We start from the raw sequence: 72089 nt of genomic DNA, 5'->3' as shown, positions 1-72089 counted from the left end.
TGCATGTGATCACTTCACTTAGAAATAAGAAATAAAACTTCAATCAAAGCGTAATAGACTGTCATGATTTTTATCGCCTTGCTCTAAAGTAGGAGCTTCCTCAGGTTAGTATTAAGTTCTGTCATTTGGTAACAGTGTTAGCTTCAATTGTGAAGCCAAAGATTAGATTTTTGTTGGCATTCGAGTAAAAAATCACAACTCCAACTGTGCACCGTCCAGAAAAAATAACCTCAGGTAAAAGCAGCAAGCTTAGAGTCGCAGCGTCTAAGAGCTAACACTCATTCAGTCGCTTATTTCCATCCGTGCATCCAGTATATACACCGCTTATAATGTTCAGGGTCGTGGGCCGGCCGGAGCCAATCCCAGCTGTCATTGGGCGAGAGGCGGGGTACACCCTGGACTGATCGCCAGTCAATCAGGGCTGACACACAGACAACCTTACACGCTCACATTAACACCTACGGGCATTTTTAAAGTCACCAAATAACGTAACGAGCATGTCGGGAGTACCCGGAGGGAACCACACATGCACCGGGAGAACATGCAAACTCCACACAGAAAAGCCAACTTCGTCCGAGCCGGGATTCTAACTAGGATGCTTCTAGCTGTGAGGCAACAGTGTGTCTCCTTAAAATCTGAAAGAAACACAAATACATGTGCCAATTGGTCTTCTGACAAGATATGTGGAAATGTATTAAGCATTAACACAAAGCAGATCAAGATGTACAAAACGTACCAGAGGACTGTATAAAAGGGATTCGATTTTGTTGACTCCCCTGCCAGTATAAACCTCAGCTCCTCCTGCATAACGTCCAGTGAAAATAAGCTAAGGTGAAAGAATTGTGATGCGAACTGACAGCCTTGAAACCGTTGGCGAAGTTCTGCGTGTATTGCCTCTCACACAGAATGGATGCGAGCCATCTGTTCAAATTGCACTTGAAAGCAGCATTCGCCCCCAACTGAGATCAGACCACATCAAAACCTTATTCCACATAGGAAAACCTCTCTTCACCCTCGGCGCCCCGCTGTTATGTTTGAGCATGTTAACACCAGCGGCTGAAATTATGTTCCATGCTTCGGACAATTTAGGTGAAAACACATAAATGAAGTCGACATGTCAGATTTTGGGGGATTGACTGCAGGCCTTCTTTTATCCTGTGGAGTTTGGCACTTGTGTTAACACTTTTTTTTCTTTCTTGTAGACTGAACCTGGTCTTAAATCAGCAATTTGTTCATAAATCTATCACAGCCACATTTACACAGCGACATGAGGAGTGGCTAATGCTCCGTATATGTTTTCTTACATGGTCAGCTTTGGGTGTAAATTTAGCTTTAAGTTGTTTGCTTGAGTTTTTACATTTTATAAAGCACCTTAAAAAGCAATGTTCCAATCAAGTAAGAATATTTCTTCTGTGCGCAGTGGCTCAATCTTTTTAAGACAAACAATCTAAAGAATGTAGATCGTATATGATCTGGATTCACCAGTAGATTGTGCATAACTAGTGCGAACCAGACCATCGAATGGCACTCCTTGGTGAAGGTAACAATCAACTTGTCAGTCTGTTTACAAGTGGATTTTGCAAAGGCCAAAATAATACTGACCTCATCTGGAACAATGGTAGAACTCAGACATATTCCCATGAGGCCACAGTGTTATCAGTTAGAGTTAGGAAGAGCAAAGTGTTTAGTCACTTGATTTTACTTTAGGTGGCAAACAATGCACCTTAAACCAGTTATGTACTGTATTTATTCGACACTTTTAATATTGCACCTTATTTCAGCTGCACTATTTTCGTACTTTTTCATACTGCTAAATGTTGCTACTATTATATGTCACTTTATCCCACACCATGTCACTTTAGATTGTCACTTATGTCTTTTGTATACCAGTTGTATATACTAGAGGTCTTCACGGGTCCAAGATTTCGTGCCCGAACCCTAACAGACCCGTTATTGTGCGATCCAGAACCGAATCAGACCCGTCTATTATTTGAAAGCTGGCGCCCGAACGGAGTTATGTCAGACCCGACCCCGGCCGGACTAAACAGACCCGATCAGCACTGACTTCACGGCTGATTAATATTAACAAGTAGCCGTTAGTCAGCTGTAAAAACAAACCTTTTTGTCCTACCTGTGTGACGCAGCCTTCTCCCCTGTGCCTGTCCGTGCATATAATCCATCCTCGCCAAGAAAGTTCATAAAGCACATCCAGGTTTCCTGGTATCCATGTAGTGTTGTTCTCGTCTTTGTCCACAATTTACATAAACAAGGTTTTACCTCTTTATATTCATTTTCTTTTAGCTTTTTTGTCCACATCAGCGAGGAAGGTATCCGTCATTACCGTATTTGGCTTCAACTTTTCTCTGAACCTGCAGTCACGTGACACGTCACTCAACTCATTGTTGCACTTGCTTATGTTTTTTTCCACTTTAATTCCCGCACATTCTCAGGCGAATGACACATTGTTGCAAGTTAAAATACACATACAGACACACATAGCACTTTAATCATGAACACTTTCTAATCACGGCCGGGTCTTCCCGGATCCATTTGGGTATTACACATAATGTGACCCGGAACCGAGGATAATACAAGTCCCGGGTCCTCGGGTTCTGGTAGACCCGTGAAGACCTCTAGTATATACCTCTTATTTGCACTTGCCTTCTTGCTACTTGTCTTTGTGCTGTTGCAACAACCAAATTTCCCCTCTGGGGATCAATAAAGTGTTATCTTATCTTATCTTATAAAATCGACCTGTCTGTCGTTCACCTGCAGCTTGATCATCCTACGCATGGCAGCTTGTGTTGGACTCATAAAGCCCTTTTTGCTAGCTTGTTTTTTCCACTGCACTGAGCATTACCTCAGTGTCTGTTGACATTCATTTTTCATTTTCTTCTTCTTTCTCTTGTTCACATGCTCTGTGGCCGCATTGGGTCCATGATAGGCCTACTAAATCATAATTAAGGTCACAAGAACAATCCTGCCATGTATTTTTGGACTCATTAACTGACTCAAACAGAAAACAGATGATTGTGAACATTGTGCAAACAGCATGTGCTTTTGGTTTGTATTATTTTGAGCATAAACACAATGTACTGCACCATAAATTTATAATATATTGGTTTAGTAATCACTTTTAAAAAGAGCCTGAAAGCAATTGTTTGACATTCTGGGTAAAACTTTCTTTGCTGAGAGTTCAATTAGATGATTTACACCACTGAAATGTCTGTTTGCTTAACATGAAGCAGCCAGGAGATAGTTAGCTTGGAGTAAACTGTTACAGGGATAATCTCCAAGATTTTAATTTAAATAAATGTCTATGGCCCCCCAATGAAAGCCTTTGCATTTGCAGTATTACAGACTGGCTGTCTGTGGTGACTTCCGTGGAAAAAATCACAAGTGGTGCCCAGTTAGTGACGCGTTTTCCATCACCCAGCAGTGTTTGGTCTGTCAGAGAGGGTAGGCGGAGCTAAGCGGCTGCTTTTCCGGTCTCTGCAAGTGTTGCGAGTAAACAGTAATCTGCTATGGCTGAACAAACAAAGAAAAGATCGACGACTACAGATACAACTTCAACAATAAGTGAAAATCCAAAGAAAAAGAAACAAATTCAACGCTCAGCACAAGTTGAATTTCCTCCATGCTAACGGGCTAACTGTAGTGTCGCACAAATGATGATACCTCCTTCTTCTCTGAGGTTTAATGGCGGTTGGCAAACCAGCTTAAAGGTGCATTGCCCCCACGTACTGGACTGGCGGTGTAGTGCAGTTACTTTTACTGCTTCTTCATACTTCATTGGCCTAATTTGCACAATCTTCCCGGGACTTAAGGCCGCTGTGGAAACGCAGACAACAATGTTCCTGGAACTAAAAGTTCCTGATACTTTTGGTCGAAAAGCACCTCATATCTCTCTAAGACAGAAGGAGAAGCAGTCTATCATGCAGACCCTGGAGAGGAGCAAACACTATATCTCAATAATCAAATGCATGCGTCATCAAATTAACCTTAGCTGATAATACCATGATTATTGACTATATATCACTAAAGATGTTAAAACGTATGATCAAACAGGTTAACATAAAAACTTCCCTCACACTCTTGTTTCAGGCTAACACTGCTCATGGTCAAGAAGGAGCTAGCTAACCTGATGTGTAACCTTCATTCGGCAGTTTCTACAATTGTTTGCAAGCTTTAGAGATGATGCAAATGTTTTTGCCTGCAGACAAAGCCAAACAAACTATTTTTTCTGAAATTTTGCGCAAGCTAATCTAAGCTAACTGCCTCCTTGCTAACAGCTACTTGAGAGTGGCATCAACTTCCTCACTTAACCCTTGGCAAGAAAAGTGTGTAAGAGTATTTGCCAAAATGTCAAACTATTCCTACAGATACAGCCCACACATACACACTCTTTCCACTGCTATGAGTGAGGAAATAGTGTAAAAGATACATAAGTGGCCTGTTTACTTGCATTTTTCAATTCATTTCTTTCCCTGCATCCAGCTGTAGTTGACAGTAAGTGTTGTGGTGAGACAGGGGTAAAAATAGCAGCACTTGCAATCTTTACGGTCAGACCTGTAGCTATGAAAGTGAGAACAGATGCCGAAATATGTTATTCTTGCTGCTGTTCACATCAGCTTCTGACAGCAGCTCTTACAGATAATCATAGTCCATACTGATCAGATGGCGAGGCGTTGCTGGAAAGAAAGAATGAGATTAGTGCTTTCTAATGAATGCAAAACCAAACCAGTGAATTAAAATGCCACTTTCAAATTCAAATCCTGTGTTTTTCTCGATTTTTTTTCATCGAAAATAAGCTTTTTGGTAAATTTCTGATCACAAAACTCGTCTCTGTGGCTGTTATTATTGAAGTAGCGACATTTCCAATTTCAGGAGCGCAACAATATGTCCCCTAAAAAAAAAAAAAAAAAATTCTCAAGATTTATTGCTTTCTCCACATGAGCCCCACATACTCCTCCACCTTTTCAATTTGCTTTGTTCTACTGAAGTGCACCTTCATGCCCGCCTTTGCAAATTGCAGTTTTTACTTAACACAGCGCTTAATTGCAGGCACATGCTCGAGTGGTCACGGTGCCCATCAGAGGCGAAAATGAGTCGCAACCGCTCGCCGTAGATTATTCTGGAATCAGCAGCCGTGGCGCCGGGCTCACGCTCTAACCCCTCCGGTTGCAAACCAGAAGCCGAGTCCATCTCTCGGGCACCAACACCAGATGGTGGAGGCAGTGACAGAGCTTCTGGGGGAAGAAATAGTGAGGAATGAGGAATAGAGGGAGGAAATGAGAGGAAAGTCAGAGATTGGAAGCAGAAAGGATGGGAAGCGTCTGGGTTCGGTCTGATCATTAGATTTCTAAACTCAGACGGCTGTGGATGGATTTGCATAGCCTCGGGTTGGCAGTGGCCCACTTTCCCCTCGCTGTCTTTCTGAAAGGCTGCCAGTGCATTCCATTATTTGTGTCAAGGCGGGTTCTGTGATGAAGAAAATAACAGTGCTGGCACAAAGTCAGAGTTTACGGTCTCTCCCCTCCCTCCCTCTTCCACCCCCCTCCTGGTGTTCACTGTGACTGGCTGATTCCTGAATGCAGCCCAGCTATCTACAGAGGAGGGAGGGCGGATACCAAGCAGAGAGAGGCAGAGTATACGGTGAGAGAGAGTGTGTAAGCGAGATGAAGAGAGAGAATGTGTTACAGAATAAGAGGGATCGGTGCAGGACACACACTTTGTACAGGCCGAGCTCGAGGTCTGGCTCGCTCTGAAGACAGCCGGAGACCAGCTCCCACAGTTCAACCGGCTTTGAAACATTACTGTCCTATCTAGCTTCTGTGCTGAAGGAATAGCAAGGACACACAGACATGCATATGGGGGCTCTGGCTAAGGAAGAAAGATAGACTGCGGAGAGATGTTTCACAGAGCAATGAATTAATCAGATTATATCAGTGTCCGAGACTGACATGCTTTGATGCAAAATGTGAAGCATATTTTTCTTTCATGATGTCTGAGTTTAGTGTATGCAACCCCTTTAGAGTGAACTAGCAGTTCAATCATAATTCACATTACATTTTAAATAAAGTAGGAGTTAGCACAATCGCTGCAGGAAAAGTAATCAAAGACTACTATTGTATTTTCCCTATCAGAAGTGCATAAAATCAGCATGTACTTGCGACTTAAATTCATGTACTCTTTTCTTTCTTGTGTTATGAAACAATGCATGGAAAAGAACCAGTGCATTACATCAAAGGAGTATAATTTATGGAGTCCAGCACACACAAAGAAATGCTGTTTGAAAGTTAAATTGAATTGTACTTTTACAATCCACTGGAAGACTACGACTGACCACTGTCGCTTCTCATGTTGTCAGTCGGACTGTTAACGATGCAAAGCATGTAAAAGAACTGGCTGGAAGGCCTTTATTGCTAATCGCTAGCTACACCTGTTAGCAGTACTAGTGTACATCAGAGGTGAAAAGAGCACTGACATATTCTACTCCAGTAGACGTACCGTTACTTGACTGAAATTGTGCTCAAGTAAAAGCTACTTAGCCACTTTCCCACTCGCTGATTTTTATAATAAACTAATGTTGCCATGGTTACCTTAGACATGCATCCTATGCAAATGAATGAAACTTTATTTTCAAACCTGTTTACATGTTTTGGTGTCAAAATGACGAGAGATGGACCTTTTGTTGAAGAGTTAGATCCTTTGTTTAACCAGGAACAACAGTTATATCGCTCTCTGCATAGCCACCAGACTCCATTGACAAAAACAGTCATTTTACCTCGCAGAACACGGGAGTTGCTGATGGTCTACCGCTGCCTCGATCGGTTAGTTTGTTTGTGTTATTGTGTGGTGTTTTAAAGGGTTAGTTTGGGTCCGAACTAATGTGTGTTATGATGCGTATAATGAGGCAGAGGTAGACCAGCAAGTCTACGCGTGTTCTGCAAAGTAAAATGACCTCTTTGTTAATTGAGTCTGGTGGCTTTAAAGAGAGCGATCTCACGGCTGTTTTTGTTTAAACAAAAACCTTCCTTCAGTCTGTGTCAAAAGGGGTGTTTCCTCCAAACTCTCTTCTGTCCCATTCATGGTTCACTCATGTTATGCGTCGGGCCCGGGTAGTTGCAGCCCAGCTCTCCTTCTTTGCTTCGGACTCAGTGAAAATCACAGCTGTTTTGACGCGATGCATGACACTTTGATCAGATTTGCATTTGATTGGTGGCTGGTCCAAGTCAGTTTTCCTTTCTCGCTCGCAATGTGCGTAGATGCATATTTTACTCAGTAACGTACTTAAGTAAAAGTAAAATGACTAAATATTTAAAAAGTACACAAAAAAGCTGCTCAGTTACAGCAATGTGAGTACTTGTAATTCGTTACTTCCACCTCTAGTATACATGTAAGGTTTACTTTACACGGAATACCACCGCAGTAGTGGTAATGACATTTGTGAATTGGGGATGAATGAAATAAAGATATTAAAGATATAAGAAGATATTACACTTTTACCTTGCTAATTGTCTTTAAGTGTACTGAGATAGATAGGGCATATAGTGCATTTATTCACTGTGGTGCAGTTCTCTGGAACAAACTGCCTGCTGACCTGAGATCTGCAGAAACCTTATGTTCTTTTAAAAGCAGTCTTAAAACATTGCTTTTCTCTCTTGCCTTTGGCAGTTTGTGTATAAGCGTGTGTGTGCGGACTTGTGTGGATGCTCTTGTGTGTTCCTGCTGTAGTCCTGTGTGTGTGTGTGTGTGTGCTGGAGCAGGAACAGGTCAGGGACCATGAGACCTCTCACTTTAAGTAGGCTGTATGTGCATGTGTTGTATGGGTTGGTGCAGTGATATTTTTTTATGTGTTTTTTTCACACACTTATATGCAAAAAAAAATTGGCATTAAACTTGTCCGCTTACGAGTCTACCAGTATTTTATCAATCTGTTTATTTTCACAATGTGTTCAGTGTACAAGTGGTGTGTGCTTGAGGCTTAGTGTTGTTCGGAGGTGTATGTGTGTGCTGCGTTTACACATGACAGACATGTTTTTGTTCTTGTGCCCATCATTTTAAAATGCATGATGTTTTTTTTTTCCCCTGCGAAGTCAAAGCGCCTTCCTTCCCAGCAGCGTCTCAGATATTGTGTGTGACGCCTTGTGTGGCTGTATTCCTCACAGGAAGCTCTTGCAGCATGAGGCTATTGTTATTCATGGATAAGGTGTTTTCACTGTCTCTGCATATTTTTAGGGATTTGAATAACCATCCCCCTGTGGGCTCCGAATCTGCTGACCTAATGAGTCAACCTGACTGATTGACACAGGAGACCATCGGAGCAGCCATTCATCATCTCCGGCGGTGAATAAACATTGGATATTTCATCCTCCCAATATATGCTTGATAATGGATCGTTTTAATCCTGTTGGGAGGAATAAAAAAATCCTATACACACACCGCTAACACACGCCTGACAATGTCTGATCACAGTCCCACTTCTTACATCCACATGAGAAGGGTGTGCAGGCTACCAAGAATTTCAGAAATATGAAATGATGATTGCTTTTTAGGATCACAAAAGAGCTCATTCTACTACCAAATTGCTGGTGGCAGGACAAATTGAAGAAGGAAAAATGTGTTTTCTTTCAAAAAAAGTTACTTCAGTTGACAAGTTTGAAAAGACATCTTCAGGAGAGCGATGAAACGCAGCACATGAGAGAGTGAAATGCACTGGATGCTTTTTAAAAAAAATATGTCTTTGTCTCGTGTTTGTTCACATCAAGCTGTCACTTAACAAGGCTTCATGGAAATGGCTGCTGTTCTGGCTTTGCCTCCAAGAGGTTTGGATGGAGCCAAACTTCCTCAATCTGGCTTTATCCTGTCAAGATGAAGATTAGTGGAGAGTGTGCACAAGTGTGGCCTGCAAATATTTATTCCAAAACAAACCTGGAGTGAAAGATTGAGAGATGGGTTTTTACAAATGTAAGAGGGAAAATAGCGACGCAATTATTCAAGTAATTAAACACATTTTAGTACGCTGAAGTAGCTGTTTAGTGAACAAGGGTGAGGGCAAGGTCAGCCGAGCTTGTTACAGGTGCTATTCAAACTGAGGAGTCTGTGCTTGTTCCCATAAAGTGCTGTTGGAAGCTTGTGATTAATGGATGTTTTGTTGCTGTTTAAAGGAATGGATTTACATTTTAAGAAGTGCACCTGTTTAGTTTCTTTCAGAGAGTATATAAGATGATTGATACCTCTATCCTGTCTGAATGTGAAGCGACAGCCAGCAGCCCGTTAGGATAAAGCCGATCTCGTATCCCATCGGCTGTAGTCTGACGAAGATATAGCCTCTGGCCGCAACGGTGAACACGTCGGGGCATGTAGACGACGGTTAGCGATAAACTATGGCGCAGGGAAAAGGACAAAATTAAGACTATTGAGAGGCCGAAGGAGGCTATATCCTTCCCGAAGCCAGGTATTGATCTGGCCAATGATAAGCCAGCACTGGTAACATAGAGGCCGGCGGTGGTGAATGAGAAGCCGCCTATTCATTCGACCAGGGCGGCAAGTCATGCGTCTAACATAGCAACCCATTGGATCGGCTACGGGCTAGGCTGGTCATTAGCTTCCGAGGCTAGCGACTAGCACGCCGAAGCTAGCAACCCACTAGATCGGTTACTGGATAGGCTGGTCATTAGCTTCCTAGGATGGTCATTAGCGTCCGAGGCTGGCGACTAGCACGCCGAAGCTAGCAACCCACTAGATCGGTTACTGGATAGGCTGGTCATTAGCTTCCTAGGCTGGTCATTAGCTTCCGAGGCTGGCGACTAGCACGCCGAAGCTAGCAACCCACTAGATCGGTTACTGTATAGGCTGGTCATTAGCGTCCGAGGCTGGCGACTAGCATGCCGAAGCTAGCAACCCACTGGATCGGTTACTGGATAGGCTGGTCATTAGCTTACTAGGCTGGTCATTAGCTTCCGAGGCTGGCGACTAGCACACCGAAGCTAGCAACCAAATGGATTGGTTACTGGCTAGGCTGGTCATTAGCCTCTGAGGCTGGCAACTAGCTGAAGCCAGACTAGCCGTTTCCCTCCGTTTCCAGTCTTATGCTAAGCTAGGCTAACTGCCTGCTGGAAGTAGCCTCGTATTTAAAGTACAGACATGAGAGAGGTATCGATCTTCTCAGCTAATTCTGTGCAAGAAAGGGAATAAGGACACTTTTCCAAATGTAAAACTATTTCTATTAAGACGTAATGTGTGATGTTTGTGTACCAGACATTTCATTAAATCTATGTAAACATATTCAATGCATTTAGTGTTAAACAGGGATTTCAGAGGGAAGTGGATGCACATTTTGAGTCCTGTAATCAGCTGTAAAAGGGTCTAAATTGATAGATGTGCTGCATTTTTGATTTTCCTGGTATGTTTAATGCATAGGATGTGGATTTCAGAGATTAAATATAATAGTTGTTTAATGAAGAGAGCAACAGCAGTCCTCATCACATCCTCCTCATCATCACCATTTCCCCTTGTCATGATGACTGGTCAAACTATTTACTGGCTCTTACTGGAGAGTGTCCGTCATCTCTCTGCAGGAACATTGTGGTTTAGGAGCAGTTGCTAGTTTATCCTGAGCCATGGCCTGTTTACTGTAGCTAGCAATTTTATGGAGATGTGCACACAGTCTGCAGTCCTTGTGTAAATGCTGAGGAGAAGTTAAGCAGAGAGTTACTTTAGAAACTGCTTAGACTGGAGAACATACAGTAGACCTGCCCTTTATATCTTTGGCAGTTCAATCCTAAAATCCCTTAGGGAGGCACACACCCATTTAAAGGCCACTAAATGATGATTGATGAGGCATCCTCACAATGAGCGTGCCCCCCTACACTACTTTGGAAACAATCTGTTATCCCCAAAACACCCACAGCCCGGCCGCTGTGTTGTATTTGGCCCCCTAATTTCGCTGCATCAAGGGAGTGGGAGCCATTAGCCATGTAAGTGACAGCAGGGAGCTTCCAAGGGCAAGTTGTCCAGAGATAGAAAGGCCTCATTCTAACAGGAGGTCAGAGGGCTGCGGGATTGTTGTACCCCTCAGGGGCCTCACACACACATGCTCTCGGTTAAAGATAGCCCGGGAGAACATGTGGTCAGGAGGAAATATCAGGGAAAAGAAAATAGCAGTAGAACATGTAGGGTCATGTTGTTTACCTTTCAGCTCACTGAATCTATAATGGAAAGTGTGCAACAATATAACAGACGATTAGCTGAGATGTCTGCTTTTTTGCTCAGTGTTTCTCAGTTGTAGACCTTCATAAATAAGCTTATCAGTATTACCTCCTCAGTACACTGAATTCTGCCAAATCTTGCCTGTTTGCATCGCATGCACGACTTGATATTTAAATCTAACCTACAGCAAGTCTGTTCTTTTTCATCATGAAATTAATCGAGTCCACTGACATTTGAATTTACCACCATTCAGTCACTTCTGTCCTGTTGTTGTCTGCCACATCAAATAGACGATATTGTCTGAGAAAATGATCTTGGTGACAACAAGGAGCAAAAGAATTGCATGTAGAAATCTGTTTATGTTATACTCTGTTCCTGTTATTTAAATGTATTATTTAATAGATCTCCCAGTGTCTGTCATCTGTCAGCAGGAAAATTGGTTTAAGGAACAGTTGCTACAGTTTATCCTGAGCCATGGCCTGTTTACTGTAGCTAGCAATTTTATGCAGATTGTGCACACTGCCGGCAGTCCCTGTGCAAACGCGGAGGAGAAGTTCAGCAAAGAGTTACTTTAGAAACTGCTTAGACTGAGACACGCAGGCTGAGTGGAGAACATGTGTAGGAAGAAGACCTTAGACAAGGATTAGTCTTCTATTGGGCTGGCCTAAACATTAAAAACTGTTTAAAATATGTTTATGCTTATTATCTAATAGTTAAAATAGACAATGTCTTAAATGTTAAAAATAGTTAGTAAACTTCTTGCCTTTCTCTCAAGCTAACTATGAACTAGTTAATATTGTTAGACCTGCTAAATTTGTTGAAGATTTTCATTAAATAAATGTCTGTTAAGTCACTATCTATCACTGAATGAGGTAAACACAATTGTGGTTGAGCCTATTGCCCACTGATGAAGCCTTTGCATTTGCAGTATATAGTATTATTATGGACTGGGTGTCTGTGGCGACATTCACAGAAAAAATCACAAGCGGCACCCAGTTAGTGACGCGTTTTCCATCACCCAGCAGTGGTTGGTCTGCCAGAGAGGGTAGGCGGAGCTAAGCGGCTGCTTTTCCGTTCTCTGCAAGTGTTGCGAGTAAACAGTAATTTACTATGGCTGAACAAACAAAGAAAAGATCGATGACTGCAGATACAACTTTAAAAATAAGTGAAAATCCAAAGAAAAAGAAACAAACTCGACGCTCAGATGAAGGCAAACAGTCTAAAAAGGAAAGCGACCGTCAGCGAGGAAAATCAAGACTTACAACCGGAGCCAACCGTGGACGTCACACACGCAACACTGTCTGGATATCTGGGAAATGAGCTCCCGCAATTACCATTTATCGCCATAGGTGCCGCCAAAGAGAATAGTACTGAAATCTTTGAGATTAGACCTTTAATATGTGGTAAAATGCTTAACATCTTAATTACAAGAACTAATAGTCAATCATTATGGATTGATCAATATTTATACATACATTTAAATATTTAAATTGCCAAAAGTAGCTCAAACTGCCCGTCTTTCCTTTTTAACTTTCCTTTTCAACTATAAAAAATGCTACCAGTTAAACACCTCATGTTTAAATTGTTTTTTTTTCTTTTAAATGTTGGTCGTTATTTAACAGTTAAACCGTTTAGTGACAACCCTGAGGTTATCTTGAACAGTGGGTGTGGTTGTTTCTGATTCTGTGTTGTTTCCAGGTTGACTGCAGGTGGGGATAGATTGGAGTCATCAAGGCGGATTCAACACACCTGATCTCAGCCGATCGAGCTGTATTTAGGAAGGCTGCCGACCATGCGCTCAGTCTCTTTCATTCTTCACCATGTGACAGCCAGGAACACTAAAGCTCACCGAATGAACTTTCAGTTTTACCCTTATTTTACACACACATCATGATACACTCACCCATACACTCTTGACATTACCGATAGTACGGAAATTACATGTTTGTTCTGGTTTTGTTAGTTAGCTGTGTGGCCAAATAAATCTTTTAAAAGGTGAATAGTTTGTTGAAGTCGGAGCCATCTTGTATCAATTTAAAGAAGTGAATGTCTGGATTGAAAACCAACTTAAACATCTAATGTCTGCTGTTATTTAAGGAAATACCATGACATCATTCAAATTCAAATGTCTTTATGCAAATTTATGCCGACTATCAATTTATATTATTTTAAATGATTAACATAATAAGACGGCTAATGTAAAGGTTAAACACTGTAAACTGGGAATGTCTTTCAAACTGTTCTGCTATCTATAATAGTGAATCTTTCTTTTCCACAGCTCCTTGGGCAAGACACTGAACCTCAAATTGCTCCTGGTGGAGCAGCCATCGGTGTGTGAATGTGGAGACTGATTGACAGCTGGGCATTTTAGGTAGCAGCCTCTGCAGTCAGTGTATGAATGTGTGTGAGGACTAGAAAGTACTATACTTGAAAGTATATACGGTCCATTTTAAGTGCATATTGCAAACCCTTGCCTTACAATAACATGCAGGAGAATGAAGTGAGGCCTTTGATTCTAGCCGTCTTTTCTTGTCAGTGAAACCTTGAACTTGAAATATTTTTTCTCAGATCTAATCTGAACATCATGTGAGAGGTAGAGATGGCTTTTTACGATGAGCACAGAGCATGGATTTACTATACATTTCACACAGCTTCACAAATCATTGAAACAACATTGTTTCAGAAAGAGCAGGGCTTTAAGGAGTGTGTACAACATGCCTCTGAGTGCTGTCTTTTCTTCTGTAAGAGTAAATTAAAAATATGTTTCAAAACCTACTTCACTTTCACTTTGGTAGCACTTCTTTTGAAAAACCATCCACCGTGTGCATCGCGTCTCATGAGTCGATATTATGTCTGAAACATTGAACAGGGTTGTTTAAGTGAACATAAAAGATGAGATAGAAGGAATGTGGATCATTGATTGAGACGCGCGCCGACTTACCACTGAAGAACATGTCGGCAAATAGGAGATGAAATCAACAATGGAGATAAATTGTGATTCGGGACACAGGCTAGGAGCGAATTGATTGTCAGGTTGGTGTTTTCGTTCCCCGTCGGTCGTAATAAATCGTTCACTCTGGACTGCTCCCTCCGCAAAGGTAGAGTGTGTGAGAGTAAGGGAGAGAAATAGAAATAACCCAAAGGAAGACGGAGAGAGATGGACGGAGAAGACCGAGGCCGGAAGAGAAAAGAGGAAGAATCACCAGGAGAGAAACCGTCCCTGCATCCCACAGAGAATCTGTATTGACTTCAGCTGCGTGAAAACTTAAACCCTTTAAAGGATTTTTTTTCCGTCAATGCAACTAACACAGAATGCCTCGACTTATCAGACAAGAGCCCAGCGAGCCCTTTGCCCTCACATTACAGATTTCCTATCAAGAGCAAACAGGAAAACTTGATCCTTTGTTTCTGCTCTCTCAAGGCCTACAAATCTTTTCCTGATCGCTGGAATGCATGTGGGGACCGCGGCATTATCGGGATATTGCATTTCCGTTTACCAGAATTGTTGCATCCATTTGGTCGAGCATTGACAAAACAGAGCTCAGAGAGAAAGTTGGGGAATGATTTCAAGGAAGAAATGTCCTCATGGACGGGCAGAAACTGGACCTGATTTCTAATTTACTTTGTGGGCATAATATGAATTCAATGGTATTTATAAAGTAATATGCATAATTTAAGTGTTTTAGCAGCTAGAATGTCGTATTTTCATCCACAATTGCTGTCCATCAATCAATCAGGATTTAGCCATATTTATCACGACTGTTTGCACTGTTCAATTAAAGAGTTTAAAGTCTTAAATGTTGCATTTCCATAATGAATTGTCTAAAAACTGCAGTGCCTACGTTATTTATTTAAGTTTTATGCATTTTCCCCAAAAATTCTGACAATGATCAAACCAAAATATATTCACAATTTTATTTAAGATTCTGTATGTCAGAGGGTGAGGAGGGAAGACAGCAAGCGGTTTAGCTAATTTTTTGGCTACTTTTTCTCTAGAAAGAAATGTCACATTTTTACATACTTTCATGGTAAGGTCTGCAAATTAAGAATGGTTGTAGAAATTGTACATATAACATAAAGTCACATTTTTCATCACAATGAATATACATGTTGGTTGAAATGTGCTGTTAAATCACTGATATAACTTTTTTGGCCATTGCAGAATGAAGCTGGGAACACAGCAGTGACATCCGTTTTTAGGTTCATATGTTAATCTTCTCGGTATAAAGCATTCACTTGCTTTTAGCTCTCTTTTTTCCATCAGGCCATTAAGCTACTAAACGTTACACTGTGTTCACCAGCTTATTGCTGACTGTGTCTGTCTGCTGTTTGATGCCAGGCAGAGTGCATTAAGTTTTAGAGCTACAGGTAGCTACCTGCTTTACCTGAAAACAGAGGAGACCAAAAGACCAAAACAATGAGCTAAAATGTGCTTTAAAGTAATAATCTCGAAGGACTTCACCTGTGAAGGATTGGATTGTCTAATAAGAGTGACATTGGGTTGTTCTTTACTTAAGCTTGACTTAACTAAGGTTTTCAACATTTATATTGACCTGCTTCGACTGGATATGGTTGGTTATATAATCTTGGAGATTTTCATTTAAATAAATGTTTGGTAGTCACTGTCTTTCGCTGAATGAGGTTACACAATTGTGATTGAGCCTATGGCCCACTGATGAAAGCCTTTGCATTTGCAGTATTATGGACTGGGCGTCTGCTGCAACATTTGCGGAAAGATTCACAAGCGGTGCACAGTTAGTGACGCATTTTCCATCACCCAGCAGTGGTTGGTCTGCCAGAGAGGGTAGGCGGAGCAAAGCGGCTGCTTTTCCGCTCTCTGCAAGTGTTGCGAGTAAACAGTAATGTACTATGGCTGAACAAACAAAGAAAAGATCGATGACTACAGATACAACTTCAACAATAAGTGAAAATCCAAAGAAAAATAAACGAACTCAACGCTCAGATGAAGGCAAACAGTCTAAAAAGGAAAGCGACCGTCAGCCAGGAAAATCAACAACAGGAGCCAACCGTGGACGTCACACATGCAGCACTGTCTGGATATCTGGAGCTGATCCCAGCTGTCATTGGGCGTCATTGGTACATCCTGGACAGATTGCCAGTCAATCACATTGCTGACACATACAGACGGACAACCAATCACACCTACGAGCAATTTTAAAGTTTCCAATTAAAGCTAACAAGTATGTCCTTGGACTGTGGAAGCTACTGCAGCACCATGACGCCCACATAAACCACCAGGAAAATTAATCTCTAACTGCCTCCTATAATTCATGTTTCACTGTTACACACTTACTGTATGAATCATTATGAATGAAAAATTTACTCTAACAATTGTACGTTTGGCCTGGAAAAGTTGAACGCCTGAACTCTGTGCTAGCTGCTGCCTCGTCTGTGAAAAAGGCAGCGCTCGGCTCACACACTCATTATCAGTTCAGCAGCCGCCCACTCCAACCATCAACCTCACTGCCCTCTTTGCTCTCCCCCACTGTTCCTCCATCACCTCTACCCATTCGTGACCCGGATCCTCATCCTCCAGGTCACCTCTCACCTCCCTTACCTTATTACGTCCTGACATTAAGGCCTCAGGCTGGCCCCGGCAGCTCACATGAGGCTACTACTTGACCTGAAGTCTATTATGTCAGATTAGCAACTGCTCCTCATCCGACTCTCTGTCTCTCTCCTCCATCAGTTTATATGTGCTCTATTCTGTCTATTTGCTTGGTTAAAAGTAAGAAGACAGCATAAAGAGAAGAAATTATCTTCTGCCCATTGTGAAGGGATGACATAACAGCTATTATAGTTGCATGATGGCCTATTATAACCTCTTTTTTACCACTTGCGTTGGTGCTGTAGACAGGATTTCAATGTGTAAGTGTAGTGCTGCCTCTTTAATGACAGTTTACAGTGAGGGTTTCTCTTTATCACAAAAGCGTCCGCCACCCAAAGCCAAAATTGTCAATTTAGCGCAGCAGCTCTCAGCCCAAAGCAGTCGGCCACTAGACGCTATAATTGAGTTTGGTTGTCATTGTGGAGCTGCCTTGATGACAGTTTAAAGTAAAAGTTCACAAAAAATGGAGACGAATAGGAGTGAGGGCCTTCGGCATTTCTGTAACAGTATGGTTTAGAAGTTACAGAAATCAGTCTTATCAAAAACATCTTTAGTTTTAAGTTTATTTATAGGTTAAATGTCTTTAAGTATAAGCCCGGAAGGCCCTCATAGCTACTGTTGAATTCAAAGTGATTCACTGTGGAGAGCTTTCTGCGCTGAAGTTACTTACTGAGGATAATGTCAGGTGAAAATATCCCAGAGCACGGTGACCCCGAATCTTCCCACTGAGATCTCTTGACATTTAAATATAAGATGCTATCAAGGGGCAATATCCATACAACCTCCTCTCTGTAACCCACTTTACCATTTTGCACAGAATGTACTCTTTCCCTCTCAGCTGTGATTCAGTCGTAAAGCTGGATTCAGCCTCTGCCACTAAGGGACTGTGTGAAAATTGTTGGGATGGGAAGGGGGGCTAAGTCTTATGTTTATTTTACAGCGATTTCCTCCCCCGATATAATCATATTTTAAGGACCCTTCCTTAAATTAGAAAACAATTGCAAAATCCTTCTCCACCTTTTGTCATAATAATATACTGATTGAAAACGTAACAGCCATTTTACTGACTGTGAGGCAGTTACTAGCACAGCTGTACTTAAAGCTAACTGGTAATATAAACATGCTAACTAAGGGCACTAATATGCTAATATTTTGCAACTATCAATTTTACTATGTAAAACATCTTAGCTTAGCATGATAGCATGACTGTGGCTAACATTCAATATAAACTTATGCAAACTACATCTGACGCTAATATGATTAACATAATTTTGACCTGATGATGGCTTGATGGCAAAAGAGTCAGAGGTCACTATATTATTACATTAATCATAAAGGGAATGTCTTTAAATTTAGGCAATAAATCTTATAGTTTTTCAGATATTTTCCTAAAGACCAAAAATGTCAACCTGCTGGTTTTCAGTGTTGGGTAACGTTACTTTTAAAAGTAACTCTTTACGTTACTGTGTTACCTACTAAAAGTAACGCGATTACTTTTGCGATACCAGAAATGTAACCCTGTTGCGACTCTTTATGCATGTCGATTATTTTGTCAGGATGGTGTGTAGCCTGTTGTACGTCTACCTCTAAATGTGTTGACTCTACTGTTATTGCATAGCCTCATTTACGGCCCATAATCTGTAACTCTGCAGCCTAATAACAGAAATGACAGACGCAGTATAACCTTTACAGCTTTTTACTATGCTAACAATCTGACAACAGGGTAGAGGCATACAGTATCAGGCACAGCTGTTTCAAAGACCACAACACAGGCTCTTAGTCCCACCAGTGTTGCGGAGCTGTGTTTAGCTCCAGATGCTTCTGCACATTTGAACACGAGCTCTTCACAGCTGACAACCACTTATCCTCCAGGCACAACTTACATTTCACCGTCATGTTCTTGTCCCTTTTGCCCCAAAATTCTAAATAAACTAAACACTGTATCACTTGAATTGCAGTTTTAATGCGTTACGTTGCTGGTTATAACAAAAAAGTAATCCGAGTACTCTAACGGATTACTTTATAAAGCGTTACCCTCAACACTGATGGTGTCGCTGGAGGAAAAGTCAGGGAGTCACTAAGTCACTAGGGAGTGGTATCCGCTTGGGACATGGAGCATATGTCGAATTTTGTATTAAAACAAACTTCATGTAAGATATTTAAGTGCTTCTGGATAGCATATCGTACCATTTGATTTAATGGGGAACATACAGAGACAGGATTGCTGTGGTAAACCAAAGAAAGGCACCACCTTTTTGATGCCTTTATTTTCAATAAATCTCACAAGAATAAAATAATAAATGATAGTTGGAGGAAATGTTCACTGCCCTCACATATTCTCCTAATTTTGGATTAACCTTCATTAAACAAAAAGTTAGGAGAGTAATTTTCCCACAGTCCCTAACTGGTGATTTAAATAGAGTTGTGTGTTCAGGCCTGCGTGTTTGTGCAGCTCTATTTGTGTAAATAGGGCTGCAGGAAAATGAGAGAGACTGTAATAGTTTGAGTTTCTAACAGTGCATTGAGGGCCCCTTAATGACTTGAGTCACTGAAAAAGCGAAATTGGATCAATGACAACACCTCCTAAACATCCACAACTCCTCCTAATATCACAAATCAAATCTTACATGAAATCACGAGGGCTCTGTCTCTTGTAATTGTTATTGCATGGGTGGCATCATATCACATCACAATTGCTTTCTCTGATTAATTGCCCTCCAGATGCGTACTGCATATAGCCCAGCACTCAACTCAAGGACAGCCACCTGGCGTCTGCAGTGTGCTGTGAAGAGAGCTGCCTGCTCATCACTGTTTGATCCTGCAAGCGCCAGCAAACCGGTGTTTTATCAGGACGGCTAATTATAGGCAGAGAAAGGATGTGGAAACGGCATCCTGCCTCCAGAGGAACGCAGCGTGCCCACACATTCATTTGTACACACGCTTTGCTGAGAGGCATCCGAGGGCTTGGCACACGCTTTTTGTGTGATCGGCGAGTGCGCGTGCATACACACAGAGACATTGGATTTCCTCTTGAGGTTCACCACTATCCATCTATCACGGGGACAGGACAGCAAAATGACACGGCCAACTGCGCCGCTGTGGTCGGTCAGCGACAGAGACATTTCTCTGGCCCCAATTTGAGGCCCTTGAACTCTGCGGCCTTTGTTAGTATCCTCCCATAACCCCGGCTTTCTCCGTCGCAAGGAGATTGGTGGAGTTCAGTTTGGGGAGGTAAACATCTCACTAGGCTTTGGAGGAAGTTGCTCTTGCATGCAGAGGTTACTCGAGTTCACCTGAGGCACTTGTTGAAAGAAGAGAAAGAGGAGAGTTAGAAGAATGGCGCCTTTAGCTATGACAGCATGAATAATAATCATTGCTTTGGTATTATTCATAATGATACAGTTTTACATAAATTAGCAAACTTTTGCTGGAGTTAGCAGACAAATAAAATAATACATTTCTTATCATCAATTATTTATAGCAGCCTAATTACTCGCTCCTTTTTTATTAGCTTTTTAAGTAATATCTCAGTTTATTCGTGGAAATTTTATTGAATAAAAAACAAGATTCAAACAAAGCTAAAAAGACAAATGATTTTGTTTCCAGACAAAGTATCAGGGAAGGCGCAGAAATCCTTGGTATAATTACGGGCTGAAGGATCCGTTCCAAATACCGAGCATCGGAACAAAAGGTCTGTCGTCCTTCAACCATCTTGCCATCCGTCTTTTCAGGTTCCACTTTTATTTGCCAGTCTCTCAGAGGTTTGTGAGTATTTCAATAATCCTCATATTTTGTGTGTATCTGCTTTATGTTCAGACACACTCCGGGCTTCTCAAGGATGTTTCAGACGCGTCTCCAGCCTTCTCTGCTTCTTCAGGGCATGAGTCATAAAACTGCTACTTCTACAGTATCGCCTCGCCATGTTTCCTCCACGCCAAATTTGCAGCATGTTGCAGCACAAGCGCAGTCACGTCATATAAATTATGGTAAGTAATTTTCACGGTCATGACAGAGCACCGTGAGGGGAACTTGGCTCGTCTTTTGCAGCAGAGGCCCCTCCACGGGGCCCCCGCAGTGAGCAGAAGATGGAAACATTGATGTGTGCCATTCATCTTCATGTCGGCTGTGTGTAGGCGCGTGTGTGTACGTCGGCCCCCGGTTTCTGTGTGCAGATGTGTGTGTTGTGTTTTATTGATAGATGCTCTGACAGCACAGTCCTTTTCTAACCTGTCTGAGGAAGAAGGAGCAGCTCGTTCTGATTTGTGAAGCGCTCAGAAGCTGCACATGTCAGAAAGTAGAAACCGTAAGTGGTTTGTGAAGGTCTTTCTCTTGATCTCCTTTTCTTCTTCTCTTCTGCGGTTTATACATGAGCAAGCAGGTCCACTCGAAAACATTTTGTATATACCCCAAAAAATATCTGCTGTACTGTATGAATGACTTAAAAGCAGTTGCAGAAAAATAGTGTTTCAGTGCATATGAGAGAGCCAGTCTCATACACTGAACCTCCAAAAAGGGCCTGTAACACAGTGTGTGTTTGAGTTTTTCAATTACATATGTTTGTCCCGATTCTCATTATGCAGCAGTGTCTTTGTTATGTTTGTATTCTTCATGTTGTTTCCTGGAAAACATTCAAAAAAAGCTGATGACTCATCCTGCACGTGCAACAACACGCCCACCCCGCCGAGCTAACACCGACAGCATCACGGTTACCTTTGCGCTAGCATGCTAACCGCCGGTTAGCTTGTCCTACCCGGTTTGAGGCACCTACCTGTCCAACAGAAAGAAGGCCAACTCTGCATCGCTCTTTCGCCTTGTTCGCCGGTCTGAATGGGGCCCAGTTGCTAATTTGAACCTCTCCCACACTCACCTATACGCTGTGATTGGCTCAGGGAACCACAACAGCGCCCCTCCTGAAAACGTCCCGTGCAAAGCAAAACAACAGAATAGATGCAGAGGGAAGGGTCTCACAAGGGTCTGCACACACACTCACCAACACACATGTATAGAGGCCCATAAGTGATGATTTATATTATAGTATATTTGTAAAAGTCTATATTTTACTTCCTAGGAAAATCCTACTTATTATACCTTTAAAAGCAGTTGCAGAAAAATAGTGCTTCAGTGCATATAAGAGCCAGGACTCCAACATGAAGACACAGGACCTACAAGCTAGCTTTAGCAGTTATGTGTCATACTGTGTTTTGGTTTGAATGTACTCACATTAAGCAGCATTGGCTGTAAACGCAAATCAATATGCGCAACAAGTCCCTTCCTAACTTGAAGCTCATATGCAAATTTAAACAGCACTCTGTCAGCTAACTGTATGAACTTCTTCATTCTCATGAAACATCTGAGAAAGTCCAGGCAAACTGGTTTGGGAGTGAGTATGTGTGATTTGTATTCTGCTTGGTGCATCCATCCATCCATCCATCCATCCATTATCTATACCGCTTATCCTTTGAGGGTCACAGGGGAGCTGGAGCTGCCCCAGCTGTCATTGGGGGAGAGGCGGGGGTACACCTTGGACAGGTTGCCAGTCAATCACAAATCTGACACATAGAGACAGACAACCATTTATGCTTGCATTCACACCTACTCGACTGTGGGAGGAAGCCAGAGTGCCCAGAGGGAACCCATCCAGACAAGAGCAGGGGCGCTGGATGTCATAGTTGAGGGTGCTGAGAGAGAAGTCAGTCTATATGATGCCGTCATACTTCATGCTGCACAAATTCATGTTTTATTAATTTTTTTAATGTTCAGGATTATTCATATGTAATAAGTATCAAGAGCTCATTAACATTTAACACAGAAAATAAACGATAATCAAATCATCAAGAGCTATTACCACATCCTCATATAATACAGTGTCCCTGTACAGTTGCAGTATTACAGTGAACTATCCCTGGATTGACAGCTGTTCTTTCTGACAGGATGATCAGTGCCCTCGCGTCTGCAGTTACTTCAGTTGACAATCTTACAGAAACACTTCACTGTGTTCGCGAGCCGTGGAAAAGCTCCGTGCTGCAGAGCGTCACATCCCTTTGCAGGAAGTTTTATTAACTATTTACAGAATATTGAGAGAAAATGAACAAAAACAAACATAAACACAGGTGCACTTCTTTTATATGTCGCTTTAAAAAGGGGCGAAACATAAGCGTTTTTATTATTAGCTGATGGTTTAAATTGTGCTTGATTTTAGAGGGTGCTGTCGTATCGCGCTGCGCCGCACCTCCACTTCCTGCGCCCATGGACGAACATGGAGAACATACAAACTGGTTTGCTATGGAACAGTTCGGGCTCAATCAGACAGAATGCATTTTAGCACCTGGGGGCGGCTTTTTTGTCATTGTTTTCAATGAGAGGCTTTTTCCGCCCTGTGCGCCTTGTGTTTTTGAGGAAACGTTCCAAGCGCCTCGAGTTGAAAAAATTTCAACTCAAAGCAGAAAAGCGCCCGACATCATGGGCGTTTTTTCTCATTGTCCAATCGGATGAAAGGAGAGGCGGGCCTTCTGTCAGTTTACAATATAACGGTTAGGTTAATGACAGCTAATGATTTGGCGGCAGCGAGCTGCTCTTTGCAGTGCGCCTCGCATTTTACAGCCTGCAAAAAGCGTTCTGTCTGATCGGGCCCTTCTTCAGTAATTTAAGATGCCCATAAATAATAGTTAGTTTATCTTCATCTGCTTCAGTAAAACATGACCACCCATCAAAATGCTGCAAAGCCACGCCCCCAGCAGGATTCTGCCCTTCATCCCGCCTTCATAGTCAACAACAGGCCGCGCCCATATCAGTCAGTTTGGCTCCGCATCATGCAGCAGCCCCGCCCACAATGTGGTCCTTGCCCCACCCTCTTTCTGTTGCGGTATAATGCAGGTAAACTTGCTGAGCTGTTAACCCAGTGCAATATGCTGCAATGTTAAAAAATCTTAAAGGCTCTGCTGAATAAAAACATGAAGCGACGTCTCAAAAACCATAAAAGTTTAAAAATCATGAAGAATTTCTGAGTTCAAATTGTGATGATCTGTTTGAATGAATAATGCAACACGAGGAGAGTAAGACGTTTCTAAAAGGGTTTGAATATTCTTCACTTTGACTTTCATGAGAAGCCTACCTTCAATTTCAATCCAGGCTTTTAAAAACACTTTTATTTCATTTATTAGAATTAAAATAAAGAGCTGAATCCCACTGACTCAATATTGTGCTCTACTCTCATCGTAGTGACTCAGGATTGTCACGGTTTTGAGAGATTAGAATTACTCGAGAGCTATCTGCTTCACTTAATGTTGGTCACTTCTACTTATAGCTCCTGCGCTTTTACCGCTTCATCCTGTTATTTCCAACGTGACAAGCTTAATCCTTCCTCTGACAGCAACAAACAAGATAAATAAATCAGGAGGTCAACCTTGTGGACTGATCTGAGAATACACAAACGATCCAGCTGGTCCCAAAAACCGGGGATGTTTTTCTTCATGCTGAAACCGTCTGATTAAGAGAGCCAGATTTTAATGTTAATTGCCTCCTTATTTCCTCCACACGGCATTTATATAATCACTGAGGCAGCCTTGCATACTGTTTAAGTAAATCCAAATCAATTCAATTGATTTTGATGCTTAATTACTTTGTTTAAGTAACAGTAATAGGAGTAGCTGGGTGTGTCTAAGTATGAAACTAAGGATGAATAGAGGTGCTCAAATTTATTCTCTGAAAAATGAGTAAATAAATGTCATGTTCATGGTTTAAAACGTATTTATGGCGCATCTTTATCAGACCTGTGAATTGTTTCAGCCAACATGAGACGTCTCTTTCAAGTACACCTTTCACCTACATCAATATGTTCCTGTCTGTGACGTACTGAATGTGTCATTCGACGGATGAAAGCTTTTTGAGTTTGACCTCAAAGACTTATGTTGTGTCAAGGAAATATCTCAAGCGCATAAAAATGATTGAAACTCACATTGCACAGTAACGAGTGCCAGTAGTCACGAAGAAGTTTTTCTCGTTCGCAGTACACGGCTCTCTTCGCTCGCAGTGAATATCATTATATCCTTGCCCTTTTGCTCTGTTGATTCAGTTGTAATGAGCTGCTTTAATGTGCCCATACAAACACCAAGGCCCTGAGTTAACTGGATGTTTTGATGTCTGGTCTCAGAATGCAAACATGGGAAAATGACTTTGTGTGATAGGCAGTTTCTTTTGCAGGGGAGGGCTGATAAGAGCGGAGAAACACCTTGGAGAGTCAGAGGCGGTGGTGATTAGGATACACAAGATTGTTTTTTTCTGCTTGAAACTAGGTGTTGATAATTGCAAACACATATACATGTTCATACACGTAGGCTTGCAGAGGTGTGCTTCATGTTTCTGAAATAAGCTCCACATAAAACACACACATGCACCGTGTCAGGTTGTTTATTTCTCCTGCATCCTGATGTGCGCTTTATTAACATTTCAAATGCATCTGCTCCAGCCGCCAAACTTTAAAAGGCGTATAAACCCCTGATGCTCTTGTGTCCTTTTCTGGCTCTCCATTCTGCTGTGGTTACATTGCTCGCAAAATCCACCCAAAAGCAGGGTAAGCAATGAAAGCCTTTTATCAGCACAGCTGGTGCCCAAATATCCCGTGAAATGGTATTTAATATTCCCTGCCTCTCTCATGCTGAAGAGATGCCACCTCATTTCCTTTGTGTTGCTGTAATGTAGGCCTTTTGCTTACCTTGAAGGCTCCCGCTGCTTGTCACATTATGCTCTGACGTAGGTTTTAAAGGCTCTTTTAATTCACAAATGAGTCCTATGTTTGGAAACCAGCATGTAGGAATGTTTTAATTGACAACCCCTCCCACGAACAGTGATTGTGCAAGCGTACCAAGCAGGCCTGCCAAGCTTAGGATTTCTCTACATAAAATTGGTGTGCATGAGGCTGTAATAAGAAACATACAAGAACTTGAAAGTCTTTTTTAGCCTTTCTGTACCAAAAAATAAAGAGAAAAGGTTAGAGGATAGACCAAACATTGAGCTAAATCTGCGCTAACATTAGCTAGCATTCTGGCTAGCTTAATAACAAACAGGGGTGACATAAGCTACCTTCAGGTAGTTTGTGAGGGTGACAGTTTCATTAAAAAATGGCCCATTCATGACCAGCACTTCAACAATAGTATTTCTCCATTGAGTGGTAGCTCCAGGTTGCTATAAGTTAATGCTAGCTTTAGCAGCTCTGTCCATGTCAAAGTGGGAAATTTGCTATCCAGTTGCTCCAGACAAACTCGCTACCTGAGTTAGCGTGTCATTAGCCAAAAACATCAGGTAGTCCTCATCTTTAAAGACCTTTCTTTTGCTACGTTAAAAGTGGACACTTACGGTTTGAAAATACGAACAAGTATGTTCTATGTATCTAACTAGCTAAAGCTGAAAAATTCTGCCTTGTGAGTTATCCTTTGACTTGACAGGACTGCCAGCTAGAAATGAGGAAGTCTGCTTTTTGTCTACCTCTGTCTGAAATCCAGGTCACACTTAAAAAATGTATTACCATTATTAACTGCATTATGTGCCTTTTGAATATGGAAAGCTTGATCAGCCTCGCAACAGTAATCTTAAGTCTGTAAATGGGCACTGCATGCGGTACTGCAGAGTTAAGCCTTTTGCATTTATAAGTTGGATTGTCTGTCTCTTGCCAACAGAAGTTTGGAGTCTTTCTTTTAATGCCTATTCAAAGATAAGGCAGGGATATTTTGCAAATATGACGCTTGTGTTTGATTATTATTATATCCAGAGGGCAAGAGTACAACTGTGTGACAAGTTACATCATCATTTACTAATTCAGCCATTCAGTGTGACTAACCTTGAGTTAGAGCACAATAACTGCTGGGCATGTCAGTGCTGAGACATTTGTTAGAGTGTCACATTGTGTGAGGAGTCAGTGTAAGTTGAAATAAAGTCAGTGATTCACTCTGTCTGCCTAATGTGATGTTGGTTAGTAAAAGGAGTTGAGTGACAAAAACAGAATGGAAATAGTTCCGTATGACCGTTGAGTCTATTCATTATTTGAATGTAACCCTGCTGTATATTTAATTCAAGCTCCTTCTGGTGATTCACAGCCTCTCAAAGCCTCCCCCCTGTCTGTTCCTGTGTTTTGCAGAGCTCATAACAACCACTCGTACAGTCGAACAGAAAAGTATGCGAGAGGACACATAAACCTGAGAGCAATGGGCCAGTGAGAGGGATGATTCACGTCGACAGCAGAGCTCATATCACCCAGGGTGTAAAAGGGACATCGCTGGAAGGGAACGTACCATTATATCATTAAAAGCAGGGGGGGGATTTCTCTTCTTAGCATGAAGCAGAGACATGCACAACACACACAAAGGTTTGGATTAATACTTCTTAATGTCTGCTCCCATTTTATAAAAGTATATATTGTCCAGGCAGTCAAATAAGTAGGCTTATATTAAAACACAGCAACTTTTTCTCAAAGCCAGAGAAGGCAAACACATCCCCAAACCTGCCTTATGTGGTGCAGTTGAATCAAATCTCAAACTGTAAACCCGCTTGGATTTGGTTACCGTCAGTAAGTGAAGAATGCCCCAATGAAATCAGATCTGCATGAAACATGCGGCCTTGCAGTCCGCCTGACACTGGTGATTTCACGCCACTTTCAAGTGACTCCTGTAAAGGGCAATGAGAGGTGAGAATCCAATTTTAAAAATGCGCCGTCTCTTACAAAACCCATAATAAACTTGATTTACTGACTCTGTCTGGCTGCTCTAATTCTGCCCAAATGCCTCCCAGACAATTATTTATCAGTCTAAAGTCACAGTAAAATTTCAAATTAATATCGTCTCTTTGTATGTCCTTGCTTTTATTTTTAATGTTCTTAATATTGCACTTGGGAACAAAGGTGTGTTGGCAGGAATAATACCAAAATCAATGTATTAACACAATAGCAGATCATGGGACCTGCAGCTTCTTTAGGTTCAATGACTTGCACCGTCATATGATAGCCGCAACCTTTTCCTAAGACACAACCGATGCATCCAAGTGCTCGCGATTTTACCCTTTTGAGAAATCCATAATTTTTGACAGCTCAGGATTAATCATGTTTTGTCCAATAAAGCGCTGACCTGAGCAGTCGTGTGACTGATTACAAATAGCCTGCTTAAATGCTGTTGTCAGTCGTTAATGGGAGAAAAGACTGAGCAAATGAAAAACTGCAACACAATTTTTGATAAGGACCAACCCAAACAAACCAGGTGAGGAAAGGTGAAGCCATAAATCCTGGCTGAGTGCAAATTTAATACCCACAGAAATGGAGAAAGATGGTGAGAGAACCCAAGCGTAAAAAGAAGGGCAGTTCTGGGGATGAGGGAGCACACTTTGGTTCCTAACTAATAAAACTGTTTAAAAATGAAAATGAATTCCTCATGCATCTCAAGCAAACATTTTTTGCAAAGTCACAAAATGAGGCTGGCATACATTTTTTATAGGGAGACTCCAGCTTTTACATCTTATTACATCATAGGGCTGAGAGTAAATTCTGTGGTTTGTGGTAAATTCTTCCTGTTGAAGTCTCTTTGCAGCTCTCCCGGGCGAGAGCAGGTAACTAAATTGTGATAATTGGTCCCTAGAATGTGCAGATTTAATGGTTTCTGCCCGTGATTTGTACAAGTCAAGAGTCAGACCCAAATAAGTCACTGCGGCTGCCTCCGAGGAGATCACCTAATGTTTGATGGGGCTCTACTGACACCTAGTGGTGGTAGTCAGGAAATTCAGGTCTGGGATGATTCCCATGCTTTCTGCTTTCAACTCAAATATGCTAAAAGGTAAAATACAGATTGAGGCTCTTCGCTTCTATTAAGTAGTAATACCTCAGTGTAAAAGCTGTTAAATATAAAAGATTGATGTCTTCTTAAGGTATTTCTGTTTATGTTGGAGCACTTAAAACTGTCATGGTTGTTAGTTTTGTTAAGATAGGGTCCCCATGCACCCCATTGATATATTTTTCAAGCTCAGTTTTTTTTAATCCTCAAGGTGTCTAGTAAACAAATGACAGAAAAAAAAAATCCTCATAGTCAATCTCTTGCTCCTCTTCCTCTACCTCCTCAGCAGTTTTCTCCAGCAAGTCAAAGAGGGAAGGGGAGAGTATAAGGCCACACTGTTTCCAAGATACCCCCTTCATTCTTCTCTCAGCAATGAATGCCTTCAGATGTGCTGCAGCCTTACAATTCTGCTCTGTATCAGTAACACCGTTTGTAGCTTGGGCTGTATCCCACAGATGATTGGCGTACTTTAGGTTGATTTGCGTGCAGGACTGATGGAAATTGGCGTCTCTTGCAAACAGGTCCTCGCCTTGCACCGTGTTTCCATGTAGGCTCCTTCAATGCTCCATCCACGTTCTTACATGCTGGGAACTTGATGCGTCGTTCAGTCTTTCAGTCAGATGATGGTGGTTTATAAGGGGAGCGTGATGTTGAGGCTTCATTATACGTCACGCTAGCTAACCACTTTTGAACAGGGCTACTAAGCTAATGTTAGCTACTGTAACTCATACATGAATGTGTGTGTGTGTGTGTGTGTGTGTGTGTGTTTATGTATAAATGTATTAGGGGTGTAAATTGCATCATTACAATACAATAACATATAGATTCTTTAAACAACGATACAACATTTTCCGATATCACAAAGTCTGCCATGATACAATTTCGATTCGATTCATTTCAACTCAGGGGCCTGCGATCGATATGAGACAATATATGTCCATTAACATAATCCATTACATTTGTATTACACCGGCACACGGGCAGACGGTCTGGAGCTGTTACACATGACGGATTATTATAGAGATGAGCTGCTGTTGCGCAAGCGTTTGCAAATGAAGCTGTGTTACAGACAGTTAAACTAGTAAACATTTTTTGAGTCTGGACTTTATAATAAACTTTTAATAGAGTTGCCCCCTCCTCTCTCTGCTCATCATCGATTTGTGCATGAAGTTGAGATCCTCCACTGTGCGCTCAACTAATTCCTAAGAGCTCAGCACCACGCAGCAGAAACATCTCTGTTGTCATCTCTGTCATCATCTGTCATTTATATTATCATCACTGTCATCATCACTGTAATCATCTTTCTCATCATCTCTGTCATCATCCCGGTCATCATCCCGGCCATCATCACTGTCATCATCTCTGTCATCATCCCGGTCATCATCCCGGTCATCATCCCGGCCATCATCACTGTCATCATCTCTGTCATCATCCCGGTCATCATCACTGTCATCATCTCTCTCATCATCACTGTCATCATCTCTGTCATCATCCCGGTCATCATCCCGGCCATCATCACTGTCATCCTCACTGTCATCATATTTGTCATCATATCTGTCATCATCACTGTCATCATCACTGTCCTCATCTCTCTCATCATCACTGTCATCATCCCGGTCATCATCTCTGTCATCATCACTGTCATCATCCCGGTCATCATCACTGTCATCATCCCGGTCATCATCACTGTCATCATCTCTGTCATCATCACTGTCATCATCCTGGTCATCATCTTTGTCATTATCTCTGTCATCATCACATTCATCATCTCTGTCATTATCCCAGTACATACTGGAAAGGAGGCTCTGGCTGATCGTCAAACCTTGGAATACAGGAGGAACAATGCAGATTCCGACCTAGCTGTGGAACAGTGGATGAACTCTTTACCATCGCAGGGCTGTTTTGGGGGACATGGGAGGTTGTTGAGCCAGTCTACATGTGTTTTGTGGTCTTGGAGAAGGTCTATGATTGTTTCCCCCGGGGGGGCCCATGGGGGGTACAGTGGGAGTATGGGGTACTGGGGCGGTTGCTATGACCCATCCGTACTCTTTATAACCAAAGTGACAACTTTGTCCGCATCCTCGGCACAACGTCAGACATGTTCCTGGTGCGTGTTGGCTTCTGCCAGAATTGTCCCCTGTCATTAATTCTGTTTGTGATTTTCATGGACAGGATCTCAAGGCGCAGACAGGGGTAGCATGGTTTCCAGTTTGGTGACCTCAGAATTTCATCTGTGCTTTTTGCAAATGATATGGTTCTGTTGGCTTCATCAAACTTGGACCTCTAGGAGGCATTGGGGCGGTTTGCAGCCAAGTGTGAAGTGGTTGGAATAAGGGTCAGCACCTCCAAGTCTGAGGCCATGGTCCTCTGCCAGAAAATGGTGGATTGCCCCCTCCGGTGGGAAGGGAGTCTCTGCCTCAAGTGAACGACTTCAAATATCTTGGGGTCTTGTTCATGAGTAAGGGTAAAATGGATTGTGAGATGGACAGACGGATCGGTGAAGCATCAGAAGTAATGCGGACGTTGTACCGGACTGTCGTGGTGAAGAGGGAGCTGAGCCTGAAGGCAAAGCTTTTGATTTACCAGTCGATCTACGTTCCAACCCTTACCTATGGTCATGAGCTTTGGGTAGTGACCAAAATAAAGATGTTGATACAGGCAGACGAAATTAGTTTCCTCCAAAGGGTGCCTGGGCTCAGCCTTAGCAATAGAGTAAGGAGCTCAGACATCCGGCGAGATCTTGGAGTAGAACAGCTTCTTTGCATTGAAAGGAGCCAGTTCAGGTGGTTTAGGATGCCTCCTGGGCCCCTCCCTTTTGAGGTTTTCTGACAAACAAGCTGTGGCACCCAATGATCCTCAGCGGTCCCTCAACCAGAGAGGCTCTACATGGAGAGGAGAGAAAAGTGGTTTGACCGCTGGTGGAAAAAGACGCCAGCTGTAACTTAAGGTAAGACTAAACAATTTTGTCATTATACCTAAAATCTGTTTAGAATGTGAACTATTATTCACTTTTTTCTGCCATTTGTCTTCTAGAGTGAGGAGAAGAGAGGAAGTGGGAATATAAGAATTGTGAACTAAAGTGCAAAATGGTAAATATCAATTTCACTAATGTTATTTCCAGATTATATCAAGTTCTTTTTGAACATCTGTGGAACTGTGAAGTTTTTATTTTTTATTCATTTGGAGGGGAGGAGGATATGTTTTTCAAAGTCCCTATATTAACCATTGCCAGGAGAAACTAGATCAGTCACATCATCAATTATTGCAAAAGGAAAATCAAATAATTCCCTTAACCTAAAATCAAAAAGTACTATAAGTTTTCTGTTTCCTCCCACAGAGCACAATACCTCCTTTACAGCCCATACAGGACTTATGGCCTACATATTATCCATCATATGAAAATAGCCATATTCAGTCTGGCCTTTAAAAGTCCCTCCAGAACCAGCCATGTCCACACAAGCACACACACAAATAGACTCACACAGGCCCTTTTTACACATCATTTTATAACACACAGCATATTGTGCCTTATCTGAAGGAGACAGAGTTGGTATAGATGTGAGTGTGGAGGTAACACATCAAGCATGAGGTTGGCCTTTGAGACGCTGCCAAGGTAAGTGACATTACATCTATGATAGATGAGCTAACGCCTGAGCTGATGGGCTCCAAATCAGCAGTTGGAGAATCCGGAGAACGACGGAGGACCAGCGAAAGATGGACGACAGAGATGCCCCGTGACCAGCAATGGACGACAGTGATGCCCCATGACCAGCGAGAGCCAGTAGTCCCACAGCCCTCAGGAGGAAGGCCCAACCCAGAGAGCCAGGTTCCTCCCAAGGTTCCTTGCCCCACAGATGCTGGAAAGCAGAATGAATTCACCTCGTCTCTTCAGTAGCGACAACAAGACTGGAGCTGCATTCAAGAAAGAACTGTTACAGTCCTGCTGGAGAGACGGTTCTGTTTGACTCTCTGGAAAAACTGGGAAAAAAAACTTTACAATGTTCCACTGCAACATTGTAAAGCTTAAAGACAGGAAAGTCATTGTCATCTAACTTTTAAAAATGCTTTGTCAACTGCATAATGATTGGGTACTCTGATGTTATAACAGTCCTGCACCAGCAGAGGGCAGAGCAGACTAACAACTAAGGGTGGTTAATGGGACATTGAAATGAGAATTGTAGTAGTAGAGTAGTAGCAGAGTAAAATAGATGTTTTTTCTGAATGTGTACATATGAACAAGCACACGTGTGTATATGGAGGGTAATGCACTCAAATATACAATTTTTCATATAAAATGAATGAGTTTAAATGTGAAGTGGCACAAAATAAGAAGTACATTTTAGGCATTTTAGATGTTAGATAAACAATATTACATAATATCCCAGAATCGTGTTTAAAAATGCATATGCTTAAAAAGGAATCATAACTAAGACTCACCATACATCTTATCATATAGAGCGATTTACACAAGCTACTTATTTGTGGATATTATTAGTAGCCGTAACTATTAGCCTTTAATAATATGGCTAATATTTTAGGACCGGTAAAATAAACGGTTGTTTTGTGTATGCCCCTCATTAAAATAATTAAAAAAATAAAATCCAACCTCTTGAACAAACTATTACATAACATTTTTGTTTTGTTTTTGTTGCTATAATACCTTTGTAGCACTGCTAATCGAACATTTTAATGCTCACACTAATGACTGTATACAGTATGGCTCACACTAATGAATTTCTACGTAGCGCTACGTAAGGACGCACGGCACTTCCGGGTGTCGCCGTGCGGTGGAGAGGCGTCTTTGAGGGCGCAGCAGCATCCCCATATACAAAGAAGACGGCGACAATGGCCGATATATCTCTGTATCTTACAAACGTTAATGTGTCAATAGGACAGACCATGGATGTGGAGCAGGTCGGTAAACAGCTTTCTTCTTGTATTTGACGACATATTTATTTTCCGTTTTGTTTACTGTACATGATGCTTATGATGCCAGTGCCTGTAGCTTGTTGTCACTCGTCAGCTGTGTCTTGTCGGGGTGGTTGGTCGTGATATTACACCAAAAATAAAAATATGTTTTACACTGTTAAATCCAACATTGCAGCTGCATTGCAAACTGACTCCCTTCTGAAATAGTCTGATAATATAACACCCACACTGGCTTTACCTGCTTGTGATGTCCTCAAACACTCAGAGCCCTAAAGACTTTGAGAGTGTGGAGCTGGGGGAGCTGAGCAAGAGAGAGGAGGAGCAGCAGAGGGAGAAGGTTCCTCGCAGGATCATCCATTTCTCAAGTGGGGAGACCATGGAGGAGTACAGCACGGACGAGGAGGAGGGAGAGGACAAGGAGCCGGAGAGGAAAGACCTGCTGTCCTCCCCGGCAGATGCGGTGAGGGTGAGGACAGGGAGGAGGGATGGGGAATTTGTGTGTGTGTGGGTACAAAGAGCCAAATGAGGACATGAGAAAGTAATGGAGGGAGGTCAGAGAGTTTGTGAGAGGGACAGAGGATTTGTGTTTTCTGTAAATTATTCAATTAAGCAGACACAGGAGCCATAAATCTGATCCTTTTACAAATGTAAAATGTGTCCTATTGACTGTGTGTGTTTTGTGTTGCAGTCAAAGTTGACCTGGGGTCCATACTTCTGGTTTCACATGTGGAGAGCTGCCACCTCCACCATCTCAGGTTAGTTCTCGACTCTTGTATCACAAAGACAGGATCAGGGGTGGATAACCGATGTAACCTCTGCTGCTTAGGTAAACTAAGCCGGCAGAGGATAATCAGAGCAAAGCTTGTAAACAACTTGAATACTGACCAACCAGCACATTGTAAATTGTTTTCTTCAGTGTGGCAACATTGATAAAAGTACATGGTTAATGGTTAAGTATCACTATGAGAAATACATAAATAATTACAAATTCATTTTAAATTTTAACTTTTGATATACTGAAGTATACTCAAGTTGAAACAAATTCAAACCCACACATAGCTTGTTGAAATGTATTTGAACACAACCCATATAGCCTAATGTATGAGATAAAGATAGCTTTGACTGTCACATAGGTATGTACGTCCAATGATGTTAGATAAGAGTCTGGCCCATAAGGTATATACAGTATATTCCCCTGTGTGGCGTCATACCACTGTACTATGTGTCTTTAGAAGGCAGCTGCGATTGTACAATTGTTGTTGTTGCTCAAATCTTTGCCTCGCTTGGGTTGCAGCTAGCAGCTGAGTCTTCAGACTTTATGTCTCTGTGGGGAAAGGAAGCTGCTTTTTACAAAAATGGTGACGCAGTCTGTCCTTTGGTCTGTCGTTGGTGGTTTGGCGGTCTTCAGCATAATGTTACACAATGTTACAATTTCATTTAGCAGACGCTTTTGTCCAAAGCGACGTACATCTGAGAGTTAATGTTTGTTTGTTTTTATAATAATCATCATCATCAAAATCAACAAGGTCAATATAGTCAGCATCATCATTATGAATATCCTAAACAACATAAACAACATCCTCAATGTCATCATCATCAATATCATTAAGTTAGGGACTCTGAGGACCGAGTGGAGTTTGGTAGCTCGTTCCACCACTGAGGATAAGAGTCTAGTTAGCGACTTAGGCCCTGTTGTGATGGGAGTACCAGGCACCTTTCATTGGCAGAGCGTAGTGGGCAGGACGGAGTGTAGACCTGGATGAGGGCGTTCAGGTAGGGAGGAGCTGTTTTTGTTGCTGTTTTGTAAGTGAGCAACAGGGTTTTGACTTTGATTCGAGCGGCAACTGGGAGCCAGTGGAGGGATATGAACAGCTGAGTGACATGTGCCGTTTTGGGTTGGTTGAAGAGCAGTCGCGCTGCTGCGTTCTGGATAATCTGCAGAGGTTGGAATGTGCATGCAGGAAGGCCTGCCAGTAGGGAGTTGTGCCATTATCCAAACTGCACGACTTTGCTTGCTAGTGTTCTTTGTTTTTACTTATTAGCCTAGTTTACTGAAAGGTTAATAGGACAGGCAAAGGGTCAAACTGATACTGAATTGTAGAGCGCCCTCTGCTGGACTGCAAAACAATCATATTCAAAAGTCTGTTGCACTTTAAAAACGAATAAAGTACGATATTTGATTATTCCCACATTCAAACAAAAATGCTAATTTTAAACTAAAAAGTAATAGCCTTAGCCGGTATACAAATCCCCACTTGTTTATAGCCGTGTTCCTTATCCTTCTGCAGGTTCTCTCTTTATTTTATTAATGCGGTTGTACTTGATGTAGGTTTTTGCTGCTCTGCTCATGCTTCTGATATTGCTGCATGTGACTGACAGGCATGAGGTCGATAACAAGCTTCATGATATCAGGGATCACCTTTGTTAGGCTCAGGGAAGCTAGTTAGCTCAGAGAGAGAGTATGACTAAGCTGAAGCTGCTTTATAATGCATGCCTCTAGTTTATGAAAATGTATTATTTAAACAGACATTTCTTCAGACATTCACTGAGTTAATTTAAAAATGTCATATTTTCAAGTTATATATATTATTTAGTATGTCTAGTTTGTATTACTAAATTTAGACCAAATCTGAATCATTGATGCTGTTGATATTAAATCGAGTTATTGTGAGGCTGAAAGAGGACACAAACAATAATACCGGTATGTCATGCCTTAAAAAGATAAATGTTTCTTAGTTTGTTTTTCTCAATTGAAATAAGCTGTAGTTATTGAGTAGTCCAAACAGGATGCTTGGCTAGTAGGCTTGGGCAGTATCCATTTTTTCATACCCTAATACCTTCTTGCCGGGGTATATGAAGGTATTTGGGGGGGAAAAAAAGTGCTGGAAAACTGCAGAGTGGCTAGTTGGAGGGGGAAGTCGCTGTCATACATGTATGACATGGTCATGGTCACTGCACATGCCCGTTACAAGTTTCCAGGGCGCGCTCCTGCTGTAACTCTCAGAAGCCATCCTCCGATTGCAAAGTAGTCTATCATTTAATGAGTTAATCAGCTGTCGGCATAATACATGCCGTGTTGGCAGTAATAAGTGTTGCGTAAACAGATAGCGTAGCACACACAGCATCATCAACGTCTGCAGGCTCACCTTTCCCATTAGGTCTAAACTAAAAAATCTCCCAAACGGGGGCAGAGGTATTTTTCTTTTTCACCAGTTCATCCCCGCTTATGGTCGCCATCTTTCTCAGCTCTGCCGTTTCACCTGTTCCTCCAGCAGTAGCCTGACCTCTGCTGGCGCATGCTGTGCATTACAACACATCGCCTCTACATAATATCTGCATCAGACTAATAGAAAAATTAGCATCTAGATTTTTGACGGTGATATTGATGATATTAAATGTAGTATTTTATTGCTCCCTTTTCTTTCCCAGCCTGTGACTACCTGGGGGAGAGAATGGCCTCCCTCTTTGGGATAACATCCGCCAAATATCAGTACGCTATAGATGAATACTACAGGATGAAGAAAGAGGTATGTTACACTCAGGTGCTGTTTATGAATCCATGTTATTTTGATTTGCTTAACCAGCTGTTGTCCTTCCTTTTGGTGTCAGAGGGAGGAAGAGAAAGAGGAAACTCGTCTGTCAGAAGAAGCAGAGCGATCCTTTGACCAGCTGCAGCCTCAGGAGGATGAAGACGAACCAATCACTGCGAGCGACCAGCCGGAGGAGGCCGCCTGTCATTCTGACGTGACCTATCAGATCGAGAATGAAAATCAGGCAACTTCAAACACCATCATAGTCCCTGCTATCGTAACGGCAACTTAACCACTACTAGAAAAATAGACTTTTTTTGCTTAAATGTCTAATTGTTTGTTAAAGCAGGAACACTGTCTTGTGTCACAGAGCACTGTTTGGTTTGTGTGCGACACAGCTGAAGATGGGCAGTGCTGCTGTATTGTGGTTGTCTGGCAAGGACAGTAGTGATGGAGTTACTCCTTTGACTGCTAAGTGTCCCTTTGCAACAGTGTAGCAACTGATGAAGCAGCTGTTAGATATTGAAACAGCACATATGGATTTTTTGGATACATATAAAACAAACAATTTGAGTCAGAAAAGTTCACCAACATTTTGGTAATGCATAATTTTGTTAACATTGTTAGCTTGTTTGGAACAACAGTTTTGACTTGACATGAACAATTAATCGATTAGTCGATTGAAGGATAAATAATCGGCAAGTATTTGATTAATTGTTTTGGTGATTTTTCGACTAGTTATGTCAATAATGCGATGGTTGCATCCTCTTTAAAGTGGTAATCTCGAAGATCTCAGTTTCGTTCTCTTTGGCGGCACCTATGGTGATAAACGGTAATTGCAGGAGCACACTTCCCAGATATCCAAGCAGTGTTGCATGTGTGACGTCCACGGTTGGCTCCAGTTGTAACTCTTGATTTTCCTCACTGACGGTCGCTTTCCTTTTTAGACTGTTAAGTATATCTGTAGTCATCGACCTTTTCTTTGTTTGTTCAGCCATAATGGATTACTGACTGTTTACTCGCAACACTCGCAGAGACTGGAAAAGCAGCCGCTTAGCTCCGCCTACCCTCTCTGGCAGACCAACCACTGCTGGGTGATGGAAAACGCGTCACTAACTGGGCGCTGCTTGTGATTTTTCCGCGAAGTCGCACCAGACACCCAGTCCATAATACTGCAAATGCAAAGGCTTTCATCAGTGGGCCATAGGCACCATTGTGCTACCTCATTCGACGATAGATAGTGACTTAACAGACATTTATTTAAATGAAAATCTTTGAGATTATTACTTTAATGTAAGGATTTGCTGCTTTTTGTCATTTGGAAAATGAAAAGGAACTGTTATTTTGACAAAAGACGTCATCAGGGCTCTGGGAATTTCTGGCATTAAACGATTACTCAAACAAATAATCAGCAGATTTGTGAGTTGTAGCTCTGTTATGACATTTTCAAGCAGCTATCGCATCATCAGTTGCTACAGCAGCCTCCCAAACTTGAGCGTTTTCTGTGGAGTGAAGGTTAAATGTTGCTCCCCTGTGCCTCTGATGGACCGGACACTGTGCCTAAATCACCAATACAGCCAAGTCAGTGTCAGATCTGGACAAAGCATGTATTTGAAAATGCTTGAAGATGTGAAATAGTTTTTGATCCGGCGAGTCCGCTCTGCTTTTTCAAATATTTATCACACAAATAAAGCTGCTGTCCAGATCTGGTCAAACTGGTGCATACTTGATACACCTGTCTGCACCAAAGAGCTGGCCATTTTAACACTCCCTCACCTTTAGTTTCTGTGTTTTATGGTTTACTTTTAATGTGTACTAAGCTTGTATTGCACTGAATGTCTGTGTGGAAGAAGTGAACAGATTTAACCTTGGTCATGAAATCATCTGTGGAGCACGAAAGTGACCGATCTATGTGTTAAAAACTATTAAAACGGGTTTTGTTGTACATCACTCTTATTATCTACCACATCTACTATGGACTCGGGCATAGTAGGTGTGTTGTTTATCTTTAATACTGGCAGGGAGCATTGTTACACTAAGTCTGTATAAAGAAATGCAAACTTACATTTTTAACTGTTTTTAGTACCATGTTTGATATTTATGTATTTATTTAACTGGACTTACAAAGCACTTAATTTAAGCATTTTATATTGATTTGATAAGTAACTGTAATTAAATGTTAATAAAACCATAGTTATGTCTGAATTTTATTTTTGTCTCTTTGTCCCGTTATTAATTTTTTTTATCAACAATTTAAAAATCTTTATTGACAGGTTGAACAGGTCCCAGTGGAAGATCTTAAATATTTTCCAAAGTCAGTCTTGGCAGTTCTGCTGTTTTGTCTGCTTGTTGACAGACTCACAGTGGCGTTACAGTGCGAGTGATATGAGGGACTGTCTCTTATCACTGGAAACAAAGGGCTTGTGTTGTTCTGTTCGCAGACTGCTCTGAGGTCAGAGACCCCGTCCACTCGCTCCACAATGTGTGCTTTGTCAGGTCAGAGTGGGTTTCTGTGGTCCAGAACGACCTCCACAGCAGTCACGCCCTCACAGAAACTCACATACACAGCAGTCGCACATGATCGAAACTGGACGACATGCCAAGTATTTGCTGGAAGCTTTGATAGTGGGATGCATGGTAGAATCACAAAGGCATTGAGCAATGATGAATAGGGTATTTATTTATATTACAACATCTAACCCTACCAATTTGCCTCTGTAAAGCACTTTGGAACTTCGATTTTGAAAAAATTGCTCTATAAATAAAGGTTATTATATTATTATTATCATTTACAATATGACGAAACAATCTCCATCTTATCAAGGCCTTTTGTAAATGTTAAGTCTTTTTATGATTAAATAATATGGTACTGCTCTGAGACTGTTTATCTCCAGTACAAACCAAACCAATTTTTTATACTAATTAGTCACATCAGAATTAGAATTTCTGAAACATTAGTCTCAGAAATTGTTTTAAATTAGCACTGAAGACACTTATTCCCAGGTGTTTTCACTTTTACATGTTGGAAAATGTGCTCATCCTCTTGCTGAGAGTGTGTGAAGAAGATTGATACCACTTTGTAGAGTCGATATGAAGCTACACTCAGGAGCTCTTAGCTTAGCTTAGCATAAAAACAGAAAACAGGCAGGCAGCTAACCTGACTGTTTCCAAAAGTAACAAAATCTACCTACCACTAGGCTTACCTCTAAAGCTCACTCATAACGTCCTTTATCTTGTTTGTATCTGTAATCTCTTTAACAAAGTTAAAAAACAATTATTTAGAGTCTTTAAAAGGCAGTTACTTCATTTTTAGCAAACAGATATGGGAGTGGTTTTAATCTTCTCCTAACTCTTAGCCAGAAAGCAAATAAGCATCATTTTAGAATGTTCTTTAAGAAAATGAAACAACATCCTTCACTAAAGGTACACTTTCCAGAGTTTTCAACCATCTCACGTTAGCTAATGGAGTCTTAGCTCTATTTTGACTTAAGATCATTTAGTTAGTCAAACTAATGCTAAATTCCTGAATGAACATTGACAATCAAGTCAAAAAGACTTGAGAACGTGGAATTTTGCTCTTCATTACCTATTTATCGGCGCTGATTAGCTTACGTTAGCATAAAAAGAGTAAACAAGTAGGCAGCTAGCCTAGCTCTTTCAAAAGGTAACAAAATCTCCAACTGCTTCTCACTAAATCTCACTCAGGCCTATTAACTAAGTTTAAAAAAATAATGTAGGTTCTTTAACTGGGGTCTAATTACCAGACTACTTTTCACGCAACTATTAACAGGTAACCAGTATGTCCTAAGAAGTTATTAAGGCACAAAAGCCCTCAAAAAATATTTCAGTTTTTGTTAGCCTTTGCTTAAGCTAGCTAATTGGTTGCTTCATTTTGTCTTGAGTTCCTAGTTTAGTTCTGGTTTTGTCTTGTATTTCGATGTTCAGTTATTATTTATTGTTTTACCTTGTCACTTTGTCCCTTGTCATGAGTTTTCATTGTTTACTTTTGCATTTAGTTTATTCTGTGTTCTTGTCAGTAGTTAGTCTTGTTTAGTTAAGTATTTCACTTGTGTCTTTTTGATTAGATCGTTTCTTGTTTTACTTTGTCACCTTGTCTCTCGTGTTGGTCCACTTCATGCCTTTGTGTTTCCCGCTTGTTTGATTATGTGCCCTGCCCTGATTGTTTTCACCTGCCCCTTGATTGTCTCACCTGTGTCTGATTAACCTCCTAAGTTTATTTAGTCTTTGTGCTCCCCTGTCTCGTTGCCTGTTCATTGTCGCCCATCGTGTGTGAGTCTATGTCCCTGACCTTACTCTGGATTATCTTCGTGCCTCCCCTGATCCCTCCTCATGTTCCCTTGGATTACCTATTTCCCGGTTTTGTTTGTGCATTTTTGCCTTTTTGTTTAATCAAATCCGTATAAGTCTGCTTCTGGGTCCTCACCTTTTTGTTTAACTGGAAACTGTGACACATTTTTAGCAAACAGATATAGGAGTGGTTTTAATCTTCTGTAACCCTTAGCCAAAAAGCAAATAAGCATATTGTAAGAATGCTGACATAGTTTTTTCTACGGAAATGAGACCAAAGTGTAAAGATATAAACATAAGGTACACTTTCCAGAGTTTTCTACCATATCTCACAAAGGAGTCTTTGCTTCATTTGGACTTAGGATTTGGAAAGAGTTCATCTGTTTGTTACCTATTTCTTGTTTACTTGGGCTCTTGTGTCATAAAATTTATACCAGAAATTAAAAAAGTTTCCAGTTGGTTGTAAAAAAAAAAAAAAAAAAAAAAAGACTCTGAAAACACGTGATTCATTCTTCAAAGAGTGGCAGGAATGTTAAATTTCCCTTTCAGTGTGACTAAGAAAGCCACCACCGTTCTACTGGTCATTTTCACAGTCTGGGAAATTATATTTTGGGACATTTCGTATCTTCACAACTATGCAAACTAACAAACAAGATGTGAAAGGAAAGCCAGCTGGTGGATAAGTCACCGTTTGATGGCTCCTAACACTTTGCAGCATGTCATTATGGTGGTGCCATGAAGGGACAGCTCATCTGTAGTTGTCAAACCATTTCACAGTCAGGCCACACGGGCAGCCTCACAGAACATCCACACTGACGGACAATACCACCACCTGACCGCCATGAGACATGAAACCCTGCTGAGATACATCATAGTGGAATACAATTTAAAATCCTCAACTCAACCTCAGAGTGACCATCAAGACGAAGCCAGGGCAGTGTTCATATCTGGCACACCAGTCCGCAAATTCCTGCTGGAGGCCTCTACTACCCTTTGATCGCATTGTGTCTTAAACTCAAATGTAAATGAATGTTATTGGACAGGTGTTTAAATGAAATAGTTTACAAAACCTGCATAACTGGTTGTGTGTAACAGGTCTGAGTACGCCTCTGATAACAAGCTGATTACTCACTATGAGACTGAAACACAAGTTCACAAAGTCTATAGATAACAAGAAGAGATTTTAAAGTTATATAATTCAATTAGCATGTACTCTGTCACAGCTTTGATAATCTGTTTGCTCTCAGCCGCAAGCACGTGCCTTTACTGCCTGCGAACAGCCAGCTCAAGTGCACAAAATCCAATCCAGATCATAAACTGAATCTTAGCTGCTGTTTTGTGTCGATTTCAGCTGTGCCAGCCCAAAAATATTGACTTTTTCCTCCTTTAAAGCACCATGAAAAATGCTAAATTAAAGGAGCAATTCGCCCCTGGAACAAGCCACTGTCAGTCAAAGCTGGTGTTCTCTGTAATCAGTAATAATATTTGAAATTGGCGCCATAGCTGTGGAGAGAGTACAAACAGCTCGTGGTTTCGCCCATTCTACATTCCTACAACACCCACCATGCATTGCGCCCCTGCCTCTTAAAGGAACGGCCCAGTGAGAGACCCTGGAGTGAAACACTACTGTTTTCCCTGCAGGCAATGGCTCAGAGCGGCACAGAATCCAAAATACGAAGAGAATATACCGGTGGATCGTCTAAAAAAAAATAGTCTGCAGCCTACATTTCAAACCTGACAATTTTGAAGGAGACATGACATCAGAGGCGGGCGTCCTAGATCGAGGAAGTGCAGTTTAGCGAGCTCCCTGGCCTCCGCCTGATGACATGTTTTACGTAGTGTGGCAGAGGTTTTCTAGGGAGGTTTTCTCTATCATAATGGCATTAGCTCCCCATAATAGCATGACAGGACTGAGGTTGAAAACTGGCCCTTTAAGGATTAAAGCATTACTATTTTTGTAATTAGTAAAAATACAAGGAAGAGGAGGCACTATTACAGAGTGAGCTGTGCCCCAAAGGAACTCATATAGTACACATTTGCTTCTATTCAGATACACTACTGTTCAGTCTGTGCAGGCAGGTAATTATGTGTACTTTATTTTCTTAGTCCGTCCACTAGAGGGCAGTACTGGATTTCACAGGAGAGTAACTGGGGTTACAATAGGCCACTAACATCTTTCAAGGTCAAACAACCATGAATGTAAATAAACACAATTTGACCTAAGTGTGTGAATGACTTCAGGAAAAGTTTTAAAAGATTCCCTTCAAAGTTTAACTGGCTGCATGAGAGTAAACAAAGAAAATCCAGTGAAAAAACAATGAATGAATGGAAAACATTACATAACGGGATGCGTTTTGATCTTTTGTCTGTTTAAATTTGGTATCTGGTGTGTGAGAAAGAAGACTTGGTGTCCATTATGGGTTTATATAACCAAAGTGTGTTCAGTGGTGCAGCAGAGAGGACTTTATTTCAGCTTTTTTAGGAGACATGAGACACACAGCAGTCATCAGGCCATCAGTGATTAAGAGGGAAAATCCAGAGTTGAGAATTCACAATGCCATTCCTTGTGACTGAGTGTTTACTGCAGCAGCCATGAATGTGTGCACATGTAGTCGCCTGCATACACGCTTTTTTTTTTTTGGGCCCCATCTGCGCTAAAGGGTCAGTCCCAGTGTCTACTTTCATGTTCGAGCCCACCACCTGTGTGTCCACGCGTCTGCTGCTTCAAACATACCTGACATTTTTGTGGGCTTTTGAGGGAGGGGGTGGGGACAGGAGGTGAAAAACTTTCTGGGGAGACCAGTTGAGCGAGCATTTTCACTTCTGATTCAGGCAACGGTGGTCCACTAGTCAAACCACATGTCCTAAAATCTCATACACCTACCTAATTGCATTTGTGTATATTTATCTGCTGTTGGAAAGTAGGGCACTGTTAGTAATTTGGGCGCACATGCAGGTTAGTCACTCCAAAATTACTGTTAAATATAGTACAGATTGGGCTGAAGATTCAAGACGCCCTGCGCAGCAAATACCTGACTTCTTACTCAAGCAGGGTAAAGGTGTGTTTCACCCTTTTTTTAAAACAGCCATAGAGCTCCTCCTAATAGCAGAGACATGTAAGTGTATGGAAACAGAAACAGAGGTGAGAAGGGGTAAAGACCCAGAAAAGACACTGAGACATATAGAAAGACAAGAGGAGGGAGGATGATGAGAACAGCAGCAGCCCCTTTGATGTGGGCCTCCGCGGGGCCCTGTGTGTCTCAGACGACGCAGGCCTGCTGAGGGAAGGGGATTTCCAGCACCGCCTGGTCTCCTGTCTCGCCCCCTTAGCCTTTGCTGCCTCCGTGGGCTACAGCTTAAAAACACAGAGGGCCTGGTTTCACCGAGACATCAGGGCTAACACTGTCACAGGCGTTAGACTATTTTGTGATAAGATATGGCTTCATTGTCACACTCCTTTGGGGGTAAAGTGGAGTAGAATATGTCACATGATAGTTTGGGTGTTGCTTTGCTGTTGAGCAGGGTTCTTTTTTATAAGTTCGCATGCTGCATGATGATAGCCCCTTTATTACATTAAAATCTCAATGCATTTTACAGTTTGCAAGCCTTGCAATATCAACACACGTAAAACATTTCTTTTTTACATGCCTCTACAGACTGTGTGCATGCTGTTATCTGATGCAGAACCTCAGCTGCATGTCTTCTCACACTTGCTGCAGTTCACACTCCCTCACTTATACAATCTGTCTGCACACTGTGCCCTACACACACCCAAACACGCATGCACACACCCAAATGCAGAAATGTACACTTGACTGTCAGAAAGCACTTCTCAAACACACACGCGCACATGTACACACACACACACACACACTGGGTTGTGGAAAGTCCCTGGCACTAGCAGCGTCTATCTCAGCTGCAAGTTTGCTGGTACAGGTGGCTGCTATAATGACAACAATGCTAAGACAACGTGACCTGTCAAACCTGCAGCTCCTGCGCTGTACCAGCTGCTCATGCATTTATTATTATGCTGTTTGTTTGAGGGAAAAGAAAACGTGAAAAAGAAAGAATTGAATGCTGATGAAAATGGAGTCTTCAGGGGTTGATATATTAACACCAGCCAACAGCTAACTCTGGCTGGCAGGAGTTCATGTTTGCACTTTGCAAGATTTTTCTCCAGTCTTATGTCCTTTTTTCTCTTGCAAGTCTCCAACCTTTGAAAAAATGATTAGGTGTCATTTTAAGTGCAACAAAAACCACAGTTAGTTTGAACCAGTCCACCACTGTGGTCAAGAATGTCATATCTTATATCCTGGTAAAAGTCCCTTCTCTTCTGGATCACAACTTTAACCACGAACATAACTGCCAAATTTTATTTTTGTTGTTGTTGTTATGCCCTTATATATACATATATATATATATATATATATATATATATGTGTGAAGACTGATTTGTGTAACTTTTGTTGCCCTTTTTTTTGTTTCTTCTGCATAAAACGAACAAAAATGAAACAAATAAAATTCTTTATCATAGCTGAACATTGCACATTTACTATATGCATTTTTTACTGACGCATTTGTGCGTCTATTTGCACAAAAAAAAGTGATACTTATCTTGCATTAAAACATGTCAGCGAGGTGAATGTAGCGCATAAGTCAGATAAGTTCTTTACCTGACAGCATTTCTTCCTCATCCATTTTTTTTATCTCTGATGGTCAAACACATTATGACTCAAGCGCCCCGTCATCCACCAAACACTGAATACAGACAGTCTTTGATCACAAGCTCCATCTCTCTCCCCATCTGGACACCAGTCACAGTGACAGATATTAGCAGGCTGTGAAAAGACAGATAGCAGTCTCACAAAAACCCGTATAGTTTATCATATTACAGTAAATTTACAAAACTTCCACAGCGTCAGACGGTGACAGGTAGTTTGCTTTTTAGTATATGAGATGAATTATGCAAAGTGAGATACGCAAAAGAATCATTAGGGGTGAAAAATGCTAATCAAAAGAAGTTCAAAACCACTGTTGCCCTTTGTGTCTCCTTCATGATGGACTACGTTGGAAGGTTGAGGGGCCCCATCTCAAAAAGCAGCGTTGGAAGACGATTTCAGAAAGTAAAAGTAGCGTTACCACACTCTGAAAATACTATCAGACTAGGGAAAGTCCAACATTCAAATGTTACTTGAAGCAAATGTGAGAATATTGTGTCGATTTTGGCGGCCGCTAAAAAAAACGCCTTATCTCTTACTGAATCTGTCCTGTGCATGCGTACGTACTCACGACAGAAAAAAATCTCCCTCTGCTTCTTTTTAACTATCAGATTTACTACTCAGAGTGAAACTTTGTCGGGGAAAACGTAAACAAAGGTTCTTTCGGTTTCTGTGCCAAAAAACGCTTTGGCGGAATCTGACCTGGTGGCAATGTTGGCAGTCGTTAAAAATAATGATGTAAAATTGGTGGCCTGGTTTGGATTTTTTAGGTCAGACTGATGCATCAGTGATAATAAAAAAGTACGTTTCACAACCATAAAACTCCTCAGAGTACATTTACATAAAAGTATGTCAGTAAAAGTGTGCACTCTGCTGAGAAATGGTTCCTGACTCCAGGTCAGAAACCAACTGGTTACAGTGTTTTATTATTATATGCTATGTTTCTTTGATTAATATTATGGCTATAATAATTCTTCCATGAGCAGATTTAACGGTTTTATATTCTCTTGTTTAGTTTAATCTACATCATGTATTAGCTCCGCTCTTTAGAGAACCACATATCAGAGAGGGTAAGTAACTGGTAACCATTAGGGATGCACGATGTTGGATTTTTTGCCGATGTCCGATATGCCGACATTTTACAACCCTTTTTGCCGATTGCTGATTTCAATACCGATATATTAGGCATGTTTTTTACCACCTAATTGCAGAGTACATCAAGTCTCCCCTGTAGTGGAATTGATATCATGCCTACTCTTATACCCCTTTCCACCTGAATTTTGTGTGTTGACGCGTTTTTTTCAGACCTGGGAAGACCCACTTATTAATGCCGATTGTTTTTGTTCCCATTGTCAGTGATGCATTCTCCTTTCGGCCTCTTTTCTGCTGCGTCACTGTCTGATGTCACAAACGCGCCAGAATAAACAGTGAAGATGTTACGGTGGTTAGGCCTTTATTGTATCTGTAACTCTTTCAGTCTGTTTATCGGAGACAGAGATGACAAGGAGTCACAGAGGTTACCGACGGGGCATAGCATCGCGCCAGAAAGGGAGCGGAGATTAACGTGTCGACACCGGTTTTGTGTTCTCATCAATGCCGATCTGAACCAAGCCGATAACTACCCGGGTCTACTGCAGAGTCATTTGACCCAGGTCTGAATGCCGATTGTAACCTTTCTCACTAAGCAAAAAAGCTGTGTGTTAGCTGTTGTTAGCGGGTTTTTTGACCAGTGGGAATACGGCTTTATTGTAGTGGCCCACTGGCAGATGCAGAAATTACATAATATAGTGCTCTTTAAAACGTAAGCATTCACTGGGCAATATAAGAAAACTACTTAAAGGTTATGTACAAAATGCCATATTTATTTCTATGTAACATTTTCTTTCAAATAGAACTGTAATACTCATGCAACTTAGACAGGCTTGGATGATGCTCTCCCTGAGACAATCCTGACAATAGCTGCCCACAACTTGGGCAAATTTTACCTACTGCACAGAAAAAATCATGAAATGAAATCAACCTTGCTGTCCATTTTGGAAACTTTGAAAAACTGGCACACCGCAGACATCTCGCACCCTTCTTCACTCTTGACAGAAGAGGCGTGGTGCAGGCAGTGAGCATGCACACTTGCGCCGAGTTAATGTCGTAGCATTACATCAAGCTTTTTTAGGGAATCATCGAGCATTTAGGCAAAATGAAAGCGGTGTTTTATCAGTGGAAAATATTGGCAGAAAAATGACATATCTACCCGTGCCGATATGTCATTTTCAAGCCATTATCTGCTGATACGGATAACATGCCGATAATATCGTGCATCCCTAGTAACCACAGCTGGCAAACAAGTGTAGTAACGTAGAATTATTAAGTATCACAAAATAGAAATACTTTAATTTTTTTTAATTTTTTCAAATTTTTTAAAAAGTACAAACACCTTGCCCTTTGTCAGATTCAACCTATGTTCAAAAGTTTCTATACCTGCCCCTGCTAAGTGGATTTACAAGCTTAAGAAATTACTGGAAAATGGTCATAAAGTTTCCACTATGTAATTAGATAATAAGTAAAAGTTTGCTGTCACAATTTATCCACCTGTAACTTCCCTGACTAAAACTTTAATTTGATTTCCTCGTGAAACAAGTAGCAGTGAGTGTGATTATCTTGGCCTTTGGACCTGGTCAGTGGGTGTTTGTGTTTTTGCAGGGTGGAGGCCCGCTCCCCCTGTCAGAACGGCTTATGTAACTGCTGGTCAGAGCAAAACGGTAGTGAAACATCCTCTGCAGAATAATGAGCCTGCATGGGTGGAGTGTGTTGCTGCAAAAGGACACTGAAGTCCAGATGTATACTTTAGGTACTTCCCCCCCCCCTCCACAGTCTGTCACTCATGTCTCAGATCTGACACACAGCGAGCGGTGTGAACAGGGCTTTGAGACGAGGAAGCAGTAAATACGTCTGCCCCCCACCAGATCGATGACAAATAGCTCAACATGTGGTTGTCTGTTGTTGGCCACATAAATAACAGAATGTGGACTCTTGAAATAGTTTTGATCATTCACAGACAGCAAGAACAAAGAAAAGTACTTTTTCTGAAGGACAAAAGGAAACCTTTCATCTGCCTCTCATTTGAGCGCCATGTTTAGCCTTAATGCATTGTTACCTAGTGTGTTGCATCCTCCTACATGCATGTCTTAATGCTATAATGCTAGAATTGAATGAAAATGTAAAATTAGTGTCATTTATGACAACAATTACACTGATCCTTATAGGTCAGTCCAACCCAGAGTTGCAAAGCAGTCGATGACTTGGCTTAGACATGAATGGAAAAGAGTGACATGAACTATGTAAAGCACAGGAGCCATAAGCAAATTAGTATTTGCTTTTCATTGGAGCACTAATTTACTCTGTGCTCTTGTGGCGCCGCACAGCACTTCAGATGGGAAGTCATGTGTTGTGAGTATAATATTAAAAAACATATAAAACGAAACAGTAACTCAATTAAGAGCAGCTTATACATACAGTATATAAAAGAAGGTACGTTTTGTGTTGGCCGAATGTTGCTACTCGTGGTGATTCATGTTGGGTCTCTCTCTAAATAATATAAAAGAGGGCGGTCGAGACGTGCTCTTTCTGTAAAGTGTCTTGAGATAACTTTGGTTATGATTTGACACTATACAAATATAATTAGATTAATTGATTGTTGATTGTTGTGAAGGAGAATCAGTGATCACATAAGGAATATCAATGTACAGACACACAAACAAGTTCGACAAAACTAAAGTAAGACTAAAACTACTATGTACAGGCCTATGGATATAAATAGATTAAACAGTATGTATATAGACTTTATTTGAAGAACACATAATAACACTTGTAGACAGGAAACAATAGACAACAGTGCAATGAGTGCAAAGGCGATTATGAATCAGGTTGCTATAAGAGGGAGATGTTTGTAATATTCCAATCATAAGGTGATGCATTAATTTATGAATATATACAGGTATGTTATAAACAGGATTGTAAGGGTGAAAATAGTGTATGAGTAAGTTTATGTTTAAGTTGAAAACATCTTTTAAAACAGAACTTAGTTGCATCTCAACAAGACAAGCTAGTCCAGAGGCTAAAGGTAAAAACATACAAAGAACAACTTATTTGCTACAAATTGCTTTTAGAACACTAACATTAATTTGTGCTGCAGACGTAACAAAAGGTGATCATTGAAATTGTGGGCAGCACAGCAAGCTGCAACATATAATCACCTAATAGGCTAGTTTGTTAGCTGTTAACAGTTAGCAGATTTGTTAGCTGTTAGCAGTTAGCAGATGCCTGTGTATGCATCCAGCAAACATGGCGCAACATTAGCATTCATTGTTGGCCACCTTGTAAGTCCAGTGTTCATTCTGTATTTAGTTCTGTTTTGGATTCCATCAAGGCTATAATATTAGCTGCTAGCTAAATGCTCACAAGCTAGTTGCTACATGTGTCTGTTTGCTGGTACTGAGCAGCTAGCATACAGTGTTAACTTAAATAGTCTCCCAGCTGTGTGTAGAAAGAATGTTGATGGGAGAGAGGACATGTGAAGCCATACAGCTGAGGTGAACTGGTGAAGTGGGGTCATAATTCTCTTGGGTTTCATAAAAACAACCCCTGCAGTCTGTCCTTTTATTACTAGCAATATATTGTGTAGTGTTTCAAACAGGATGCAGATAATGCCAGGAGTGAAACATGTGCCGACAAGCCAGATAGATCCTGTACAATCTGTCCCTATATATAGTGAATGAACTTTCAGAGTGAGCTTCGAGTAAAGCGGAAGACACAGTACAAAAACCCATCTGAAACTAAGAGACTTTTCATTTCTATACTTAGGTGGACTTTACTTGAAAGGAGAACATGGCTCATAGTATTTATAGTGTAGCCTTTTGTCTGTTACATGCCGAAGAAAGCTGTTGGCTCAGATGTCCCTCTGTTGAAAAGACAGCGTACATGTTTCAAATAGCATACAGTGTATTTGTATTAAATATGACCTCTTGTGAGCTTCTGCACTTGAGATACTGAATATGACAATATGTGTCCAGTCACATTCGACCCGAAAAAACAGTGTTAGCCGCAAAGTTTGTGTAATTTGTGAGTGTGTGAGTCCTCAGGGAGTGCTAATGTCATGGGAGGACAACACCTGAATGAAAACAACACCTAAGAGGAGTTTAATTTCACAGGAATGAAAATGAAGGTGGAGTAAAGACAGAATGTGCCCCAGAGTAGGTCGAGCACTGATTTGCATATCAGCTTAGATTTGTGTCAAACTGAACATCTTGTCCTGAATCTGGAAATGCTAATACAAGGAAATGTCCCGACATCCTGGTCGAGAGGAAACTCCCTGCTTTTGTTGTGCCTTGGCACACCCACGCATCAGCCAAACAATAGATATATTTAGCCCTTTGTTAAATTTAAACCACTTACCAGCTCTGTTAAAATTTAATTGCTATTTACATTTTTCCAAGGGTCTTTATGTAAGCCAAAGCCTGGCTTTTATGTGCAGCTTTTGTTAAGCGCTTGTGGCTAAAATCTTTGCATCTCAGTCTTTGTCACAATGAGAACATGTGTGGTGAGGTGCGTTCAAAGCCAACGACACCAAATACAGCCTCATAGCTGAGTGCTTGTTATGTCTGCGCTTCATATGCAGGACTGTATATTTACAGAACCACTTGGCTCTTTTATCTTCCCTTCAAATGTCCTTAAAACAAAAGATCCCACGCTTTCTGGAGTCGCTACCAGACCAGCCTGTTTGTCTGTCTGTGGGGGAAACAGTTCATGACACACAGAGGGGAAATATGAGAGGAAGAACAGAGGGAGGCAGTCAGGCAACTCATTGTCCCGAGTTGAGGATTCAGCAGGACAAAATACACGGAGACGCTCAGTGAGAGAGGAATTCCCCCAGTCAGTTCAAACGGTTGCAGATGTGTGCCTGGACGACTGCTACTGCACACATCTGGGCCAGAAAGCTTCCCCGCACGCCTCCTCTTCTATCCTCCGAGCCCTCCGTGTCTCGTCTTAACAACACTGCCCTCTGCTCTACCCTGGAAAAGCAATTAGGTTGAACACATGGCTGGTGTAAACGGCTACTCGCCAGGCAGCCGGTTTACCAGCTGCGGCGGATCCACAGCGGAGTGTGGATCATGGGAGGCCTGAAAAGACCATTATCTTGGCGGCTGGGAGGAAGGATTTGGCGGAGGGGAAAGTTTGGGGGATTTCAGGAGGGAGAGAAGCAGCTTCTAACTATAAAAGTGCTACTGGAGGTCAGCAGTAGCTCGCCACTTCTGCAAAAGAGCACTTTTAACATACAGTACTGCAGGTTTTGTTCACAGCTTCTTTGTTTCGTTTCTTCAAAATACCTCTGCAAATAAAAGCAGCTTTCTAACACATGTGCACTTGTGTTTTATTTTGAAATACACAAGGTACCCGTGCCTGAAACTAATGAATTGAGTTAAATGATGTTTAGAAAAGACATGACAATGAGTAAGCATGCTTAGCTTGTTTAATGTGGAGCGCAGTATATGTTCTCTTAAACAAGGAACATTTCCAGATTTACATAATTAATTTCAGAATAGCTCTAGGACTCTGTGGCATTTCTAACTTGGCACACAGTTGGTTTACCTCTTCAAAAGGAGACGTGCACCTGAGTCTGTAAATAGACTTGTTTACACTCACTCAAAGACGACCGGCGCTCCTCCTTGGCCACATGCGCACATGCTGTACGCATGTGCAAACACACACAGCAGTGGGAAATTCCCAGCAAAAATTCCACTCTAGCAGTCCTCTGTGAGCACATTCCAGCGTTTTTCAAAACATCGTGCAGCTGAAATGAAAGTCGAATTTACAGTTGTGGGGCAGTTTTGAAGATCCAGCAGTACCCTCAAGCTAGCAATAAATCTTACTCGACTGAGGATATTGCATGTAAGCTTTTATCCCTGCTAGATTTCCTGGATGAAGCTCACTTTGGGAATGTGAGGGAGCATGAAAGAACAGGCAGAGAAGTGAGGAGGAGGGAGAATTCAAAGGATTTAAGAGAAAAGGCATTCTTAAGGTGCTAAAATGTTGAATAAATATTGCCCATTAATAAATCTGTTTCCTTCTAAATTAAGTCTGTGCTTTAATAGAACATTAAATAGCATCATGACTAATGATAAGTCATATCAGTTCTTTAGTCTTTGTGAAAAGTTTTCTCTTTCCAAATTCCCCTAACATTCCCTGAAGTGACTTCACCGCTGAATCTACTTATTTATTTGTAATCCTGTGCGACTATCTCACATATCCAAATAAGATCGATGACGGCATGTTTTTCCATTTGTGGACAATGTGGACACTCAATTAATGAATGCATATGTGTGTGAAAGTGGGGATTTTTATAGGCGTACAGTAGTTTGCAAAAAATGAGTCACGCTTTTTGGTAACTTGAACCTTTAACGGTCTAAGCCAAAAAGGGTGTCTAACAAGCCGTGGTCGTGCTTACGGATCGCCCAGTAATTAGTAATACAACAGTATTATTGTTCTTTGATGTATTTTTCATGCACCTCTGTCATCGTAATGTTTGTAATGGCCGACCGTATAGTTAGTTTGGCCACTGCTGAATGGTACAGTTGGCATGGCTGCAATGCAGCAGGGTGTTTCCTCTCTTCTAAAGCCATCAGGAGATTACTGACTTCACTCTGTTATTACTGAAGCCACCAGGAACTACAGGCCTCCAAAATTACTCTTTACATGGGTTTTCCAGGTTTTGCATCAGCCAACCCCTGTACCTGGAAATGTCTTTAGTTTCCAGTCGTTGGATATTACTCTAGTATGGCTAGGAGGAAGCGCCACGTTGATGTGGGCTAGATATCCTACTTTGTGTCTTAATGCTGCTGTTAATATTGCTGCTGTTAAAAGTTAGCATTTAAAAGGAAAACGTTTGCATAAAGAGCATAAAGATTGGAAACAGTTGCACCGCTAACCTGGCTGTATCCAAAGATGAAGCTCAATATGTTAAAGTCACATAAATGACATATTAGCTTACAAGAATAGGCTGGATGCTAATGCTAAACAACAATATAGCTACTACAGTAGTAAGGGTTGGAACAATTCAATTTTAATAATGCTAGTCATAAACAGAATATCTACTTTAGCTTTGCTAACGTTAGCTTGTATTTGCGATTCCTAGCTACCTTAAAACAGTTCTTCCAGTTACAACGTTAGCAAAGCTAGCTTGCCTTTTCGTGGACAGTCATAAAAAGGCAAGACTGTTTCTGTTGTTTGTTAGAAAATTGAGCTAATGTAACCTTTAGGACACCATGCACCATGTTGGCGACTCAGCCATCTGGTGAACACAGCTGTTTTTGTGCACATACATGGAATTTGACAAGAGCAAAGGAGCCTCAATGTACCCCCAAGAGACCAGAGCAACTTGTTGATGTTTAATAGGACAACAGTTTGCTAAAATGTTAGCCATATCTACTAGACTTAAGGTTATTATATGTCAATGTTGCTTTGAAACTTGTTTTGCTGAACTCAAATGAATCTGTTAATAGAGCTTTAATCTACTTCAGTAACGTGTGCAGCATTGCTGACAAATGTATTGTAGAAGGTTATTGAATGAATTAACAAATAAAATTGGTTTCTGTCTGGATGTTTTTAGCCTTAGCCTTAGCCTTAGCTTTAGCGCTAACTTCTTGTTCTCTTTCAATAAAATGAAACACATAGCTTAAAGCCTGAGGGCGAGGAGTAAAGTTGCACATGCTGTCAGTGCGTGAGTAAAACCCTGCATGTCTGGTTTACACACTGCTATCAAATGATGGGCATTAAAGGTACACATAATGAGACAGCTCGGCATGAGGCGTACCTGCCTGTCGAGGCTGATACAGTGAGCAGGGTATGAGGTACGGCTGACAAAGCCTACCAGTAGAACCTGATAGTTAAGGCCTGTCTGAATACGCCTGCTGGGGAGCACGGAGAGACCTTCTGCAGGGTTCTCTGCCTCAAAAGACGGAGAGATTTCGAAAAAGAAGAAGAGGTTTTGGGTTTCCTGCTGCCCTGTGGCACAGAGTGAGATGTGTTTACTTCCTCAAGCGGAAGACTTGCACAACGTTAGGGTTGTTTTTCTTGATTGAAGCCCCCATTTAAATTTTTCGTACTTTGATCATTGTGTGTTTAACATGCCTCCATTTTATGTCTATGCCCTCCTTCCTTTTTAAATTTGCATATAACAGGCCTTGTTCTGCTTACAGAACGCAAGTTAATCTATCTACCAGACAGGATAGTTTTGTGGTTATATTCAGCAACAAGAGGGAGTATGTGGGAGTAAGCTGGCTCTGTAAAACACCTATTGATCTTGCCCACCACTCTGACATCCCACTATGTGGGTTTCTTTGCATAAATTTACATTCATATGACATTACAGACTGTGTACAGACAGGGAGTGCTGATAATTTGAATTAAAAGATCTGTACGTCTGTGTGTAAATTTTGTGTTGTGTCTATCTCTGGGATGTCATATGCAGGTTATTTAAGGCTATTTTCATGTGACATTTAAAGAAGGACATGTGGGTTAAAACCACGGATATCCCCTCCCCTTACATGCCGGCTCTATTGTTACTGTAGACACCTGTTTTTGTATTGCTCACTCCGGTCTGAGCCAGCTCTTACTCGCCGTTCATACAGTCAATAGGTAGACTCATTTTACTGGAAAAAAGGTGAGATAATGGGATACGTGAGGTCAACACTTTCATCAAACTTTAAGGTCAACTTTTGATTACCATCATGGTTGTCTTACATGTGGGACTTTGCGGCGTGAATAGAACAGTACTGGGATTTTTCACTGATTTTGAAATCCCTGGACAGCAGCCACAAGCGCGCATGTGATAGTGTTTGCAACTTTCCATAAAAGTCAACATCTGTCCATGACAAAAAGCAGAAAAGGCAGATGTCAAAGCATATGTAGTAACAATCATCGTGACTTCTGCAAATGGCAGGCTGCTTGCATTCAGCCTTTTCCTTTGGCCTTTAGTAAACTGCAAAGTCAACACACCACATGTTCACTTTTCCAGCTGAATCTCAACTAAATTGAATGCTGTGTATATTTCAACCGACTGTAAAGCACTATAATGAATCAACTATTGTCACGACTCCAGCATTCCCCAGTTTTATCTGGTATGTTTTTCCCCACCACAACACCAACGTCCGCGCTAACCCCTCTCCTGTGAATTCCCACCACCTGAACTGTCCACCTGCCTCCCACTTCCCTCATCAGCCTTGTGGTGTATACAGGCCCATTTCTACATGTGAACTTTTATCTGAACCTTCCCCTCTTTTAGTCATACTTCTAGGTTTAACTTTGTCATTCTATGATCCTAACCACATTACATAAACACTTACGCCATGCTGTGGAAAAGTCACAAGACGGGTCCAGCCACATGGCCCACAACACCAAACCCACTGGTTTAGATGATAAAGCACCATGAATGGCTCTAGTATTCCAACATTGCCAGTAAATATAAAGTGTTTTATGTTAAAGAGCTTTTGTTGGGCTTGATACAAAGCGGTGAAATCACCAGAGTTATTACAACTTGCAGTTAAGAAGAAAGTTGTTTTAACTTGAAGCCTGGTAACAAACTGGAGCTGTGGTTTTTAAGAGAAGTGTGCTGGAAGAGGGGTCTTGTAAGGGATGTTAATAATTTGCATCTTGGGAAATGTAGGATCCAAAAGTGTTTTTGGAGGTGGACCCTTTTTCAGGATCGCTCAGCCTCTGCTGCATCAATTAAAACCTCTTTGTTTATCTCTCACTTATCCCCCAATTATGGAATTGTAATACTATTTGCTGTAAAACCCCATTAAACAATTATATTTCTACAGTGTTTAACCACAGATTAAAGATATAATCTTAAAGATGAGGTAACACAATGGTGACTGAGCCTATGGCCCACTGATAAAAGCCTTTGCATTTGCAGTATTACAGACTGGGTGTCTGTGGCGAATTTTGCAGAAACAAATCACAAGCGGCGCCCAGTTAGTGACGCGTTTTCCATCACCCAGCAGTGGTTGGTCTGCCAGAGAGGGTAGGCAGAGCTAAGCAGCTGCTTTTCCGGTCACTGCAAATGTTGCGAGTAAACAGTAATCTACTATGGCTGAACAAACAAAGAAAAGATCAGTGACTACAGATACAATTTCAAAAATAAGTGAAAATGCAAAGAAAAAGAAACAAATTGGACGCTCAGATGAAGGCAAACAGTCAAAAAAGGAAAGCGACCGTCAACGAGGAAAATCAAGAGTCACAACCAGAGCCAACCGTGGACGTCACACATGCAACACTGTCTGGATATCCGGGAAGTGTGCTCCCGCAATTACCATTTATCGCCACAGGTGCCGCCAAAGAGAACAAAACTGAGATCTTCAAGATTATAACTTTAAGTACAAATGTAAGCACAGTTTACACCTTGTTAACATGGCCTCTTTCTAGATGGATTAACTCTATTGAAATCTGATCCACAGACATTGGCATTTACACCTTTTATAAATTAGTAGCAAGGCCAGGGGGCCTCTAACAAACATGACGCGTTCCGGGTCAAGATAAGCAATGCAATGGGTGGACATCATGTTGTTTTTAAACCACTTTTAGCTACTGCTACTTTTGACAGGTATCCTATGCGAGCAGAAAATAGAAATGAGTGGAGCTTGGTGCGTTTCTCTCTTCCTTTTCAGTCCTTAATAGGGCGGCACACGTTTTTCGATTCCAGCCCGAGTCCTTTGTTGCAACTAATCCCCTCTCTCTCAACCTCCTCCCTTCTCTTTCTCTGTCATTATGTAAGATAAAGCAAAAAATGCCCGCCCAAACAAACCATTGTGATCAAACTGTGAGACTGCTTAAACACCTTGTAATATCTGATCAATGCAAACAAATCCCCTGCAGATGTGGTGTGGACAACTGTAATCGCATTCTGAACTGCATTATGTATGCATTCATGTAGGCATGTCTGCACCCAGATAGGATATCCATATATAAAGAGATTGGCTGTTTATGCTAGTAAAGAGGCCCGAATGCCCACCGTAGACTTAAGTGAGGTGTAAAGTAGGGATATGGTGTTGATTCCCATTTGTTTTTTAATCTTTACACGAACATAAACTGCCGTTTTAAAGTGATTGTTTGGCTCCAGCTTGGACTTTCTTCATTTGTAGCGAGCATTGAAACTGCAGCAGTTATGTAAGAGCTGAGCTGTGTTTTACTTTCTGTTAGAAGTAAACTACACTAAGTTTTGTTTTCCCTATTCTCCATTGTCAGTAGATCTCAACACATCCAATATTTAGCTGGAGGAAAATCACTGCAGCGCTGGAGGGAATTCGACCATAAAAAGCAGAGATATAACCATAAAAGTACACAAGTGGAGTTCGGTTAAGTTAAGCCAAAAATACGAGCCAGCAGCAATATTTTCCTGGCAAGTAGATCAGTAAATAAAAAGTGTATTAAAGTAGAGCAGAACTGGCTGGCCTCTGACCAACTGATAAAAAGACCTGGATCCAGAGGGGCTAGGAGAAGACACAACATAAGCATGTGCTTTCCATTTTGTGTGTCTGGATGGTCTTGAAGCAGGTACAGTGAAGAAGATCAAAAATAAATAATTCTGGACAGATGATATCAAACAGGTGGGATTTTATTTTGAAAGTCTTGCATGTGTTCTGTGCTGCAGAGCAAAGCTTATCTCAGAACAACACTCATTGCATGTTGTACAAGCAGGATGGTTCAGTTCTAAACCCCCATGAACACTACACCACCTTTAACATGTATGCACTCTTTTGTCTCCATCACGCAGCCCGTCCTGAAAGACAGCATTCTCTTACGGGTTTTCCATTTCATACTTAAAGCATTTCCTTGAGCATTAATTTGGACACCACTAATTGCACCACTAATTCGCCCGAAGGCTACTGTGCAACCACCGGGGCGTTTGCGTGACAACCCACGAGACGATTTATAAGGAACAGCAAGCAAATTCTAAAGAAGGTGCGTGTTGTAAAAGGAAGCACGCAACATTGTTATCACACACATGCCGGTAGACTTATATGAGGTTTGCATCTTTCTGCATTCTTCCTCATGTAAGATAAACCGTTCCAAGAAGCTGCTCTCACCGTTCTAAGAAACTGTTTTCTTTGTGTGCGTTGTAAATGTGCTAAGTATTTTCTTTTTTTTAAGGAGTGCAAAAAAAAGTGGTTCTGGGCACTAGTTTGTACAGAAACCCGCATAAGAAAGACAGTTTTATAGACATGTATTTGGGAAATTTTAAATACTGGTATAAAAATGTCCCTGCTTACGGAAAGAAACAGAATGTGACAGAATGAGTCCAAACTACTAATGTTTCATTTTAATTTAGGAGGCTTTTCAGCCTCATCATACTAACATTTCCTTTATTGCCTCACATCTAAACTTCTGCGCTTGGAAAACATTAGCCAGAATGTGGCTTTGCAGATTAAAAAAAAGTGTTTTCATAGATGGTGGAGATCCCCCTGCTCTCCAGAATGCATGTCCCACGCCTCTGCTCTAAGGCTCGGGGGTGGGGGTCTTTTCATGGTTTCAAATGTGAATACAGTGCTGCAAATGCTCGGTACTGTATGAATGAGCCGGGCTTTTGTAGAGTAAGAACAGAAGCAGGGGGAGGGAAAGAGAGAGAGCGGAGGTGGGGAAGAGGACAGGAAAGGGGGAGGAAGGTGAGAGGTATCAGGGTTAGGGGGCTTTGCTGTCTAAGCTGTGAAAAATCAATTCAAAGAAGGTGCAAATGCAACATCATGTAGAAGCATCTTATTATACACATATAACATATTTTAAAGATTAAAATTGATGTAATCTATTTCTCAACTTGTGCACTAACATGAAGCATGCATTCTTTGCATTCATGATAACTGTATATTTTGGAGTTGCACAATCCATCCTGGACACTCATGTGTTTTTCTGAAGCGGCGATCTTTGTTGTTGTAGACAAGACTTTGAGCAATACTGGAATTTGCAGTCATTTTTAGATGATGATGAACTGATGTAAGAATACAGTATTGCATAAATTTTTTGTGATTAGGTCAGACCTGAACATCAGTATCTAAATAAAAATATTCCCTTGTCTGTCATCTGTGGTTGTGTCACAAGCCCTGTTTTAGAACAGGATATGGTCGACCAAAGACGGGAACTTTTTGCTATAAAATCATATGTCAAAGTTTGAACCCCTGATGCCAACCTCAGACTCACCTCCTGCTTATCACCGATCACGCTACCTCTCTGAGTATGAATGACTCACTATCTAAACGTGTCAGTGACTTATAAAGAGGAAGTAAACAGCCTGTATTCAGCTGCTTTAGACACCTGAGGACCTGGGGGAAAATCCATGATGACACATGCACATTTGAATTTTTTTGAAGGAACAGGGAAATGGGATCGTGATCTGTCTGTGAACAAGAGCTCGTGTTCTATTTTAAATTTCACTCTGCTTGTTATGTGATAGGAAAAATGTAAACCTGTGGTTTCAGAAGAGGGTCTGTTTTCACTGTGCTTCAGTATATTTAGCTTCTCTGTGCAGGTTATTAAGAGATTGTGTTGCAGTTAAAGCAGCAAGTAAACACAATACACACGTGTATTAGTAACAGCTTATGTATCATTAAATGTTGAATCTGACACTAACACGGTTAAAAGTAAAACAAAAAGGACAGTATTCACTAAAAGATTCACAAAGGCCTGTGGGCCTTTTCACAGCAACTTCTGAATTGTCATAGCTGGAAAAGATTGGGTGTAACTGATTACATTGATAACGGCATGCACATGTTCCAGTAAGCCATGACATGACTTTTTCATGAAAGGAACTGTTGGAGACACACCTGTGCAAATAATAAAAATGAATAATTTTTTTTTGGTGCTGTATGCAGGCTCACTGTAAAAATGTCCTGGCATAGTGGGACACTTGAGTATGGAGCCATCATAAGTGCTATTAGTAACACCTGGGCTTAAATGTACCATAAATATGTTAGTTGTTAGCTATGCAGTTTATATGATGTCAGTGCTCTTGTTGCTTACGAACAGGAACTGACAAGTCCTTGTTGTTTTTGTCCTTATTGTTCCTACAGACCCCAGTGCTGTACAAAATCCTAATAATTGCAAAATAAATGTTTTTCCTCTTTGATTAGTTTTTGCCTTATTTTCTAAATTATAACAGGGTGAATTCATTGAGGTGTATTGACTATATAAGTGAATTAGCCTTCTAAACTACAAAATGTTATCCACCAGCTCTGTCTCCTGGACCCCAGATCATTAATAGTCCAGTGTGAGGGCCTGAATGCCAGCAACAATTAATACTCTATTACTTGATGTTTGTTTGTGTGTCTGTACTATGGTTTTCTACCCCTTTTCTTTCAATTTTAATTTTATATATTCAAATGTATTTTTATATATTTAAATTTGGATTATAAACTACAAACTGTTCATATGATATCCAAAGTATGCATGGGCCTACTCAATGTCAAAATGTTCATTTCAGTTATATCTATCAGGTTTATTATATTAACAAAGCCTACTAATGCATTTAAGCGTCAATGCCATAGTTATGGTCTCTCAGTAGGCCTATAACTTATGATTATGTATTAAGAATTTAAACTTTAATCTGCAGGGTAGTTTATAAAAATGGCCATCATATAGTTTATTCAAAGCATACCTACTTCTTGAAGTGGAGGCATAATGCAGCATGAAATGGAAATACTCAAGAAAGTACAAGTACCTCAAACTAGTATAACAGCAAGTATAACACCAGAGGACATTAATTGTTGTATTAAAAAATAACATTTACACCAAGCGGTAGCGTTGTATCACCATGGAAACGAAGCAGGCCTCTCACACCGGAAGAAGTCCCGATTCCGTCAATTCAACTTCCGGGTGGAAATATTGTGCATGAAGTAAAATCTGCTTGCAAATTCATTTGGACGAACTTCTCGGCCAACATAACCTTGTAAAATGTCCCGAGGCTCCAGTGCAGGGTTTGATCGACACATCACCATCTTCTCTCCTGAAGGAAGACTCTATCAAGTCGGTTAGTGTGTGAATTTGTTCGGACAGAAGCCGGCTCACAGGCTGACTTGTTTGCTAGCTAGCTAAATGCTCTGTCATGGTTCGCGTAGCTGCGCTTCTGGGTGATGAATAACCCATGCCTAAAGCGAAAGTAGAATTATATTAAACCATGAAAGTTGTACTTGAGCTACGCCAGTGGTTATTTAATGTATACTTTAGCTGGGGCCCCAATTAACCAAAATAGCGTGACTCAAAGTGGCTAGCTGGCTAGCTAGTAGACGAGTTAGCACTGTTAGCATTGCCGTCAATCAAGCTGATTCATTGATAAAAGTGTAAACTTGCGATTGAGTCAAATGTTGCAGTGTTGTAAAGCTTGTTCAATGTTACTTTCTCTATAATTACTACACTTATCACAGTAAGTCAAGTCATAGAAATGTAATGTAATGTTTTCTAATACGGCTAAAGCTGTATGGACTTAAAGGGACAATCCACCCTAAAATATTACCCATGAACGTTGTCTCTTTAATTCAGTGTGGAGTTTTTTTCTATTTTAAAAGTGACCCAGTAGGTGTTAAACCTGAACTGCAAATGGACATCATTTTTTAATGGCATGTCATCAACAACAGACAACAGACCAATCTTGAAGTTCAACAAATCTCTTTAAATGTATTTTAATAAAGGGGGCATTCATTGCAGCTATAAACCCTACAAGTAGTTTGGATGCAACTTCCCAAACAAACATCTGTAAGCCCAATTGATCAATGATGTCATGTCAGCTGGCCAATCAGATGACACCTCATAACAGTTATTTACTTGTTGCTTCTGTCTTCCTACTGAGGGACACAGTTGTTGGTGTTTGCGCATATTGACTCTACTGTTTAAAATCACTGAATGCTGCTCTTGTTTTTTGCTACTTTCTAACATTCATTGATGCCCTCAGATGAACAAGAACACTAAAAGACACCCTCTTGTCTTTCTTTTTGCAGAATATGCTTTTAAGGCCATTAACCAAGGTGGACTTACATCAGTAGCAGTCAGGGGGAAAGACTGTGCAGTTGTTGTAACACAGAAAAAAGTACCGGTGAGTTGATACCAGATCAATGTTTTCACACTTTGAATGTGATCCTGCACTGATAACACTTGTTCCTGGCAACATCCATATGGACAGTTGGATATATTAACCATAAAGTTATAGTCTTTTTCTATGGCAACTCAACTTGGTTCGTGTATTTGCTAGTGAACAAATGTCCATAATTTCACTATTCATCTTAGTTTCTCTCTGCTACTGATGAATTGTGACACATTTGAGAGGTTTATTGTGGTATTTGAACCCAAAGTAAGATCTTAAGTTGTTAACTTTGTCTAACCAGCAGTCAAGATTGTTGTTTTCCTTTTATGTTTATCTGAGAAAAAAAAAAGCAATTGGTAAAGGTGGGCTCGACTATTCGAATGTTTACTGCCTCCTGTCCACACATATTATTTGTATATATATTTAATTCTGACCCTATTGTACCTATCAATATAAAGTGTCATGTTAATCTTTAGGATGCAGTAAAGGCATCAAAAGATGAGACCACTTTCCCGTGTGCTACAGATATTAATTCACTTTCTTTTAAACAGGACAAGCTTCTGGATGCCTGCACAGTCACCCACCTTTTCAGAATAACAGACAATATTGGATGCGTAATGTCTGGGATGACGGGTAAGACAAAGATTTGTCCATTTCAATGAGAAACATTGTACTTTTATTAAGATTAATGAAGTTAAAGCCAACAGTTAGCGTAGTCTATTATAAATCATTCAAGAGCAACTTGCAGGTTGGAGACCCCAGTGAATCAATGTGTAGGAAAATGATAAGTAATTATATTTTCAACAAAATATAGTAATTAATACACTACAGTGACTACTGGAGCTTTTTTTGTACGTTAGACAGTTACTTGTAGTGCCAGCGTTGGCTAGCGCTATCTAACGTTATGCTCACATCACAACATTGTAAAGTTTATCACAAACTAAAGGCTATAACAAACCATGAGCAGTACCAAGTGGGAGCGTTAATACTCAACCATGACAGTTACGGGCGAGTGTCAGCTTGTATCAGTTTTCTTATTGCCTTCTATAATGGTAAATCCCTACTACGTTTCACGGTGCTACAGCGGTGTGTGTAAGAGAGAGATAGAGAGGGAAATAGAGCGGTGACGGATACTTTGTTTGACAGGGGCATTTGTGTCACGTCCAGAAGTCCCGTCTCTTCACCTGCACAAAAACGCACGCAATTACGAAAGCTAGCTCTGTTCTTCTTCCTGTCAGGAAAACGGAGGGCTCTGTGTCTGGTGAAGTTAGATTTTTATGCAACTGGCACAAACGCAAAAATTAACCATCCTAAGACCTGGTGAAATAATGTCTACACAATACGATACGACTGCCACCTACTTCTGCACGTTGAACTAAGACAGAGTCCCTGTTGTGATGTAATGTGACCACTTTTTCCTCTGAATGTGCACCCTTGTTTTGTAAATCATATGAAATCACGAATTAACCTTTTCCACAGCCATTTTCAGACAAGATTTAGTACTAATGTAGTAAAAAAATGAACCTGCAAGTTGCTCTTTAAAGTTATTGTCAGATTTTATAAAAATGGTCAAGGGTTTTTTTTTTCTGTCTTTATTATTTTATTGACATTTTCAGCACAAAGCCTTTTTTCTTATGGGCTGTATATCTAGCAGCAGTCTCTTCCTATTTTTATCTTCACTTTCTAAAACTGGAAGCGTTTTTTTTTAACATTGCTCATCATAAACTTTCCACTTTCCTCTAAACAATGTTGGTTTCTCGTAGCTGGACGCGCAGTAATTTTTCTGTACATATAAACAAAACACCTGAGTGAAAACCAGAAAAGAACAAAATACTTCCTGTAAAAAGTCCGAGTGCTTTCAGTTAAGATTTGGAAAAAATGAAAGTTATAGCGTTACACTCGGGTCATCTCTGTACTACAGAGTCCCAGCATTTACTGTAGCTGACAGTTCCTCTTTCCTAACAACTGTTCATTTTGCCATGCAAGCAGCATACCAGTATGACTGACTGTTAAATGGTTGCTCTGAAAAAATCAGGCACTTTTCCCTCAATTCTCACTCTCTGTTGTCTTCCAGCTGACAGCAGGTCCCAAGTCCAGCGAGCTCGCTACGAGGCAGCCAACTGGCAGTACAAGTACGGTTATGAGATCCCAGTGGACATGCTGTGTAAGAGAATCGCTGACATCTCCCAAGTCTACACGCAGAACGCTGAGATGCGACCACTGGGCTGCTGTAAGAATAATTTAATCGTTTGTAATCAGTTAAAATGTCAGAATCATGAGTGTTGAGGTATCTTTTGCATTAAGAAAAAATCTATTCGGGTTAAACACTGTCACTCTCTTTGTCCACTCTGATGCCTGCAGGTATGATCGTGATCGGCATAGACGAGGAGTTAGGCCCTCAGGTGTACAAATGCGACCCTGCAGGCTATTACTGCGGCTTCAAGGCCACCGCCGCCGGAGTGAAGCAGACAGAAGCCACCAGCTTCCTGGAGAAGAAAGTGAAAAAGAAACTGGACTGGACCTTTGAACAAACTATTGAGGTACAAAATCTCTTTGGGCTCGCAGAGAGCAAGTTGATAAGGGAGGAACAGGGAAGTGAAAGTAACCTTACAGGTGGTTTCCAGCTTTGTGGTTAATTATTTTATAACCATCATTATGATGTCCCGTAAATAATCATTATATGATACAAAAGAAATATGACTAACACACTCTTATTTCCCTTTCAGACGGCAATCTCTTGTCTGTCAACCGTTCTCTCCATTGACTTCAAGCCCTCTGAGCTGGAGGTGGGCGTTGTCACAACGCAGGAGCCCAAGTTCAGGTAAAAGATCATTCAACTAAAACCTCTTATCTTTGTTCTTTAATGTATAACTTTAACCATCAGATGCTCATCGCTATTCACATTCTACATAGTATATGTAGAGGCCCTGAATAAAGAACTAACATGTCAGCTGATGACACTGTAGCTCATTTTCACTCTTATTTATCGGTGCTACGGCTGCAACTGCCCATTATTTTGGGCATTTTTTTCTTTTCCCTGCTTTAACACTCCATTGTTTTGTCTGTAAAATGTCTCTTAAACAGAGTAATTGCATGTTTTGATAAAAGACGCTATTAGAGTACATTAATAAATTCTTGGGAAATTCTACCTACAGTCCAAAGGTCCAGTTCCTTCATGTATGGCAAAGAAAAGCATTAAAGACTCCAATGTGAGAAGCTGGAAACTACGACGGAGTATTAGGGCCACATTAAAGAAAGGGAGAAAAATTGAGATTATGAGACAAAAGTTGTAGTATTACGAGAATAAAGTCGCAATATTACGAGAATAAAGTAGTAATACGAGAATAAAGTTGCAGTATTGCGCGAATAAAGCTGTAGTATTACAAGAATAAAGTCGTATTACGAGAATAAAGCTGTAGTATTACGAGATTAAAGTCGTATTACGAGAATAAAGTCGCATTACGAGAATAAAGTCGTATTACGAGAATAAAGTCGCAGCATTATGCAAATAAAGCTGTAGTATTACGAGAATAAAGTCGTATTACGAGAATAAAGTTGCAGCATTACGCAAATAAAGCTGTAGTATTACGAGAATAAAGTCGTATTACGAGAATAAAGTCGCATTACGAGAATAAAGTCGTATTACGAGAATAAAGCTGTAGTATTACGAGATTAAAGTCGTATTACGAGAATAAAGTTGCAGCATTACGCAAATAAAGCTGTAGTATTACGAGAATAAAGTCGTATTACGAGAATAAAGTTGCAGCATTACGCAAATAAAGCTGTAGTATTACGAGAATAAAGTCGTATTACGAGAATAAAGTCGCATTACGAGAATAAAGTCGTATTACGAGAATAAAGCTGTAGTATTACGAGATTAAAGTCGTATTACGAGAATAAAGTTGCAGCATTACGCAAATAAAGCTGTAGTATTACGAGATTAAAGTCGTATTACGAGAATAAAGCTGTAGTATTACGAGAATAAAGCTGTAGTATTACGAGATTAAAGTCATATTACGAGAATAAAGCTGTAGTATTACGAGAATAAAGCTGTAGTATTACGAGATTAAAGTCGTATTACGAGAATAAAGTCGTTTTACGAGAATAAAGTCGTAGTATTGCGAGAATAGAGTCGCAGTATTGCGAGAATAAAGCTGTAGTATTAAGAGAATAAAGCTGTACTATTACAGGAATAAAGTCGTTATTTTATTAGGATAAAGTCATAATTTTAGACTGTTAGGAACACCAGCACCACTTTGTCATTACTGTCAAGACTCTGAAAAGTGATTTCATTTGAAAACGACTCGTGATCTCAGTCTTCTGATATTACCCTTTAAAATAAGATACAGGCTAACCATAACCTAAAATGACATATGACTTTTTTTCTTGTAAAATTACAACTTTATTCTTGAAATATTCTGACTTTATTCTCAAAATCTTAGAGGACTTTTCCCCCTCAATGTAGCCCTAATACGCCATCATAGGAAATGGCTTGTGTTACAGATTTTTGCTTGGGGGGGAAAAACCTGAATTATCCCTCATTTTCAGTCAGTCTGTGAATCAATTTATTCATGAGTTTAATTTAGTAACATTTTTAAACATCGGACTTATCGACACTGTCTTGTCTCTCCAGGATTCTGACAGAGACTGAAGTGGACACTCACCTGATGTCCCTGGCAGAGCGAGACTGAGCGAGCAGAGACGCGTCACCTGTTGGAATAACTTAGAGCATGATGGGATATGCAGTTCCCAGAAGGAGACCGGTGTTATCTTTGTTTGCTGTACATTTACCCCCACTGTTTCATTCAACAATAAAAAAAAAAGTTTTTGGAGTAAAATAACCCTCTCTTCATATCTGTTTCCTTATTGTTGTGAAGATTTAAACCATCTGCAACGGTTACAGCATATTTAAAGTACACAAATACGCATGGAAGCTTTTGCATTCGAGACCTGTTTTGTCAGCTGTGTTGTCGTTTGAATTTAGCAGCAGGGGAAATCGTTTCTGGGAACAAGAGCGGCTGCAGAACTCTACCTCTAACTTCCTGTTGTGGCTCCGAGTGCTCTAAAGTCACATGACGCACTGAGGTGCTGTGGAGAGGTAGTTTTACTACTCTGTGATGTAGACCAGATTTGACCTCATTTTCTCGACATTTTGGCATTGAGCATGTCAGAAATAGATTACTTCAACCCACCGGAAATATCCTACTACACGTTCAGTTTCTTTTTGCAAAGGGGAAATTTGCTCCCCTTGGTATTTCAGAATGGTTTTGAAAAAGCTGACATATGGCCGTGACAATGCGTCAGGGGGAAACGGTGGCTAACAATTCTAGGCAATGGCCCCGTCCAGTTCAGCCTTCACAAAGTCATCAGCATATGATCAGAAATGATCATCAGCTACTCATTCTCCGTTTCTTTTAGACCATTTCCATCACTCATGTCGATTCACCCCTTGTTCCCTCCTTACAGCTATTGCGTAAAAAGAAATCCAGCTGTGGTTTGTTTGTTCATCCTAAATGCAGAAATAATCTTCAGGGCTTTCTGCATGGATGACTGTTTAAAGCCTGCTTCTCTTATGCAACTTCCACTGTCATTGAGAACTGATAACTTTGTCCTTGGAAAATCCCCCTGCAGTCCTGTACAGGTATACAACTCTCATAATGTTTTACAGCCCCGAGGACAATTACAGGCTAGATACTGTGATAGCATGCTGTGATAGCTTGGGACATTCTAAGACTTCCAGATAAGTGTTTGCTCCTTTTTTACTTCATGCTGGAAATCAGACCGGGTGTGATGATTATTTCAGGGAATTCCTTCCCACAAGTGGCGGAATTGTGATCCAATCCTGTGTAAACCTGTTCATTTAGCACAGCGGTTCCCAAACTTTTTATGCCTTCTACATCCAGACCGGGTTTATGTACCCCCAACCCTCGATGCTTAAACCCCCCCCCCCCCCAAAAAACCAACATAGCCGATTTATAGGTGCGTTAAAGGCGTCAAGTTTAGTTCTGCACAAATAGTAAAGATATTCAAATTTTCAACAGATCACAACAACGCGCTCTCGCATTCGAAACTGAAACCACACCGCAACAAACTTACGCACTTAAGTCCTCACTTTTAAAGAGCAAAGAAGATGAGTGAGAGGGGAAACCCATGGGCAGATAGGCCCATCATGAGAGCAGATGGGAAACATGCCGTCACATTTTCAGCCGCATTAAAGAAAAATTTAATTGCAATTACCAAACATAACATAGCGGTTACGGAAATTATAATCTCTATTTACAGATCGTACATAGAAATCTGATGAGAATTTAGCTCCTTATAAATCTCTATAAACAGACATCTGCATGTAAGTTCAGCTAACAATCCGTTCTGTATAAACCTGTTCATTTAGCACAGCAGTTCCCAAACCTTTTATGCAACGCACCCCCCTTCTACATCCAGACTGGGTTGACATACCCCCATCCCTTGACGCTTAAAAAAAAAAAAAAGCAACAAAGGCATCAAGTTTAGTTCTGCACAAATAGTAAAGATATCCAAAATATTCAACAGATTTTACAATCGAAACTGAAACTACACCGCAACAAACTTGCGCACTTAAGTCCTCACTTTTAAAGAGCAAAGAGCATGAGTGAGAGGGGAAACCCATGGGCAGATAGGCCCATCTTGAGAGCAGATGGGGAAAATCTGAAACATTTTCAGCCGCATTAAAGAAAAAATTTAATCGAGTTTAAATTAGAATTACCAAACATAACATAGCGGTTACGCAAATTAGATCAGTAGCCTAATTTGAGTCAAACTGCAGTAGAGTTACACACGATAGTACAGAAAAGTACAGAAAAATTAGATGGACACATGTATTGGCTCAGAAACAGATCTCATGGACAAAAAGGTGAGCCATTTGAGGATTTCCTACTTGATGAAATAAATACACCATTACACCAACGTTACATTTTTCCTCACGCGCATCCCCACTTTGGGAATCCCTGATTTAGCACATTTAAAAACAGTTTGCCAAATAAAACACAATAAAAAAACAGACCGATTTAAAGGACAAAGGGATGAATAAGACGGGCTAATAACAGGCAGTGTAGGGGCCAGCCTTACATGCAGATTAAACTAAGTACATTTAAAGATACTTTAATTGAGTCATTGATTTTCTAAATCACTTTGTAATTCTGCTTGACAATGTATCTGACATCTTGAGTTACTTAAAATGGTATGCTTTATTTATTAAATGACCCAACTATATATACAACTAAACATATATTTGCAGTAAATACTGTATAGAGTGGTGCCTGTTTAGCTCAGCGGTAAAACTGGCAGCCTGTGTTTAGAGCCTCGATGCGGCTCAGTTCCCGCCCTCAGCCCTTTGCCGCCTGTCATCGCCCTTTCTCTCTTCCCGTTTCCAACACTATCACTGTCCTCCTATCCTAATAAAGGCATGAAAGAGTATCAATCTAATTATATATGATAAAATAACATATATATGGGAAATTTTTCTGCATTGTGAATACTTTTCTTTTAATGCAGGACTTTTATTTTATACTGTGCCTTTAGTTGTTTTACTTAAGTAAAGGATCTCAAAACTGACGGGTTAATTTTGTTCTTCCCAGACTGCAGCAATGTTTCCTGGTCACTGTGACGCAGACTAATTCTCTCTGGCACGTTTTCCCATCTTAAAACATTTCCTCTTTACATTTCCTTAGTATTACTAGAGTGCCACTTCCTACCTGCTATTTAACTACCAGAAAAGGGCAGAATATGTAAGTACAATATGTTCCTTTTATGCTGTTTAGGGACTTTCAGCACGATGACTCACAGACCCTGTGACCTCGCCCCGACAAGGAAATCCCAGACTGTTCCAAGCGCCCGAGCGTAAATTTTTTTTGGTCTGTCTTTCACAAGTCTAGTGTGATGACTCTCTCCCTTGTCACTCGGCGCTAGTGAGAAATGATGCTTGTTTTATAAAGCGGAAAGGCCGTAAAACAGTCATCACATAAAAGGAAATTACACTCTTGCTGAGCGGATGAAACACACAAAGTCAATAGTGTTTATATTCAATAATAATCTTTTTATTCTGAACAACTTTTTGTTAATAGTGTTTAAATTCACACACGTATGTACAGGTACAAAAATAATATCTCTGTATTTACAATATATACAAGTCTCAGTATTTACACATCAATATATATATCCGTACAGTATATAGAAGGACTACATGGAGGTCGTGGTCTTGCTGTATTCTGTTTCTTTTATCGGTGCAGATCATTTCGTGATCCGGGCCGGACTTGACCAGACTGGACGCCGTCTTCATTCATTTTTGATCCAGGACCAGCTCTCGGGACCTGGATCTGAGTCTGGAAGGGGGACGTGTACTGATGTGTCCCTCGTTTTTGGGCCCATTGCCGGGCAACCCTGTAGCAGCTTCTCTGTCTTTCACACCACCAGAAGAGGGTCAGTTTACTTCCCGAACTTTATGTCATCATACAGCTGTGGGAAAGATAAGAAAGGAAGACGTTAGAAACCAGAAATCTTAAAGAAGGGATTATATAAAACCTTAAGCTGATATGGGCTATAAGGTAATTCTCTAAGGAACTGACCTCATCATCTGATACGTCCACATCCTCCATATCGCTCTCATCTGATTCGCTTTCAGGCAGGGCCCTCAGATCCTGTGCCGTCCTCTCGTACAACTGGCAGCGGATCTCTTCGTTCTGGCGCCCGTAGGTGAGGTGGTATGCTGTGAAGCCGCCGTAGTTGAAGCAGTTCACGTCGGCGCCGAGTTCAAGGAGACGACGGACAAGTGTGGGGTTCTGGAGATCCACAGCCAGATGGAGTGAT

General features: G+C 41.0%; 3 protein-coding genes across 4 annotated transcripts in view; 2 read left to right on the top strand and 1 right to left on the bottom strand.

Moving 5' to 3' along the window:
* Positions 1 to 33459: 33459 nt before the first annotated feature.
* On the top strand, positions 33460 to 39286 carry LOC138585035 (protein FAM177A1). Of its 2 annotated transcripts, none has more exons than XM_069657254.1 (5): positions 33460 to 33564; positions 33845 to 34045; positions 34268 to 34334; positions 37009 to 37106; positions 37189 to 39286. In XM_069657254.1, the coding sequence occupies exons 1-5, from the start codon at positions 33496 to 33498 to the stop codon at positions 37399 to 37401; spliced, it is 648 nt and encodes a 215-aa protein (XP_069513355.1). In that variant the 5' UTR covers positions 33460 to 33495; the 3' UTR covers positions 37402 to 39286. The 2 variants fall into 2 exon arrangements, with proteins under 2 accessions (XP_069513355.1, XP_069513354.1); XM_069657253.1 differs by having other exon boundaries at positions 33485 to 33564; positions 33845 to 34039.
* Positions 39287 to 62053: 22767 nt separating this feature from the next.
* Positions 62054 to 68075, top strand: LOC138613274 (proteasome subunit alpha type-6). The gene is made up of 7 exons (XM_069686908.1): positions 62054 to 62201; positions 63166 to 63260; positions 63800 to 63881; positions 65323 to 65478; positions 65610 to 65788; positions 65975 to 66069; positions 67882 to 68075. The coding sequence occupies exons 1-7, from the start codon at positions 62126 to 62128 to the stop codon at positions 67937 to 67939; spliced, it is 741 nt and encodes a 246-aa protein (XP_069543009.1). The 5' UTR covers positions 62054 to 62125; the 3' UTR covers positions 67940 to 68075.
* Positions 68076 to 71314: 3239 nt separating this feature from the next.
* Positions 71315 to 72089, bottom strand: part of LOC138585043 (NF-kappa-B inhibitor alpha-like) — a 2342-nt gene continuing 1567 nt past the window's right edge. Inside the window, exons 5-6 of the mRNA XM_069657263.1 lie at positions 71849 to 72089; positions 71315 to 71738 (exon numbers count right to left, since the gene is read on the bottom strand). The exon at positions 71849 to 72089 is cut by the window's right edge and continues 20 nt beyond it. Coding sequence (XP_069513364.1) covers positions 71709 to 71738; positions 71849 to 72089 — 271 coding nt within the window. The 3' untranslated portion in view covers positions 71315 to 71708. The remainder of the gene's footprint in view (positions 71739 to 71848) is intronic.

Source organism: Semicossyphus pulcher, unplaced genomic scaffold, assembly GCF_022749685.1.
Source record: "Semicossyphus pulcher isolate SPU_LCO1_2020_fin unplaced genomic scaffold, fSemPul1.0.p SCAF_11, whole genome shotgun sequence".
Classification (NCBI taxonomy): Eukaryota; Metazoa; Chordata; class Actinopteri; order Labriformes; family Labridae; genus Semicossyphus; species Semicossyphus pulcher.
This window is presented reverse-complemented; position numbering and strand designations above follow the sequence as displayed.

Excerpts from the sequence above, each read along its gene's own strand:
- LOC138585035 (XM_069657254.1), top strand. The coding sequence starts at position 33,496 with ATGGCCGATATATCTCTGTATCTTACAAACGTTAATGTGTCAATAGGA. Across the intron at positions 34,046-34,267 it reads CCCCGGCAGATGCGGTGAGG|TCAAAGTTGACCTGGGGTCC; the intron begins GTGAGGACAGGG and ends TTTGTGTTGCAG. Across the intron at positions 34,335-37,008 it reads TGCCACCTCCACCATCTCAG|CCTGTGACTACCTGGGGGAG; the intron begins GTTAGTTCTCGA and ends TTTCTTTCCCAG.
- LOC138613274 (XM_069686908.1), top strand. The coding sequence starts at position 62,126 with ATGTCCCGAGGCTCCAGTGCAGGGTTTGATCGACACATCACCATCTTC. Across the intron at positions 62,202-63,165 it reads AGGAAGACTCTATCAAGTCG|AATATGCTTTTAAGGCCATT; the intron begins GTTAGTGTGTGA and ends TTCTTTTTGCAG. Across the intron at positions 65,789-65,974 it reads CCTTTGAACAAACTATTGAG|ACGGCAATCTCTTGTCTGTC; the intron begins GTACAAAATCTC and ends TTTCCCTTTCAG.